The sequence below is a fragment of the Crocuta crocuta genome, unplaced genomic scaffold (assembly GCF_008692635.1).
Source record: "Crocuta crocuta isolate KB4526 unplaced genomic scaffold, BGI_CrCroc_1.0 scaffold190, whole genome shotgun sequence".
Taxonomy (NCBI): Eukaryota; Metazoa; Chordata; class Mammalia; order Carnivora; family Hyaenidae; genus Crocuta; species Crocuta crocuta.
Genome location: NW_027527955.1, coordinates 2,111,467 through 2,183,555, shown reverse-complemented (window position 1 = coordinate 2,183,555; position 72,089 = coordinate 2,111,467). Strand labels below are relative to the sequence as shown.

The window sequence follows — 72,089 nt, the reverse complement described above, 5'->3', positions numbered from 1 at the left end:
GGCCTATTACCTATGGAAGGTTAATTCGTCTGTATGGTATAACAGTACTAGTTGATATTCATATTTTTCAAAATGAGAATCCAGTTATTCCAGCAGCATTTGTTGAAGGGTTTATCCTTTCTCCCATTGAATTACTTTGGCATCTTTGTCTGATTTTCTGAATATCTACTCAGTTCCATTGATAAGTGTTTGTCTATCCTATGCCTACTTATTCAACATCTTTTTTTTTTCTCAAAATTGCTTTGATCATTCTGAGTCCTTTGTGTATTAATATAAATTTTAGAGTTGGCTTTTCTGTTTCTAAAAAAGCCTGCTGGGATTTTGATTGGGATTCTTTTGAATCTGTTGAATCTGTTGATCAGTTTGGGGAGAATTGACATCTTAACAATATTCAGTTTTCCAATCTCAGTCATGGCATATCTTTCCATTTATCTTGGTCTTTAATTTTTCTGTGTAATTTTCAGCATACAAGTCTTGCATTATTAAAANTCCAGCAGCATTTGTTGAAGGGTTTATCCTTTCTCCCATTGAATTACTTTGGCATCTTTGTCTGATTTTCTGAATATCTACTCAGTTCCATTGATAAGTGTTTGTCTATCCTATGCCTACTTATTCAACATCTTTTTTTTTTCTCAAAATTGCTTTGATCATTCTGAGTCCTTTGTGTATTAATATAAATTTTAGAGTTGGCTTTTCTGTTTCTAAAAAAGCCTGCTGGGATTTTGATTGGGATTCTTTTGAATCTGTTGAATCTGTTGATCAGTTTGGGGAGAATTGACATCTTAACAATATTCAGTTTTCCAATCTCAGTCATGGCATATCTTTCCATTTATCTTGGTCTTTAATTTTTCTGTGTAATTTTCAGCATACAAGTCTTGCATTATTAAAAATTTTCCTATTTCTTGTTTTGTATTTATTATAAATATATTGTTTAAATTTAGATTTTCAGTTTTAAGTATAGTTATAGAATTTTTGTTTGATTCTCTCTTTTTTTAATGTTTACTTATTTATTTTGAGCAAGAGAGAGGGGAGAGAGAGAATTCCAAGCCTGCTTTTTATTGTTATTTTGGAATTCTCTCTCTCCTCTCAAACCCAGGAACCATGAGATCATGACCTGAGCTGAAATCAAGAGTCAGATACTTAACCAACTGAGCCACTCAGGAGCCCCTAGAATTTTTATTTGATTCTTAAAGATTCTACTTTTTTGATGAAATCTTTAAGTCTCTGCCTCATTACTCCCAATATTTACATCATCTATGGATGTTGTTTCTGTTGTCTTTTTCTTATTTCCTGTTTCCTCATATGCCCAGAAATTCTTAATGAAATGCTGTCTTTGTTTATGAAAAAATTAGACTCTAAGGAATGTTTTTTACTTCCATAAAGGATTTTACTTTTGTTTCTGTTAAGAAGGTAGGGAGAGAGGCAAACCATGAGAGACTCTTGAATGCTGAGAAACAAACTGAGGACTGATGGATGTGGGGGGGGGAGAGGGGAGATGGGCATGGAGGAGGGCACTTGTGGGGATGAGCACTAGGTATTATATGGAAACCAATTTGACCATAAACTATTTGTAAAAAAATAAATAAATAAAGTAAAAGTATGATTAAAAAAAAAAGAAGGTAGGCAAAGGGTAGAGGACCTTAAATCTGTATGGTTTTCAGTCTGTTAGGTCTGGTCTATTTCAGATCCCTTCTTACGCTTAGGATGGCCCTTTTCTATGTCCCAAACAAAAGCCTGAGGGCTTTTTTTTTTTTAAATTTTTATTTATATTTGAGAGAGAGAGAGAAAGAGATCATGAATAGGGGAGAGGCAGAGAGAGATTGAGAGAAAGAGAGAGACAAGAATCCGAAGCAGGCTCCAGGCTCTGAGCTGTCAGCACAGAACCTGACGTGGAGCTCAAACTCATGAACTAAGCCAAAGTTGGACGCTTAACCAACTGAGGCACCCAGGCACCCCAAGCCTGAGATATTTTTAAAGGCCGATCCTCATTGAACTCCAATTTTTATTTTCTCAGAAGTATGGGACTCCTGAAAGCTATTCTCGGCTTCTCTACTTCTTAACTACCACTTGTAGAGTGACTTCCCAGCCTCAGGGAACAGCTTCTAAATTGGCTAATAGGTNCGACGCGGGGCGCGAACCCACGAACCGCGAGATCATGACCTAAGCGAAAGTCGGACGCTTAACCGACTAAGCCACCCAGGCGCCCCTGGGCTTCTCTACTTCTTAACTACCACTTATAGAGTGACTTCCCAGCCTCAGGAACAGCTTCTAAATTGGCTAATAGGTAAAAGGCAAAAACATTTGAATATGGGCAGACTTCTCCACACCTTCTCCCCAGGGTCTTGTCCTCTCTAAGAAGCCATCGAAAAGATCCCTTTTGTATTTTTACCCACCTTCTCTAGTTATTCACGGTTAAGAGGATGGGTCTGATTTAAAAAAGAAGAAGAGTAAAGAAAAGAAGCCCATTATTGGCAGAAGTGGAAGTCTCTCATATATGGGAGTCTCAGTGATGCTAATAAAGAGTATTATTTTTCTTTATTAGTCACCATTTCTTGTCCTCAAACACCAGAAACAATCCAGGAGTCACACCAGTGGCTTTCTGTCTTACTTTTGGAGGTGTCTCTAGGGCCTCCTGGAAATAATACCCCTATACCACAGATGGGTTCCTAGAAAATACCCTACTCTTCAGAGTTCACCTACTTATGTCTTCTGCCCTTTGCTCCTCCTGTGGGAGGCCCAGGTAGTTCTGTTTTCACACAAACCAAATACTACTGTGCTGTAGCTGTAAATTCAGTCTGTTGCCTTCAGTATGCCTACAATACAAGCATATATTGCAGTCAGGCAAGAAGAAATACATCTCTTTGATTTTATAGGTATCAATAAAGAAGTTTATGCTCCCCAGACAGAAAATGGATTTGATTTCTTACTATCACTTCAAGCAATAGTTATATCAAATCTTGTCCAATAGCTCACAGCTGTGCTACAGAATGAGCAGGACTTTGTCCCAGATTCTCCACTTCTTGCAGGGAGGAATTGGATAAGTTATTAAAGTTTTTTAAGCCTTAGTTTCTCTAATTTGAAAAACAAGATGTTTACTTTCCAGGGTGATTATTGAGTTTAAAAAAAAAGATACTGTTAAGTGTCTGATACTGGTAGGTTCTATTATTATGTATAAGATTATTTCTATAGATTTCAGGGAGGAACTGGTCAGCCATAATTTGTCCACATGGCAGTAGTATTTCAGAACCCCATAATATTTTAAGATTTCTTTACATCACATGATTGATCCTCTATTAAATACTGAGCACTACGCTAATATACTAATATGTAAAAGCTATGAAACAACTTGCCTCAGAGATATGTAAACATAGCTTGTCCATTTTATTAAAAGCCTTGGTCAGAACTATTCCAAAACAGTCTCATTACTGTTAGGGTTCAAGTAAAAGACTTTGTGATTTTGTTCTCTTGCTACTATTTAATGAATTCTGAAATAGTTTTGTCACCTAAAATAAAATTTGATAGAGTTTAACTTAGAATAAAATTTAATATAAAGCAGCTCTAACATGGATAATTTCCAAGGGAATTTTATTAGTAACAAGCCAATAGAACATTAGAGTGAGGCAGTTTCACTTAGAAAACTGTATGACACAATGGAAAGTGAGCCTGGCNAGAGATGTTTATATATCATGTATGCTATATTCTTTATTGAGGTGTGATTGACATACAAAAAGCCATACATATTTAATGTGTACAATTTGATGAGTTTGGAGAGAAGTATACATCCACAAATCTATCACCACAGTGTATATTGTAAATATATCGACCATCTGCCAAAGTTTCCTCCCACCCTTTTTATTTATTACTTGTGATAAAATCACTTCACATGAGATCTACCCTCTTAGCAAATCTTTTAAGTATATTATACATTATTGTTAACTATTGGCACTGTGCTGTATAGTAAATCTCTAGAACTTACTCGTATAACCAGCGTGGTAGCCTCTGAGTAATACCTTTCCACTTCCCCTTACACATGTTTGTTGCCAAAGTGTGTGTTGTGAATCTTTTTCTACCAGTTTGTGGCCCATTTTCTCATTTTCTTAATAATGTATTTTGAAGAGAAGTTTTTGTGAGTTGTATTTTTCTAGGAATTTTTCAATAATATCCAAATATTAAAGTTCATTAGCATAATGTTTTAAATAAAATCCTATTATCTTGTTAGTATTCACAGTTTATGCATTTAGGCCTATTACCTATGGAAGGTTAATTCGTCTGTATGGTATAACAGTACTAGTTGATATTCATATTTTTCAAAATGAGAATCCAGTTATTCCAGCAGCATTTGTTGAAGGGTTTATCCTNTCATGTCAACTCTCATACCCATTTCTAAGGTCTATCTACTGAACTTCTACTCTATCAAGGGAGCATAATAGTTATGTAGTAAATATGGACTGAGTAACTTTATAAGATTCTCAGATCCAGTAGATTCTCTTGTCATAAGAAAACATCATTCTAAATAAAATATTCTATTCTCTGATATTGATTTCTTTTATTATTTGGTGGTTTGTTTTTATTCTACCAATCTGTAAATAAATGTAGCTTGGAACAGATAAAAGAAATTCTTACAATATGGAGTATAGAATTACCCAAATTATGTTCCACTGATTAAATTTCCCAATTTTCTTGCTTTAAAAATACATGTGCAAAGAAGTAATGGCAATACAATTTAGTACTCTTATTCACCATTTCTGTCTTGCCTTACCGTTTTTTTCCATATTTGAGTTCCCAGTTCTTTAACTGTATTAATGGGGTTTCACATTTAATTGCGTCTATTCTATAATTGGGTAAACTTGAATTATTTGTAATTCTTTTGGAACAGTCACATATTAAATTCATTTACATGCACACACAGAAAATTAAATGTCAAGTCTAGAGTGGCTTTCCCATAACCCTGCTCTATGAATGTCTTAAAAATCACCAAATGCTCTTATTCCAGATCATGATGAGGTCAAGCTGGAGTGTTAAATCTGACCTCTATGTGTTCTATAAGGGATTGCTCATTCCTGTTACAATCTAGTAGTTTAAGTATAGATTTTCTGACAGTCATCTTGCTTTTTATAATGTGCTTGGATGGAACAGTAAAACAAATGTGCCTTTTACTACTCTGAATGGGATTATTGTAGAGATATAAGAAGAAGCCATAAACAAGGGTGCAGCATATCCTTTATCCCCAAAACACAAATAGTCACATTGAGTACTGGAACATATTTACTTCAGATTTTGTAATAAGAGAAAGAATATAGCTTTCTATGTTCTAAATAAAGTTGATGTTAGTACATAACAACTGATATATTCTAAGAAGTACCTCTCTGCCCTGCCTTCCTTTGGAGCAGTCCTTTGTCCTGTCCCTTTAATTTAAGTAACTGAATTATTTTTTAAATTAAAACAGTAAATTTACATTTTCTCCCAATTATCTGCTTCCTGAAGTTTTATTTTTAAATTACTAAAAATCAATTAAATCTTAATTGATTGCCTTTGGTTTTCTTTCATAAAACTTAAAATACAAAATGTATTTTACTTAAGTGTATTAATTTTAAGTTGTTATAATTCAAATATAATGCCATGTAACTCTTTCTCAACTGCCTTTAAATCATAATCATTATGATTAAATATTTAATTATGCTAAACTGCTTTTAAATCATTAATATGAATATTCATATGATGACTTGGTACTAAAATTTCCAGTTAGTGCATTTTTAGCTTTGGTTTTCATTTTTAGTTAGCCATATTCAGATTTATTTGATAATGGAAACCCATTTTGCTTCTTGTATTTTATCCAGAATTTGAAAAAGTTATTAGATTAGAAAAGAATGATGTCTTCTTTCATCAAGAAAACAAAGCATTTTAATTTCCCCTACTATCTGTTTTTGGGGTTAGTGTTCCATTTGGTAATGAATAGTTTGGATAGTAGGTTATTGCAATTTATAGATTAATAAAAGAAAATTAAGTTTTCATAAAGTAATATTAAAACAGACACAATCCCTACTGTCATGGTATTTACAGTAGGCACTTAGTGATTAGATTCAGAAGGTAAATATATCTGAAGACCATTGAAATGTTCTATAGCCATTTTTAAATTTTTTTTTAATGTTTCTTTATTTATTTCTGAGAGAAAGAGAGCATGAGAAGGGGAGGGTCAGAGAGGGAGATACAGAATCTGAAGCAGGCTCCAGGCTCTGAGCTAGCTGTCAGCACAGAGCCCGACACGGGACCCGAACCCACGAACTGTGAGATTATGACTTGAGCTGAAGTCGGACGCTTAACTGACTGAGCCACCCATGCGCCCCTCTATAGCCATTATTAATAGTGTTTTAACAGTGGATTGTATGTATGAAAGAAATATATTAGAAAAGAAAATGTTCTTTTCTGCCTACATAACAGCATACATGATCCCAAAATTGAGGCCTAAAACATGGATGAAAAAAAAATCAATCATATGATTTCAAACATCTGTAGTTTTTTATTTTTTAATTTGAGAGAGTGTGTGAGTGTGGGAGAGGGGCAGAAGGGCAGAGGGAAAGAGAGAATTTTAAGCAGGCTCCATGCTTAGTGCAGTGTCCAAAATGACTTGAGCCAAAATCAAGAGTCAGACATTTAACTGACTTAGCCACCCAGACACCCCAGATTTCAAACATCTTTAAAACAAATATTAAATGATTAAAAAGCAAGGAACCTTCTTTAAAATGTTGGATTCAAAAGTCTATCTTTGGAATTACATTTAAATCCAAATAAAACATACCCTTCTCTGTCTTCTTCAACTATTCTCCTTGTGTTGTTCAGAACACTGTTTTATAGCTTAGAAGCAACTTTACACACAACAGCACATCATCCAGTGAAGTCATTTGGTTATCACTGAGCTTGAGTACCATTCCAAAGAAGATATTCTGATACTCCCAAATAATATAATTTTAAAGACTTGTTCTGGGGTGAAGATTCCAAGATGTAAAATAGAGAGACATTGTATTGATGATGAGAAATCTGAGACTAGAAAAGTGAGAAGCTTTTTTAACAAAAGGTATGATTTCAGGCTTACTGATTGGCTTTTCTTTCCTGCCCCAAAGCATTCCTATTTTGGTGTTTTGACTCCACTTACCTTTATGTATTGATCAGTAGCTAATTATTGAAAAATTCTAAGTACAAAGCTCTTTCCAGTTTTCTGATGAATATGAGCAATGTATAAAATATAAAATATGTTCTTCCTTTTTAGGAACTTTGAGAATAATTGGAGGCACTCATCCAATGGAAAATGCCTTGTGATCAAATTGAAATGGTATCTCAGATTGTGATAGCAAAGAAAGACACTGATAATGACAGCCTTCATTTTGTTAAGGGCCTAAGTGTATAGAACTTTCGTCCAGGGCAGAACAGCATTGAAAAGATTGAGGAGAAAGATCCAGGTTTATGTGACCAGTAGTGTAACCATCTGGAATTGGCATGCTTGAGGCTTTACTCTTTAAAGCAGACTCCTTAAATTCCTCTGCCTGGAATCTCCAACAGCCTTTTTCCTGACTGGCCACATAAGACTTCAACCAACACTTAGCTGTGGGCATCTGATGAGTTCACTTCACCCAGATTTTTTCTTTTGGGTTCTTAAAAAAAGTGATTCTCTCCCTTAAGTATACCTCTTGGGCAGAGTAGTCCTTTTTAAGAGGCTTTTTGGCTGGTTTCTTCATCTGGAAGGTGCATGCATCTTTGGTCCACACAAAGCTGTACATAGAAGTACAGTGAGTTCATAACATAGCTCTTCCTCTCTGCCCTTTTGCTCTAAGTGAACATGGGCACTGCTATACCTACATTCTTCTTATCTGACTTAGACATCAGATATGAATCAGACTAATTTATAATTCCATGAGATACAAGGAAACAATTGCTCAAATGTACAACTTTTTTGATAACCCAAGTGTTGTCTCCTATGTTTTCATTACAAGAATTGTGTACACACATCACACTATACACAAAACTCAGTTCCAGGTGTATTATGAGCTTAAGAGCAAAAGTCAAAGCTTCAAAACTTTTGGAATGTTTTTATAACTTCAAAATAGAACTTCTTAAAAGACACTAAAAATAAACCACAAAAGAAGATGAAAACTAAATGAAGGGATCAGAAGAAATGCTAAAAACTGTCATTCAAAAAAACTTTTTGAAATAAAAAGGATTGAAGTTACATGTTGAAAGAATTCACCATACACCTAAGAATGTCAACCCAGAATGACTAACACAAAGATAGTCTAGCATAATCATTAGGTTTAGGAGAAAAAGAAAATATTATTTGACTATCTGGTTGCGGGGGGACACACAATTTATAGGATATTATAATTAGATAAGCAATAGACTTTTCAAGAGCAATATTTTATGTTCAAAGACAATAAGTTTCTCTCATTTCTTTCCTTTAGATGCTCAGTGAAGAAGACTCCAGCCAAACATTTTGTATCCAGTGAAACTGACTTTCAAGTGAAAGAATCCAGGGAATCTTCAGCTCTTTCTGAAAGATCTCTTAGAGATTGAGCTTCAGGTAGCCTAATGACCAGAGGGACGTCAACAGAAGGACTGGTGAGCATTGAATATATAGTTCTTAGTAGGACTAAGACTAAATGAAGGGTGAGAGAATCAGAGTATAGTATATAATGCTAAAAATGTAGGAAGGGAGGGAGAATTGGGGACAGCATATGTAAAAAAGAAAAATTTTAAGTGCTTTTAGTACTCATGTGGTGGTAGTATTAATATTGTTATTTTGAGACTATTCTGTGTGTCATATGAGCTAAAAACAAATGAGTGCTTATGGGATGTTTTAATTCTGTCATAGCCTGTGTCCTTGGGAACCAATATTCTCAGTGTAAAAGAAAGGATAAACAAATACAATAGCTTAGAGATTAAATAAAAATTTCATAAATCCTAAATTTGAATTGTAACTTTTAGTATGAACTCTGGAAGTACCTCTCTCTCTCCCTGTTGAAAACAACCAGGAATGAATGGTCAACACAATAGCAGTAATTATCCTATTGTGTAGAATGTGTTCTTGGAATACAGTTTCTCATTAAAAGAAATCAGAGCTTTCTTTCTTTCTTTCTTTCTTTCTTTCTTTCTTTCTTTCTTTCTTTCTTTCGATAGAGAAAGAGAGAGAGCACAAACAGGGGAGGAGTAGAGAGAGAGGAAGGGAGAGAATCCCCTGGAGGCTCCACACTGTCACTACAGAGCATGATGCGGGGCCTGATCTCAAGAACTGTGAGATCATGACCTACGCCAAAATTAAGAGTTGGACACCTAACTGACTGAGCCACCCAGGTGCCTTGAAATCAGAGCTTTTTGAAGAAATTTTCTAATTCTAGATTTAGAGGATGAAATATACAAGATGAGCCTAGACTAGCTTGTCATTTCATGGCTAGGAAGCTACCAAATACTACTAAGTTCTCAGGAACCAACTTGAAGAGGTTCCTGTTGGCCAAAGGTAGAACAGTGTGAACTTTAATCACGGGAATAATTGCTGGATTGAAAGTCATCAAATATATTTAAATTCATGTGTTCACAATGAAACTTTAAAAAAAAAAAAAAAGATCTGATCATTTTTGGAAGATGATAGGGAACCAGTTCACTATCTTGAAAACTAATATGCAACAAAGTGAAAGACTCAAACATTTAGCCTGCTTTCCTGTATGAACTGTAACACTGGATAACCAAATCGTAAATGAGGAAAACATCCCTCTATAAATACATTCCAACTCATAAATGAAAAAAGGAATTAAAATATAATTGTGTTGCTACCCTCAATGAATTTATAAATATAGCTAGTTAGCATTAATGGTTACTAATAGCATAAAATAGAAAGGTAATCAGATGTTATATACTTCTTGATAGAAGTACTCAGCACTACCAAGAGTCATACTAAAGGGACGGAACCCAAATCTGATTCACATTCTGGTTTTCAGAGAAACAGAAGATAGGAACAAGTTGAAATGTACTACTGAGCATGCAATTTGAAAATTCAGACTGTGGAAACCTACAGAGTGTACAAAAAACTTGGGTTTTTCAACAGATAAATTTGATAGAAATAATTATAGATGAAGAGAGTTCAGAGATATCAAAATAAATTATAAAGGGGACTAAACTTTAGCATCTAGGGATATACATTTGACTGACAAAGCTATGAAAAATGCAAGGAAATAATTACTGTAAAAGTCAGGATAACAATTCCTTTGGGGAATAAAAAGGAGTATGGAGTATATTGGGGGGATTCTGTTGGGGGAGGGGGAAGAGTTCTGGCAAAGTTTAACTTCTTGCCCTGATGCTGGTAAAAAGCTTCCTCACAGTTGAGTAATTCATTAAGCCATGCATCTGTTTGTGTGCTTTTCTGTAACTTTATTTTACAATAAAAACACTGTTTTGAAAAAGAGGGAAGGGAGAATTGAACCCATAAAGGAAATGTTGAGATACTGATATCTATTTAAACTCCTTGATATTTATATAATCTCTCTGTACTATTTAACTTTCTCAGTTGTACAATAATACAACAACAACAAAAGACCCACAGGGTTCCTATTACCTACAGAAAAAAGTCCAATTTCTTATCTGGAGACCCCCCATTTCACTTGCATACATCTGTTGCCATTATCTACCAGGCCCCATCAGAAGGAGTCAGATAAAACTCCTCAATATTCTTTAAACATGCTGTATTCTTTCTGTACTTTCATGTCTTTCTAATTCTCTTCCCCTGAAACAGCACTGTTCTTCCTTCAGAACTCAGTTTAAAGGTTATTTCCTCTATGAATTCTTCCTTTTTCCCAGAAAGAAATATTTCTGTTTTGTCTGTGTTCCCACATCGTTGTATACATAGTTTGGCTTAAATCCTTGTAATATTATCTGTCTACATGACTCCGTCTCCCTAGACTAGAGCTCTTTAGGAAAATACATTCATTTTTGTTTGGATATCCAGGGCTTGGGTAGTGACCTTTGATGCTTGCAGCAACTCCCCTGTGGGGAAAAGAATTGACTATGATGATGAGAATGATAGGGATATGGAGATGATAATGGCAGCTAATATATGTCTGACATGCAGTGTTATGTGTTTTATATATTTACCTTTTTAAAACAATCTCCTGTTGTGTTCTTTACAATGAAAATTTACTAACTCAAAAATGTGTCCTAGAAGGGTTTGAAGGATATAGAAGAGTGTGTACACACTTCTGCCCATGAGAAAAGGCCATGCGGAAGCTAATAGGGCCACATCTTACTTCAAGTCCACAAAGTTTTAGAGGTATGAATTATTAAATTAAAAAAATAAAAAGCAACAAATAAGACTACAACGAACAGGCAGCCAGGGGAGTTGACAATTCAACGAGTTGGCTATTGGGTAGTGCTTGGCATATGAGTGAATGAATAAAGGAATGGAGTGGCTCCAAAGATACTTTGCCTAAGGAAGCCACTGGGGGAAGGGGAAGGATGTAGATACTGCAATCAACTATGTACAAGTGACACATAAAGCCAAAAAACGTATGAAGCTTGCCCTATATGTCACTATGCTAAGTCAAACTGTATGTCATCATGGATCTTCTGTGTTCTCACATCTAATGTTTTGTTCTGTCACTCCTATATCCATTTCCATGGAGCCCATGGAGGAATTTGAAAGAGACATCCAGGTTCTTCAATCAGCATGGCACTAACCTTTTCTTAGTCTTTACATGTTGGGTCTCTAATGACTATTTTGTGGTACTTGATCCATCAGAAAGGGTGTAGTCATAGCTCTCATAGAGGTTATAGCACAATCAGAGTTCTGCCTTCCTGAAGCCTTAATAATATCTTGATAGACTATGGGCTAAAAAACAAAATGGGGAGTAATGAATAAAATCCTATTAGTAGGTCCTATTTTAATATCCCCATTTTAATCTAATGAGATGGCAGAGACATTGAGAACTTAAGTAACTTGCTCAGGTCACACAAGAGTAAGGAGAGGAAGCATGACCTGAATTTAGTCAGTAGCCTCCTTTTGCTATACTCAGTGTAAGCATTAAATAAGTAGTAGTTATCATTTTTGTGATAGAGAAGAGGAATTTTGTGTCTAGCAACAGGAATAGGAAAACCTGAAAGGTCTCTGTGAAATGGATCTGGAATCAAGTATGTCTTTCTTCATCTAATTTAGCAGGATAAGTAAATTAGTCCCAGTTATAGGAAGAAAGGATCAAAAATATTGTCAAAAATGAATTCAATATAAACTATTTTAGTTCAACTCAGGAAAATTTTCACATGTGCTTACATTTCTTCTTTGTGTTTTTAATGTTCCCTGAAGGTAATTCCACTAGCTTCTCTTTTTGAGATACAGAACACATCTATCACTTGAAAAATAAATGGCAAAGGTGACTTCGAATCTATGTGTAGCTTTAAACTTTGGCTCACTTCATTTATATTTGGGATCAAAAACTGATATTACATTATTTATGCCTATTGTTGCAACTGTAAGTCAGTATTTTAAGTGTTTGAAAACATAGATGTTTCTTTATAAATGTTGTGCTGTCCTCTAAAAACTTAAATGTAATAGTGTACAATTTACAAATTAGTTAATTGGTAAGATTCTTCTTTGCAAATGATGAAATTAAAGAATGGTTGCTGTACTTTTAAATAAAATATAAAAATTAGAATATTGTTTATTATATTTTAGAATGTCCTAGAATTTTTAAAAGAAAAAGGTTATTTATCTCTCTGTGTTTCCATTTTTTATTTCTTTTATTCTGAAAAGAGCAAAATTAGAAAAATAATTTGCTCTTTATCTCACCAGGCCTGGACATCAACAACTCACACCACTTCAATTATTGGTATTTTGCATAATTGCAAATATTTTTTTCTTAAGCTCTCTTTCTTTTTTTAAAATTTCTTTAATGTTTATTTATTTTTGAGAGAGAGACAGAGCGTGAGCAGGTGAGAGGCAGAGAGAGAGAAGGAAACACAGAACTTGAAGCAGGCTCTAGGCTGTGAGCTGTCAGCACAGAGCCCGACACCGGGCTTGAACTCACAAACTGTGAGATCATGACCTGAGCGAAGTCAGGCGCTTAACCGACTCAGCCACCCAGGTGCCCCTGTTAAGCTCTCTTTCTATGAAATTTTGGCACATATTAGAAAGATAATTTCTTTATTGGTTTCTTGCAATTCCATGTCATGACTCAGTTGTATATAGGAGAGAATATTCGATGATTATTGTATCAGTGAATTCTCATACTGTAGGGCTAGTATGTACACATTGCAACCTTTGAGGATGACTAAAAGGATAGCATTTTAAAATTTCTTTGTCCAGGAGAAAAACAAATGACGAGGCATTGTTTGAATAATGTATGAACTGCAAAAAGTAAATAATAAATAAAGATCTGGAGAAAAAACATATTTGGAAAATCAGAAATTATTTCCAAAAGAGTTGTCAAGTCTGAAAAAAATTTTTTTATTTAGGTATTTGGTAGTAATTATAAAAACATTAAATTAGGAACACCTGGGTAGCTCAGCCAATTGAGCATCTGACTCTTGATTTTAGCTCAGGTCATGATCCTAGGATTATGAGATTGAACTCTGTGTCAGGATCTGCACTGAGCATGAAGCATGCTTGGGATTCTCCTTCTCTCCTCCTCTGTCCCTCTCCCCACTCATACTCTCTCTAAAAATTAAAGAAATAAATAAATAAAAATAAAAACATTAAATTAAACTGTTGAAAGTATATACTTAAAATAATCTAGTGGTATTATTATAGAGACTAAAATATAAAAGAAAAATTCCAGTTTAAGGAAAATATTCCAGTTTTTTGCTCCAAATAGGAACAAATCCTTATTAAATATTTCTCTGGCCTTGTTGTTTTTTTCTAAAGAAGAAAATTCTCTTTGGTGTGGCCAGTAGGGGTTCCCATTTGTAATGCTTCTATTAAAACACTTCAAATGGATTTCATTATTTAAAATTCCCATCACTTGATCCTCAGAACACCCAGAGGCAGAGCAAATATTATCATTATTTTCTCTATTTTTTACAGGTTCATTATTCTTTTATCCATTTATTTATTTGTCATATACTAATATAATAATAACTATCATTAATTCATCACATACTGTGTACCAGTATTTAAAGTATTTTGCATATATAAACTCCCTATAGTCCATCCAGCATTATTATTTCTAGTTTTACAGAGGCAACTGAGGTACAGAGAAGTGAAGTGATTTGTTTATAGTCAAACAGCTAGTGCATGGCAGAGCCTAGCTTTGAAACCTGCATCCTAGCTCCAGTGTGGCATTTTAAATCACTCTTCTGTTAAAAAAAAAAAATCACTCTTCTGGTCTTTTGGTTTGGTAGCTATACAAGTCAATTAAGACATATGGTCTTATGGAATATACAGGCAGAGTATAACACAGGAACAATTACTTGTTCATTCAAAGATTTACTGTGTGTTTACTCTGTTTCAGACATTGCTAGGTGCTTGATGGTAAACTAGACATACCTTGTCTTTATGCTCATAGAGCTGACGGTTTAACTTTGAAGGTGCCCATTAAACAAACAATAATACTAAGAAACAAATGTTTGATAGAGGAAGTACAGAAACCCATAGAAACATCTAGTAGTGATACAAGGATTCCCAGAGGCAGTAGTGATTAAGATGAGACCTAACTAATGAATTGACTGATAAGCCTTAGTGTTGAGTCTATCTAACCTAAACCTAGGCTCTTTCCATTAAATAAAATGAATAAAATTAGGAACAAGAAGGCTATAATATCAAATATAAGATGATTTTAAAAATATAAGAGTACACATAGGTATGCTAATAAATTTGAAAGACTTCATAATGGACAATGTTATGTTAAAGTATGTATCACCAGAACTCAAGAGTAACATACCAGTATAGATCAAAAGCCAATGGGATAAATTAAACACATTCTCAAAAAAAAAAAAGACTACCTACCACTAAGGGCCAAATGGTTTTCCCTGTGAATTCTTTGAAATTTTCAAAGAATGGATATTCTCATGCAGTATAAAATTTCTGAATCTTATAAAGATGCATAGATTCCATATTTATTTTATGAAACTAACATCTTCTTGATACAAAAACTTGACAGAGAACAGAAAATGAATATGGTTACAAAAAATACTCAAGAAAATAGCAGCTAACCAAACTGAGTAAGATTAAAAATAATTGCTTATCACAACCAATCACAGTTGATGTCATGAATATAAGAATGGTTTAATAATTATAAATATTTTGGGGCGCCTGGGTGGCTCAAATGTCAAGTGTCCAACTCTTGATCTCAGCTCAGGTCATAATCTCACAGTTCATGCAGTTGAGCCCTGCTGTCAGCTCTGAGCCTGCTTGGGATTCTCTCTCTCCCTCTCTCTCTGTCCCTCCCCTACTCACATATGAATGCATGCTCTCTCTCAAAATGAATAAACTTTAAAAATAATAATTGTAAATATCTTAGTATAGTTCATTGATATGTCAAGTTACCTATGGGAATTTGACAAATTCTAAGATTCATTATGATAAATAATCTTTAAAGATTGGAAGGGTACTTTGATAATATAGGAATGCATGGTTGACTTGATTGAAGATGAATATGATTTATAAATTAGAAGACTAAAGAAGAAAAATTTTATTATCTTAATAGATGGAGGAAATGCATTCAGTAAAATCCAATATCCTTTACTATAAAAATTTTTGATGAAAAGAATGGAACTGCCTGATTAAAGCAAAAACAAGAACCATACAGTCAGTATCACACTCAAATGGAGAAGCATTGGAAGCATTCTTAGAATCAGAAATAAGATCAAGATATCCTCTCTTAGCACCTCTAATCAACATTGATTAGAGGTCCTAGATTAGTAGTAAGGAAAATGAAAGAAAGAAAACTACAATGGAATGGAAAGGAAACAAAGTGTCATTGGTCCCAAATGTGAGAGTACAAAGACAACACCCCCAAATATATACAATGAATAAAAGACCTTACATGTACTTGTGGATACAACATCAGTTAAGAAAAATCCATTGAATTTCTGTATACCAATTACAGAACATAGAAAATGTAATTTTACAAAAGGATGTTATTTATAACAGTGTCAAAAATATAAAGTGCCTTAGCACACATTCATTAAGTGCTATAAATGGCCTTACCTCTGCCCAGGAGCTCTAGAAAGCTGCTGGGTTGTTATGGTCAATTCCTTCCTGCAGATCCAGCCTCATTTCCTAATCTCTGTGGGTATTCATCATGTACAGGGCTTAGAGGAGCCCAAGCCTGTTAACATCTGAACAAGGGCTATGATGGGATTCAGACAGAGGAGGTCCTTGTGGAGACGGGGCTGGGCAAAGAGAAATATGGGGATGTAAAAGAAAGCACTGAGAAGAATCAATAGAGCTAAGTGCTCTCACTTGCCATGTGAGCCTGGTCAAGCAACTTATTCTCTTTAGCAATTGTTTTATAAAATCAGAACAGTAAGACCCAGCTCACAGAGTTGGTGAGAGGAAGAAAGTGAAGTAATATATGTGAAAGTATCATACATGAATCTTGTATTTAATAATGTGTCAGTAAATGTTATTTTCTTTTTCCTGAATAAGATATAACCCCTAACTTCCTGAGGGAAAAGAAGACTGTCCCCACCTGCTGAGTTAAAACAACAGCAACAACACTTCAGAGGCTTTTACTGCAGCCTATTGAAATAGATGCCAGCATCATCTCACTTTACAAATGAGCCCACAGTGTGTGTTGTTCTAGGCATCTGTCAAATTGTCTACACTAGGGGCAGAGATAGACGTTAGTAGTAATCAGAAGAGTGCAGCACTCATTGGTCAACCCAATAGCCAACTCGTTGAATTGTCAACTCCCCTGGCTGCCTGTTCATTGTAGTCTTATTTGTTGCTTTTTATTTTTTTAATTTAATAATTCATACCTCTAAAACTTTGTGGACTTGAAGTAAGATGTGGCCCTATTAGCTTCCGCATGGCCTTTTCTCATGGGCAGAAGTGTGTACACACTCTTCTATATCCTTCAAACCCTTCTAGGACACATTTTTGAGTTAGTAAATTTTCATTGTAAAGAACACAACAGGAGATTGTTTTAAAAAGGTAAATATATAAAACACATAACACTGCATGTCAGACATATATTAGCTGCCATTATCATCTCCATATCCCTATCATTCTCATCATCATAGTCAATTCTTTTCCCCACAGGGGAGTTGCTGCCAGCATCAAAGGTCAGAGAAATATAATTTCTGAGCAGCACATTTAATGATTCCACTCAGACTTGGCAGGTTCCTACATACTCACATACCATTGGTCAAATATGCCAGGCACAAAGAAGTGTTCAATAAATGTCAGTATTATTTTACAGGTGAATAAATTAAGATTTGAGGATATTAAATCCAAGTTTATATAGTTAGTATTTGGCAGTGCTACATTCATATATAATTCAACAAAGTTTGTTTATTCTAGATCTTTTATCCACCCCGCCCTTAAACAACCTGATGCTCGATGAGGAAAATATTTGTTAAATGAAAAATTCACATTTCTAACCTTCATACTTCTGCAGAATTTGATACTTTTTCCAGAAGGAACAGACCAGGATAGAACTTTGCACCAGAGGCTTCTAGATACATTTTAATAAGGAACTTGGCCCAAAAGAGATGTGGAAGACTTCCAAGCAGTTGGAAGACATAATGAAGATAAGCTTAATTACTCTAATTCAATGAGAGTTTACCCAGTATTTAGAGAAGGGCTTTTACTGTATCTGAAAAGTTTGGAATTCTCTTTATGCTAATATGTTTTTAGTAATTTTAGTTTTGTAGCGAACCTCAGAAATATAAATCTATAATTTGTTTCATACTTTATAAAATGCATAAACTGAGATCATAAAGCCTAAAGGAATAACGTGGCTCTGTATGAGCCACATCTTGTTTCCATTTTTAAAACACTTTTGGTAGGGCACTTGGGTGGCTCAGTCAGTTGAGCATCTCACTTAGGCTTAGGACATGATCTCATGGTTTATGAATTTGAGCCCCATATCGGGCTGCTGTCAGTCTGTCATGTCAGTGCAGAGTCAGCTTCAGATCCTCTGGCCCCGTCTCACTGCCCCTCACCCACTTAAAATAAATAAATAAATATTTTAAAAAATAAAAAATAAAACACCTTTGGTTTTTACATTTTAGAAAGTTTATAATATGCCAATATAGTACTATATTTTACCTTGGTAGATTAAAAGTAATTTTAGTTTATAAATTTACATTTGCATTTACCAGAAGTTCTTAGGCTTAACTAGGCTAATCTCACTGAGACTAAACATAAATGTCTTCAGAAAAAATATTAATATTCATAATATTTAGGAATATTCTCACAGTTTATGTTAATTTTCAAATATATTTTTTAAATGAATTTTTATTGACTAATTTAGATGAATTATTGCCTAAAAATAATTATTCGTATGTGAAAACTAACCTACCTAAATTTTTTTTCAGCAGAATTCTATAAACCTGAAGAGTAAGAGGAAAAAATTGTCAGAGGAAAGGAATTTGTAGAAATAAAACTGGTAACATCCAGAATCTTGATGGTGCACCAAACCAGATGTTAACTGGAGCACAACCAAAAACTAAAGTAAGTAGCTTTATTACAGAATATTCTGGGTGGAGTGTCATGTCCCATTCATCCAGTAAAGTCAGCACCACATTCGCACATTCTCTATTACTTTTTTGTTTTAAATTTAGCATTAAGGCTGACCTGTTTTTCATTATAACATGATTTGTAATAAATATATCTATATAGTTAATACTTATAAAATTGGAAAAAACTGCAGTCAGTGATTTTATTAAAGTAAAATGGTTAGTTCATTGCAATCTGTAGAGCCATAGTAAAGGGTTATATATACTGTAATTAATTTCTTCATTATTAGTGAAAATTCTTGCTGCAATTGAAAATTTCTTGAACTAATATTATAAAAGTCTTCCCCTATTGGGATGGTCCAAATCCCACCATGGCTCCAGAAATGAGGTATCAGATTGGGGAAAGCATCTGTGAAGCATCAGCCATAAACATTAACTACACTTTAAATAGTTGTCTTTATGCTACAAAGCTAAATAATGCCCAGGGATTTTGTTGTTGTTGTATTTTTTGGTATATTTTAATGAGGAAAAATTGACCAGCCTTTCTCATAGATATTTTACAACTTTTATAACTTTTCCCCAAATCTCTATAATTTTTTCCACTTTTAAAATTGGATCTAAAAGTACATTTTCATAAATTCTGACCAGTGTTGAATATAGAGGGACGTCAGCAATAACTTGCAAGATTTTGTAGAGTTGCGTACGGTTCTCGATTTTATGATGCCTTGGCTGCTTTACAATGTTAAAGAAAATAATGATTTTGCTAATAAATATGAAGGACAAATATTATGTGTCTTTCTGACAGGAAACAGCAGAAACTTTCTAAATTACCCTCAAGGGATAATTTAAGAGATTGCTTATACAGGGATGGTCAGCCTTAAGGGAAGCCAACTCTAAGATGGTTGTCCAGCACTCACAAGCAAAGTAAGGCCTGACAAAGGAGAGGTGCAGGGAGTAAAGACCTGTCTCCTCCCTCCCAACTTCTTTTTTTTTATTTTTTTATTTTTTTTAGTGTTTTATTTATTTCTAGGAGAGAGAGAGAGACAGCGTGAGCAGGGGAGGGTCAGAGAGAGAGGGAATCACAGACTCTGAAACAGGCTCCAGGCTCTGAGCTGGCAGTCAACACAGAGCCCCACGCGGGGCTCGAACCCACGAATCGTGAGATCATGACCTAAGTGAAAGTCGGATGCTTAACCGACTAGCCACTCAGGCGCCCCTCCTCCCTCCCAACTTCTAACCTCCTCTGGGACCTCCTGCTGGTTGACCTCATCAGGAAATCCCGAGGGAGGGGAACTCAATTTAGAAATTGCTCCCCACAGGCAAGATGGTAAAAAGCAGAGAAGAGTTTTAAAAAGGTCAAATGAAAAGTATATAGCATGCATTATAATAAAAATAGCATGGTTGGCTACCAGTATTAAATATGTAATATGTTCCAGGCATGGTGCTAAGCTCTTCACACACATTGCCTATTTGATTCATACAATAGCTCTACAACATAGATGTTAATACTGGCATTTATTTTAGAAGAGAACCCTGATCTTCACAACAATAAATCATAAAGTTAGTGGGATAAGTATTAATGTTATCCTGACTTTACAGATGAGAAAATCAAGACCTAGTGAAGGTAGGTGACTTACCCAAAGGGTCAAAATTAGTACTCCAGTGTGAGCCTTCATACTCTTTCTCTCTTTGCCATACCAACATATATGGCTTTGGGGAAGTTTTATAATGCCTGTACAAAAAAAGATGGCTATCACTTAGTGAAAGAAGCCGAGGCTACATACTGTATAATTCCAACTATATGACCTTCTGGAACAGACAAAACTATGGATACAGTAAAACAATCTGTGATTGCCAGGGGTTAGAGGGGAGTGAGGGATGAATAGGTAGAGCAGAGGATTTTAGGGCAGTGAAACTATTATGTATGATACCTGTCATTATACATTTGTCAGAATCCACAGAATTTATACTACGAGTGAACCATAGGTCAAGCTACAGATTTCAGGTGACAATGATGTGTCACTGTAGGTTCATCAGTTGTAACAAATCTAACACTCTGGTCAGGGCTGTTGCTAGTGGAGAAGGCTGTGCCTGTATGGGGACAGGGACATTTGCAAGTCTCTGTACCCTCTGCTCAGTTTTCCAATGAATGTAAGACAACTGCTCTAAAAAGTAAGGTTTATTTTCTAAGAAAGGTAAAGAAACATATACTACAACTTAATTATATTTACTATGACCCAGATTTTCTTTGTTTCTTTTTTTTTTTTTTTTTTTTTTTTTTTTTTGGTGAAGAATGGCTGAGAGATAGTGCAGACTTTTATATCAGGCTCAGGCTTTCTTTTCAGAAACTTCCCCAGCTCAAGAAGAAAATACTTATTACAAATCAATTGATTTTTTTAAGATTAACAATGAAAGTTAAAAAGGGGAAAGCCATTACTTTTAGTGTGATGCTATATTCCATTGCCTATTGCCTCTTAAAGGAATGTAATTTATTAAAGAGGCATTTGGGACCTGTTTTAGCTGATTTTCTAATTTTTTTTCATTCTTGTTACTTTGTTTTTACAGTAAGCTCTTAATTATCCTGGGACAGATAATTTACTTCCAAATTAGCTTATTCAGGATAGGGTAACTTTATAAATTATTAGGTAAGAAATTTGGGAGTATTTTATTTTTTGGCCCATTCAGAGCAAGATGGTAATCTGGGTCCTCAGTTAATCTTACTGACACAGAGTGGGGAGGGGAGGCGTATACAGTCTCAGATGTTAATACAAGAGTCTTTATATCCTCTGAAAATCTTTTTCTGTAATCCATTTTCACTACCAGTATATGCCATTGGGCATTCCTTCTAAGATACTCACTAACAATTGAAGCATGCAAGCAGGGGCCAGCTTGGTAGAATAAACTGCCTTTGCTGTTATATCTGTGAATCTTTAGGTAGATGGACAGTGTATTCTAGAAGTTTCCTTCCCTGTTCCCTATTCTAGGGAATGCTTTTTTTTTTTTAATTTCTTTTTTAAATGTTTTATTTATTTCTAGGAGAGAGACAGCATGAGTAGGGGAGGGTCAGAGAGAGAGGGAGTCACAGACTCTGAAACAGGCTCCAGGCTCTGAGCTGGCAGTCAGCACAGAGCCCGACGCGGGGCTCGAACCCACGAACCGTGAGATCATGACCTAAGCGAAAGTCGGACGCTTAACCAACTAAGCCACCCAGGCGCCCCTAGGGAATGCTTTCTAAAGAACTAGCTTACTTCTGTTTCCTCTGTATATGTCATGAAGTCAGAGACTTCATAAGAGAGAAAGTTTGCCAGTGCCCAATTTCTTCAAAGATAGGAGACAAATCCTTCCACATAGATTTGTGGCAGCCTAATGTACATTTATTCTTCTGGCATATTATCATTTTCTTATTTTCTCAGGCTAGCCTGCACAACCCAATTTCAACCATAAAGTACTGGATGTATAAAATTCACTACCCTGTGGAACATGCGTGAGGTCCACATGCTCATTTCTGGATGTGGTCCTGGCTGCCAAATGCTGAGGGCAAGATGTCTCCCAGTCAAGGCACGTTTCCCACAGGGCTATGCTATGCAGAGGGTAGAGGATAAAGGTTTAACCCTTCACTACTTGTCAAAATGTCTGTATACTTTTCGAGGCAGACCAAAGTTGAGAATATGGGCTTCTACCTTAGTAGGACTATTCACGTCTGTTCTTCACAGGTCTCATTTGCCTAGGGGTAAAGCTGCTGATGATAGCTGCAGTGTAAGTAAGACACAAAAGAGTTCAGGACTTATGGTGGGCATACATATTCTTACCAAAGAATCAGATAGCTCAATCCGAAGCCAGATCAGATCTGTACATATAGATGGTATGCCCTGCACAAGGCCCACCCTTTCTAATTAGCACAAGGGTATCTTCTGATACTACACTATGAGTCCTTGAGATAGTGAATGTCAATAAAGAGGATTTTTTCCCCTAATTTTTATAAAAATATCTTTGGGGCTAGCACAGGCTACTGCTTGGTTAAGGGGCTAGTCCAGGCTAGATTGACAGAAACAATAAAAAGTCCACAGGACCAAGCCATAACTTTGGACAGCTAGATTGCCAAGGCTAAGAAAAGTGTTTACAAGAAAGCCAAGCCCAAACAGCTATGATTTGGAAAGCTGGGGATATCCTGGGTCTCTGTTCTCAACTTAGGAGAGCAAGTTGGGCACATTTCTGAAGGCAGTGACTCATGAGCATCTTTTGATTTATGTTTACTTCTCAGACACGTGGGTGGGTAAAAGGGGTAGGACAGTGATGTGGAGGTTATATTCTGGGCAGGGAAGAAATCAGTGGGGTGTGGGTTGTCCAGCTCCATAGGATTTATTCTCTGTAATCTGTATCTGCATCCCCATCTTCCTCCTGAAGTCAGGCTCTTATGCCTGCCTGGCTTTCTTGGCATGTCTAATGCACCTCAAACTCAGTCTATCAGGTCTTGAACTTCACCGTTTTCTCCTGTGTTAGTGAAAGGCACTTTCAGTCAGCTGATCATTTGGGCCAGAAACCTACTAGTCACACTAGTTTCATTCTTCTCTCTTAAACTCACAATCCCTGTCACCAAGTTCTGTCTAGTCTACATTTCTAATGATGTGTTAATTCATCCCCTTTGGATCCTGAATGCCACTGCTCTGAGCCAGATACTTCTCACCTGAAATGCAGCCTATTAACTTGGGCTTGGTGTCAAATACCCCTCATTCATTATCCGAAATGCAAACAGAATGATCTTTTATAAAGTTAAATCTCATCATGTCTCTGTTCTCTGGAAAATCCTTCAATGTCTTCATATTTTCTTTGGTAGAAAATCAAATTTCTGAGCACATTATACAAAGCTGCTCACAGTTTAGCCATGCCAACTTCTGCAGTCTCTCTTCTCAATTCCTCCACCTTTCACTAGTGTTCCATCCATGTCAAACTGCTTTGAGATCCATCTCATACTCCTTGTGTTTGCATCAAATGTTCCTTTAATCTGTAATTCCCTTTCTGCTTTCTTCACACTAATTAACTATACCATGTTCTCAAGACTCAGTCTACAGGAAAGGCCCTGTTCTTCTAGCATTTATTACATTTGTATTGTCTATGTATGTTTTTGTTTTTCGCTCTTCATTGGACTTGAAGCAACTTAAAGTCCAGACTGCCACTTACCTTAATAACTTAAGTGGTTAGTATAGCAACAAATGGTTGGCACTCATACAGTGCTTCACACTATAGTGTGTTTGTTCCACTTATTCTTGCTTATAGGGTCTCCTTTCTTCTCAGGGGTAGTGGTGGGAGTTTCTACTCAGACACAATTGGACTAATGTTGTGGCAGGATTTTAACAATGAAAGGAAGATGGATACACTTTTTTCACACCACAAAAAGTTAGTGGGTTCTAGGATGTCAAGAACTGAAAAGTTCTAAGGGGCAAAGACTTTCTATCTATGAGAAATTCTGAGAATTTTTCCATCTAGGCCAGAGTCCTGGTTACATCTCTCTCTCTCTCTCTCTCTCTCTCTCTTTTTTTTTTTTCCTGAGAGCACAAGAATATAGGCAGCATGTTGCTGTTTCCATTGATGCCTTCTTTGCTTTCAACTATTATTTCTTTTATTCCTTGACTAATGAAAAATGAGTAGTTTCAGCAAGGATGTCTCTTCCCCCCACAGTTTTTCTAAGGGTTTTTATTGGAAATTATAAGAAGAAGATAATGAGGAAAGGGGCTCCGCATAATATCCTCCTATCAGTACTTTTTATTTTTTCCAAGAGTGTTGGAGGGAGATAAGACACAGTAGTAGGTCTCAAGTCGGGTTTATCTATACTTCGAAGGCCACCTAGGTTCAGTGAGTTTCCTGGAAGATAAAGAAGAGTTAGAAAATACCTTGGAGGCTAAGAGTTGAGATGGAACAGGGCTAGGGATTGAGCCCATGATCCTGCACCTTGGCTGGAAGAAAGGTAGCTAGGGAAATAGGGAAGAGGAGAAGCCGTGGGTGGTGATGCTGGGGGTATGTATCCTGCCTCTTGTTACTTCTTCCTTGCTGTTATTTCCAGCATAAGCTACTGCATGGAATCCCACTTGGGATCCACAGTGGGGAAGCTCAGAGGATATTTGCATGGTCAAAGGAGTGAGGAGACTTTGTGAAATATATCCTCATAGCAGCAACTGTCAGGGAAGCAGAATTACTTTGGCCACAAGCCTGAGGTCGTAATTCCCAGGAATTATCTGTATGTAAACTGTGGTCCAGCACATGTAAAATAGAGATTATACATTATTTTTTTAAAGTAATATCCTAGAGAATAAAGCACTGTTCTTTCTGTTGTGTTCCATGATTAAGTCATGCCTGAGTATTCTACAATGTGTAGGCCTTTCCTTTTGTCGCCTGCAGATTTAGAGAGTATTTACCAGAGCTAATGCATACAGAGCCATGTCTGTGTAAAATGACATCTGTTTCAGGAGCTCAGCCCAGTTGTGTGGTTGAAAATATGCTGTCACAAGCTGTATGTGGCCACTGAATTCTTGAAGCCCTGACTAGATAGATGTATTTGCCCATGAAATCACCCCAGCTACCAACCAAGAATGTTTTTTCTCTGAATTGATAAAAAGTATTTTAAACATGGGGTATCTGAAAAAGTCAAAGCTTTCATTTTGGTTTATTTTATAGCCTTTATTGATTATACACATTTCCTCTAAGGCTTGAGTGGATGACAGCATCAACTATTGTAATAAATTCTGTACTCCACAGACCTGTGTAGCACATGTGCATGTGCCAAATCTATGTACCAGATGGTAACTGAAAATGATTTGATATCTATGTACTTAAAGAAATACATTTTCATGTAAAACAGGGTGGACATTTCACAGTGAATTTTAAAGCAAATTGAAGCAGTCAGCCAGCAAATATTTACTGAGTGCCTACTTTGGGTCGAACCTTGTAAGGATTGCTGTTTTTGTGTTGGGTTGCCTGGATGTAAGGCTTAGAAATGTTGATAATACATCATCTCCTATGAGAAGTTTGGAGAAATAATGATTTCCTAAGTTTTCAAGGCCTCTCCACTAGGATGCAAAGATTTTCTGTGTTATGAGCTTTGGACAGGAATTAAGAACATTGTAGCCAACAAGAATTATGTTTTCTGTGGCTTTTTGAGTTGGGCATGTGTTGTCATATTAAATGACCTGTGAAGACAGGATACTGGGTTGGCCCAACTCACAGATGCAATCCAATTAGGTACTGTAAGTGGGTTTGGTCCATAAACGACATAGTCTTTAGGGTCCTAAAGACTTTGAATACCCAGTAAAGTCTTTATCAAGATATACAGTGAGAAGTGCTGAATTTCTGGTCATAATTGTCACTGTCCTGAAGTGCATGTTCTTTAGAAATTGCACAAGTGTTCCTGGAGAGAGAGTGGCAGGGGTGAGTTACTGGACTGTGCCTGTGCCCCCTGATTTACATAATTTGTCTTCCCTGTCCTACTCTAGGACCTATAACCAAAATTAAATGTTCTTCCCCACAGCTAAGACCATAGGACCATAAACTGATGTCCCACTCCACCTCTTAACTCCATGAAGTAGAAATGAAGTTTCCACAAAGCTTCCTACTTTCAAATCACTTTACTGCCAAGAGGCAGTTCCACTACAAGGAAGAGCACAGTGAATTTGCGACACCAAAATAAACTGTCTTGAAAGATTTGACATGACTTTTTTAGTTGCTAAAATGTTAATATCTTAGCATATTTAAGAAGTAGCCACATGTAGGCAGCTTTGTAATTCTTTGTTTTGGAATTAGATTTCTGTCCTTATTTCTGAGGAAGACAAGCAGTGAACGGGCTGCTAATCATGGAGAGCACAGAGGCAGTTTGATTGAATAAATTCACACTAATGTGTAAATTACTGAAAGCCCTTTAACACTCTCAGAAATATTTGCATTTTTAAAAGATTCTCATTTAAACCAAATCTGTGGTGAGGTTGGGTAATTCTGGTAGTATAACACAGTGAAATCAAGCAATGTATAGGAAACTATTTCAGAGGCGGGGGGATGGGACATAGGGTAGCAGAACTGGGAAGATCAGCTCCTAAATGGTTTCTGTTTTCCAAGTCGCTTTTTACTGATTCTCTAAAAGCTTCATGTGTTTTTTAACCTGTTCCTGGCAGACCTTGAGGCCAGAGGAAGAAAGCATGGCCAGGAGGGGGCAGTAGGTAGAGAGGGCATGGAGACAGGGTAGGAGGTTCTTTGTAAATTCTGGTCATTGTAGATCAAGTTTGACTACATCAGGGATTAATAATGGTTTGATGTAAACACGTCTGTGCATGGATTGATTTGTCCGTAAAAATATCAGAAGTGTAAAAATAATGGCAAACCACAACGGAGAGAATAACTTTTGCTGTTTATGTCAAGCACTTGGAAAATATTCAGCCCATTGCTCCCTCGGGCTGGATTGATACTGCCTATGAACTTCCTTCAAGAAAAATACAACCGGTTTCACCATCCATTTTTATTAACTCCACACTCTCAGAGGAACCTTTATGCACTCCTTGAATAGCAGGACTAAATTTGTTTCACCCCATGTAGCACTATCTTACTGGATGTAATTTTCTGGGAAGCTGGTTTTGCTTTCCAAGACCAGCAGGAATATCTGTGAATATTTTGCTCTTGTTCTGCTTACTTGTTTTGTCTCCAGACTTATTTCGAGAATAAGAAAAACAATTTTTTTCTTTCTAATGGAATAACTTAAGGGCCAGCATACTTGTTATGAGTGGCAATGTGAACTTGTACCTATTCCCCAACACATGCAGTCTGAGAAACTCTTCTTTGACTGAGATAGGTGTAATCAAAAAGCATCCTTAGCTCAATAGAGATGTTAGTGCCTATGAGAAGAGAAAATAGGTCAGGAGATTGGGCTTACATTGGGATGGGGGTGGGGCTCAGATAAAGACCTAGGATGCAAAGTTCAAAGCTCTGGGTCAGTGCTGCCTATAATAGTATAATGTAAGTAAGACCCATAGGTAATTTTAAATTTTCTAACAACCACTTAAAAAAAAGTGAAAGGAACAGGTAAAGTTAATTAATTTTAATAATATATTTTATTGAAAACAGTGTATCTGTTGTAAAATGTTGCACAAAAATTGTCAATAAAGTATGACTTTCTTTTTGGAGTTTTAAGGTCTCAAAATCTGTTGTTATCATATACTTAAGCATGTCTCCATTCAGACTAGCTGTGTTGCAGGTGCCCAGTAGCCACATGTGGCCTAGAGCAGCACTGGGTGATAAGCCAGGAGAATAGATAAGATGATACCTAAAACCATTTATTTATTTGTTTACAAGTAAATTATTATAAGTAAATAAATAATCTTATAGAAACTCAGAGAAAGCTGTAAGAAAATGAAGAGAGAAAGAAAGAAAATTAAGAGATTTGCCTAAATTTGGACAGTTATTCCCAAGAAATAGACTGATGAAGGGCAGTTTTATGTGATTATGGTACAGTTTACTGAATGAGACTTCAGGAAATTGTAAGGGGATCCGTTTCTATTTGGAATTAAAGAATGAAATTGGAGTTCATTCACAGATGGTCTTGGTTTTCTTAAGGTAAGTCAGAAAAACAACTCTGCCCCTAGAGCAAGACTGGAAGAAAAGGTGAATTCCAAAGACAGTGACTCTAAAAACTCCATGAATGTATAAATCTAAAGGGCAAAGAGACATCCTGAGTCTAATATTCATAATTACATCCCTGAGTTTGAGTGAGCCCCCAAATCTCCTTTCTGCAATTAAGTAATTTTTATCTATATGAAGTGCTTTGTTAATTATGAAACTCATATACAAATGTGGGTTATTGTTATTGGCTAAAGAAAAGGCTGTTCTGTGGAGATGAGCTGCCAGGGAAATTTTATCATCCCAGACATCATGAAATGTCAGATATGTGCCCCCACCCCCAAATGTATATCAGAGAGTTAGTGGAGGTGAGGGCTGTCTTTCTGTTGAGGGCAATCTTGGATTTGTTTTATCAAAACATTTATTACCCATCTTTAGAGCCTTCAGACCATTGCTCTCATTATATATTTAGTATGAGGGCATGTACTGCTCAATAATTAGTTTTTTTCTCCCTTAATGTGGGCTTTTGGTGGCTTCATAAACAAGATAAATGGCTCTTCTTGGACACACAAAATAGAGATTGGCAGGCAATTTAAAGCTAAGATTTCCCAATAGAACCATCACTACCAATAAGATCACACACCGACTCTCCTATAATCTGAGAAATGTTAAAGGAAGGCCAAGATTTTTATGGTCCCACTTTCTATGTCCAAAAGGCTTTTCTATCCTTTATTTCTCCTGTGCCAACCATAGCTGCGTTTTCCCAGTTATGTCCCCCTGGAGTAGACAGACATACATGGATGCTCCTAAAATCAGTCATGTGAAGGAGCTCTAGATTTTTCTGAGACAGTTGTATATTTGAGAAAAGTTACTTGGAAAATCGCTTTGGAAGACACAGAAACATTTTTACATCAGGTGACAATGGGATTGGTATAGTCACAACCTTTTATAAAGAGGCCGTTCTGCTACACTCCCTAAAATTAAAATAATGACCCTTTAGGGGCACCTGGGTGGCTCAGTTGGTTGAGCATCTGACTCAGTTTCAGCTCAGGTCATGATCTCACAGTTCAGTTCATGGGATTCTCTCTCTCTCTTCCCTCTCACTCTGCCCCTCCCCTGCTCATGCACTCTGTCTCTCTCTCTCCAAATAAACAAATAAACTTAAAAAAAATAATGACACTTTATTAAAATATAGGGTTTTCTCACACAAGATCCCATTTGAGCTTCACAATGACCTTGTCAGGACATTTAAAAGCTTCCAATTTTTTTGATATAGGATTTGAAGCCCAGAACACCTGAATGCCTTGGCCAAGGTCAGACAACAGATATTTAATAGGACTAGCACTCTAGTGTTTGCCTCTCTACCATATTCCCTTCTCTTTCACATCTTTGTAAGTTGTGTTTTCCAAGCCATGCAACCTGAAGTAGGTTTTAAGGCTCAACTTCCATTGATTATAACTCTGACTCTACAATTCCTGCCAACCAGCTCCAGGAGTCTCAGGGTCTTTTTTTCCCTTAGGAATCTTGGGGTGAGGAGGCAGTTCACGTATGGTTTGTGACTTAGATTTGCTGGCGACATGGTTGGAGGCACTATTTTTATTATTTTGTGATCCAGTTTGCAGTCCATGCTGTGATTTATTGCTGAAGCAGCTCTGAAACCCTCCTAAGGTACTGAGGCTGCCCAAGTGTTATGCTCTCTCATTTGTCTGGTTTAGCTCCAGGCTCTTCCAGGCTTCAGGGTCACCCCTGAGTGGGGAAGTGCCCTTTGCCCCACCCTGACCCCACCCCCAGCTTCCATTGTTACAAATGCTGTTAAATACTGCCCTCAACAGAGTCTTAATGGAAACTGCCCTTTTCCTCCCTTTTTATTGTATTTCTCCCTGAGAGGTCCACAGAGGCTGAGCCAGAAAAAAGTCCAGGTAAGAAGTCCCACGCTGTTCCCAGTTGTGTTCCTCCAGCAGTGCCCCACTGAATTTAAACACAGCTGGCCTGCCTTTGGGTGAGCTATTTCCCTGAAAATCCTTAGATCTCTCTAGCCAACAGACTCCACTGGCTTCCCTGCCTTCCTTTCCTCTAGCCTGACAGACAGGTCCACAGGTTATCAAGCTGAGATCTCTACATTCACAGCTGCTGGAACAATTTTGCCTAAAACCCCATTTTCTCAGTTACCTTTTGTGCACATCTGTTGACTCAAAGCCAGACTTTTCTGCCTGAGTGTCAAGGCCTTTTACCAACTGTTCATTTTATATTATTATTTTTCATGCCTCTCCCTCCATAGGATGTCAGAATTTGTTTGTAATTGGCATTTCCATATATATCAATGGGTTAATTGAGTAAATGACAAGCTATGGGGGACAAATTAGAGACTGAGCTTTCTTTCTCAGGTATATTTCTAGATATTTTTATTAGTGCTTAAAATATGTTTCAAACTACATAGCTATTACCATCATTGTTTTCCATCTTCTCTTCCTCATGAATCTACCTCAATAATATTGCTGGTGGTGGATTAGGGAGGTCTTCTTTATTAATGTGGGAAACCACATTAGTTAGCACAACATTGTGCTGGTCATTAAAAAACCAGACCTTAAGTTCCACAAAAAAAAACAAAAAAAAAACAAAAAAAAAAAACATGCTCAGGAGTTTATAAAGTGAGGGAGATTATAGTAATTCGATCTATTCTGTAAAAGGACATCCAGATACTTATAGGAATACATAATGTTTTTATGTATAAAAACCATCTAAACTGTGTGAGCATTAGTGTAAGCAGTTTTATGTGGTCTAGAATTTAAGAATGAGTCATGAGAATTGCATATCCAGAGAGGATATGGTCAGGTTAAAAAATAAATCAGCACTCACTTCCTCTTTGGAGAGACTTCAAGAAGGAAATGAGATTTCCAACACTCTTTTGCTATGAGGAGGAAAAAGTTAAGGTTCGTGGAGGCCAGTGCATCCCATAACTCTCCTCCAGATTCAGACCAATTGAGAAATACATACAGGTGTCAAAAAGAGATCAAAATAAAATATTTACTGATGATATAGCTAGATCGTAAACAGTGCCTTGGACCCCAAACTGCCTTCCTATTTACCCCTTACTTTTATCCTGAAAAGAACTTACTAGTGCCAGGCAGATTGGCCGGACATTTCCAGATCTCTCTGTAGAAGAGAGGTGCTGACGAAAGGTCAGCAGACAGTTCTCGAAGGAGAGATACAAGGAACATAGACTGGGTTTGACTAGTGACCCTTTCTTCTATCTTAACAATCACATAAATCAGGAATCAGCAAACTGTATCTATAAAGGACCAGAAAGTAAATATGTTAGTCTTTGAGGCCATATGATTTTTGTTCCAACCACTCAACTCTGCTGTTGTTGCTAGAGCAACACTATGTAAACATATATATGTTAGGATGGCTATTGTATTAGTTTTCTATGACTGCTGTAACGAAGTACCACAGAATGGGTGGCTTAAACAAGAGAAGTGTATTGCTTCACAGTTCTGGAGGCCAGCAGTCAGTGCCCAAAGTGAAAACAGGGTTGATTCCTTTCAAGGGCTGTGAGGGAGAATCTGCTCCATGCCTCGTTCCTAGTTTCTGGTGGTTTGCTGGCAGTCTTGGCATTCTGTAGTTTGTAGAAACGTCAGCCTGATCTCTGCCTTTATCTTCACCTGGTATTCTCCCTGTGAGCATAGCTCTGTCCAACTTTCCCCTTTTTGTAAGGACACCCGTAATATTGGATTAGGGGGCCCACTCTAGTATAACTGGAGTATATTGACCAGTTACATCTGCAATGACTCTTTTGCAGATTAAGGTTACATTTTGAAGTATGAGGAGTTAAACATATGAATTTGGGCAAGACACAATTCAACTCATAATGTAGACATGAAATGTTAAATTTCATATAAATGTATGTGTCATGAGACATTCTTCTCATTTTTTCCCAACCATGTGAAACATGTAAATGTATGTAGGTTGTACAAAAATGGGCCCTGGGCTATAGGTTACTAGCCTCCAGAGGGGAGGACTGAATGAGGGAGGGAAGGGGGGACGACAAGTGTTCCTCCCCTCCTAATCTCTCTAGGGGCATGAGTGAGAGTTCCTTGGCCTCTGTGGAAATATGAGGATAGCTACATAGCTCAAAGGACCCTGGCTAGTCAAGACACATGCTATATTCCAGGCAGAAAAGGTAGATATTAGTAAGGATGGTAGAATGGGGAAAACAAACAAATGAAGGGGGAAAAAAAACCTGAGGAAGATAGAAAAAAAAATTAGGAGGATTTGTAAGTATAACTTACAATCTGTGTTTTAGAGCATATACAGTAAGGTCTTGTGATGAATTGACCAACATGGTCAAAGTAAATCATGAGAAGAAAATAACTGAAGTAAATCCACAAGTAGGAAACCTGGAGAGAAAGGACATGCAGAAATATAGACTGAGGTTACATGAACTTTACTAAAGCTAGGGTTGCAGAATGATAAAAAGTATTCAACTAAAAAAACAAAACCAAACCAAAAACCTCTTTCTTTGCTCTAGGGACTCTGTCTCTTCTCTAAGACTCAATTCCTAAAGCTCTTTGTTATATGTTCTTATACTTCTTATTACTCCTCATCGTGGAAGAAATGCAAGTAAGACTTTGATTTTCATGATAAAACTTTGTTCACCTAATAGGGGCTTTGTGCACATAGATATCTTTTTAGTCAGCAGTTGGCTTTACTTATTTTCCTTCATTGATCTTAGTCTTTAGTTTCCAGTGGTTTTCTTCATAACTTTTATTATGAGCTTTTGTGAATCAACAGATAATTGTGGGGAGTGGTCTTAAAGGACATACTACTCTCATCTGCTTTTCACACAGAATACTCTATAAAGTCTGCTTATATATCAGGCACAACTAAGACAGATCATGTGTACTTCATTATTTTAATCTTCCCCCCAGAATTGCCTTCACAGATTTATAAATTAACAAGGGCCTCTGAGCTTTAATTAAGGGTCAGTTTTTCTATAATAGCCATAAAAAAGATATTTCTGCATCTCTTATGAAGCTTCTGTTAAAGACTCTCAATTATATTATTTAGTGCTACTGTATAAAGAGCTAGGTCATAAATTATTTCTTGACTTTAGTGTAAGAAATTAGATAATCTCTCTCTGATGAACTGAGTCCTTTAATTAAGATAACCATGCAACAAAACTTCTTAATGCCCATTTTGCTTTGCCTTTTCAGAAGCTCAGAGATAAATTTTATCCTTGATTCTAGCAGAGAGACTCAACCTAGGATTTTTAGTTCAACTTTCTCCTTCACTTTATAATTTGGATCTTTTTATTTTTAAGTTGCTTTAGTGGTTTTATTACATAGTGCCTTTAATGGCAAAGAGACACAAAATTTTTTAGAATGTAAGTAGGATATAAATAATAAATGGTTGGCTCTCATCACTCTGTCCTGGGGGATTATCCTCTAGAACAGATTTTTGTGGCCTTAATTACCTTCTAATGCTATCTCAGGTTACAGTGATTTGCCCCCTACAGATTCCTTAATGACTTCTCTCCTGATGTCCTATATTTGTTAAAGAAGCAAATACATATTGGCTCAGTCGGTTGAGTGCATGGCTTCGGCTCGGGTCAGGATCTCGTGGTCCGTGGGTTCGAGCCCCGCATCAGGCTCTGGGCTGACAGCTCAGAGCCTGGAGCCTGTTTCAGATTCTGTGTCTCCCTCTCTCTCTGCCCTTCCCCAGCTCGTGCTCTCTCTCTGTCTCAAAAAAATACATAAACGTTAAAAAAAATATTTTTTGGAAAAAAATAGACCCCAGAAATACATTTTTTTAAAGAAAGTATTGTTTTAGATGAACGTAAAATGACTTTTCTTTAAAAAACTAAAAATGAAATAAAAATCACTTTATTTGGTTATGTTCATTAGGATTCTTTCGTTTGAAAATGACAAAAACTTAATCAAACTCACTAAGGTGCAAAAAGGCATCTGTTGACTCAAATAATTTGGGAAGCCAGAACTTCTCTGTTTGTCTAGCTTTAGGTAGGGCTAGATCCGAGTTCAAAAAGACTCTTTTACTCATCTCTCTGCTTTACTAAACTAGCTATTGGCTCCATTATTGCGTAGGCTCTCCCCACAATGTAGCAAAAATGACTAGCAACATTTCTGTGTTTACACGGTACCCAGCTGGCATTCTTAATGAAAAAATACAAAAAGTCTAGTTTCAATAGCTACAACCAAAGTCCCAGGGGAAGCTTTATTGGCCTGTTTTTGATCATGTGACCATCCCTGGACCTAATCGCCTATGCCTGAAGCACTTAACTGGCCAGACTCCTAGGACCCTGCTCTCTCCTAGAACCAAGGAGATGAGATTGGCCCCACCCAAGCCATTGGACTCAGAATGGGGAAGAGATAAGTGTCCCAAAGAGATTTGGAGCTGAACAAAACACAGGTTAACTACATCTCACATCTCGTTTGTGTTCCTTGGCTGTCCAGCATCTACACATACCTTCTTTGGCACTGTAAAATTCCCCAAACGGGCCTGACTAATATAATGCAAATATACATCTGCAAAGAAAATTGCCCCTACCTCTACTCTAAAAGGAGGTAGCTGTTAGGCTCATCCAGTTACTCTTTTTAACTTTAGTTCTAGAATCTCTAAGTTATGATATTTTTTTGGTTGTATCTAAACTAGCTTCTCGTGTTCAGGTCAACCTCTGGCTAAATGTTATATTTAACACTACCAGTTAACAGTGGCAAGGAGAAAACACTTGCTGGAACACAACTTCCGTCTGGCAAACGGGAGAGAAGAAAGGCAACCACTAAATAGTGACCTCAGTCTCATAGCTATCATCTCAGGCCAGACAAGAAAGCAAGGACTCCTTGACCTAGCAGTGGAGGGAGTTCTTTGTTCAAGAATCTGGCTGGCCTGTCACTGCTTTCTGGGAGTGACTCCCTTTCCATTGTCCTGCATAGCTACAAGGCAGATGCACTTTGGGAGGCTTTCATTTTAACAGCTACAAACATTACAGTTCCTTGTAAGTTGGACATTCTCAGGTCTGTTTGGTGAGTCTTCACGTTTCTCTGGTGATACCATTGGATGTCTTGCTAGAACCATCATGCTGTTTATTTCCTGCATGTTTTCTGGATTGGCTCTCTACAGTCATGGCCCACCACTCTGGTTCCAGCCCTCATTGTTTCTTCCTCTGAGCGATCTGCCTTTAGGCTCTGCCCCTACCTCAAGCCATGTGGAGCCTCGACTAGGAGACCATGAGCTGACCTCCTGCAGATCTTCCCAGTGGTAGGAGTCTTGGAGATGGCTTTTCTAGAGGAGTTGTAACTATTCTCTGTTCGTCTGGGAATGTGGTGTTTGGAAATGATCCTCTCACTCCCTGGCTCACCAGGATCTCCGCCTCTTTTCCAATTGTGTTTTCAACTTTATCAAAGGGCAGAAATTTATATATCTGCCATCACAAAAGATACATGGTTATCTGCTATTGACCATTTTAGAGTGCCAGGCATAGGCAGAAAGGATGACTCTTAAGAAGGACTGAATCACTTTTCCTCTCTGCTTTCAGAACTACCAGATTAGGCTACAGGCTATCCTTTTCTCTGAACGCTAAAAGAAGTAGCCAACACTTCAAGATTGTGACACTTTTCAAATCAAAACTCTATCCTTGATATTTATGTAATTTGAGTTCTAAGGTACATTAGGAGCCTTTAACTGATGCTTTGCTATCATATAATAGCTTTTGCCTTTTTTCTAACCTGGAATGGGTCAGTCCTCCACCTCATCTCAGCTGAGCCAATATCACGTTTTAAAATCTGTTTTTTTTTTTAAGTTTTTATTTATTTATTTTGAGAGAGCATGAGAGAGAGAGTGAGAGAGAGACAGAGAGAATGTGTGCTTGTGAGTGAGGGAGGGGCAGAGAGAGAAAGAGAGAGAGAGAATCCCAAGCAGGCTCCATGCTTCAGTATGGAGCCTGATGCAGGACTCAAACTCATGAACCATGAGATCATGACCTGAGCCAAAATCAGGAGTCAGGCGCTTAACTGACTGAGCCACCCAAGTGCCCATTTCCAGGCAATAGATTCTATATTAGGATTCATTTTGGTGCAAGTGATAGGAATCCAGTTCATAAAAGCTGAAGTGGAAGGGGTTATCTTTCATAACCAGAAAGGCCAGAGATGAATCTGTCTTCAAGCATGTTAGTTATAGAAGTTGAATATCATCAGGACATATTTTTTCCTTCTGTCTTTACTTCCTGTGTTGGCTACATTCTGATAAGTTTCCCTACTTTTTAGCAAAGATAGCCACCCACAGTTCTGGACTTGCATCATTCTTAGAGCTGGCAACATAGCCAAAATTGTAAATGCAGAGATTTATTTTTTTGGTCTGAGTCACCTGCCCATTCCTCAGGCGGATGCAGTACTCTGACAGGTAAAGTTGTTGATGTCCTCTTGATCCAGGAACAGGACCAGCCACTTGTACTGAAAATAGCAGATGGTGATTTTCCTAAAGAGATGCTAAATCAGAAAGCTTATATCTCCTGCAATACTTAACTCATCTTTAAGAAAGTAAGGCAAATTCTGAACAAAATTCAGTTTTGGTTATATACCACAACATAAGTAATTATTGAACATATTATTTCTAAAGCACAGTGGTTTGTAAATATCTTGGCCTCAGGACACCGTAGCTCTTCTTAAAAATTATTGAGGACTCTAAAGAGTTTTTGTTTATGTAGGTTACAACTATTGATATTTACTATATTAGAAATGAAAAAAATTCTGTATTAGAAATTAGAACAGAAATTTAAAGTTAGTTTGCACAAATTGTTAAAAATAATAAGCCTATTAACATAATTAGAATATTTTAATGATACATTACTATATATTCTAAAACAAAAATGTTTAGTGAGAAGAATTTTAAATTCATTTTAAGTTGATTGACTTGCCACTTTTTAAATATACTTTTGCAAATCTCTGATGACTGACTTAATAGAAGACAACTGAATTTTTATTATCTGCTTTTACTTCAAGTTATTGCTGTGTTGTTTGGGTGGAAGTATATCAAAAAAATCTAGCCTCATACAATTATGTGGTTGGAAAGGGAGGAGTATTTTAATAGCCTTTTAAGATAATTGTGTATAGATTTCTTTTATACTACACCAAAACACAGCAAGTGGTGGTTTCTTAACACAGAGAATCAGAAACCATATCAGTGAGCTTTTCATATTCTGTTACATTGAAATTGGGCATATTTGGACTTTGAATGTATCTTTTATTCATGATTTTATAACATCACACTTTGGTTATTTGGAAAATGTTGGTTTATGTAGATCTTCCACATGTTGACACATTTCACTGTAGAGTTTCCAAAAATCACATTCATTTTTGCCACACTATTCTCAGTAGTCTTCGAAAGCTGTCAAGCTCATAGTGATAGATAAAAGTTTTCCAAACTTCTGATTCTCTCTTAAAAGCTTGAGTTTTATCATTGACAAAAAATATTGTCACTTTTCCTTGAAGCAGTAATCTCACTTTGTTAATTTTTGAGATGTCTGTCAGATACCCAAGTCTGAATAAGTATAGTCTGTCAGTTGTTCATTCAAGTAAAAATGGTCCTTCACGGGAAAAGCCTCTGTTTCAGTTTGCAACTCAATCGTACCTGCTTTTCTTCAAGCCAAGCATCATACTTTCCTATGCAGTGAAAGTGCTTTCTGGAGTGTCCGAGGGGCTCAGTTGGTTAAGTGTCCAACTTCGGCTCAGGTCAAGATCTCATGTTTCATGAGTTTGAGCCCCATGTTGGACCCTGTGCTGACAGCTCAGAGCCTGCAGCCTGCTTCAGATTCTGTGTCTCCCTCTCTCTCTGCCCCTCCCCTGTTTGTACTCTCTCTCTTTTTCTCTCTCTCTCTCAGAAATAAATAAAACATTTTTAAAAATAGAAAAAAAAATAAAAAAGCAGGTGGGTGGTTTTGAGTGATTTGATGTTCTAAGATACATTAGGAGCCTTTTAATTGATGCTTTACTATCAAATAATAGCTTTTGCCCTCTCCCTAACCTGGAACAAGTGAATCCTCCAAACTCATCTTAGCTGAGCCAATATCACAGAATGCTGTCTGCTTACTTCCCGTGTTGTCACACAGAATATTTAAACATGTATATTCAGGGTTGAGATTTAATAAAACAGTTTTTACTGCTTCATCAAGGACATTCTTAAGTGAAATGTATACTTGGTTTTTCCACTACTAGTGCATGGCATTGAAGAGTACCATGATTGCAGGTATACTCTGGGGCCACTTGTACTAAGGCACCATGAATAGGTTTACTTCTGTTGTTTTGCACCATACTGAAAGAGGCAAATAATATCTTAGCCTTATAAAGAAATTAATTTTGATGTCACAAATGTCCTGAAAGGTCTCAGACAGAGACTCCCAGGGACCTGCGGGCCATGCTTTGAGAGCTTCAGCTATTCTTGCAAGCACTGAAATAAAGACATTGTATTGAAATCCATCATAAAAGGGCCCATAACATAAGCTGATGTTTTGGCATGTCCATTGATTTTTATCTGTCATTTTTGTTATTGCAACAGTACGTGTCAAACTAGCTTTGAAATACTGTGTTCTGAATGTCTTTTGAGAGTTTAGGGGGGAAAGTCAGTTTAATAGAAGTGGTAAGTCAGGATATTGGCCCTTGACACACTTGTTTGCCAGACAAATTAAAAAATGGTCTTATTTTTATTTAAAAGGCTTTGTTGCTTAAAAATAAATTTAAGGGATAATATTAATGTTCTGATAATATTTTTAAATCTATCAAAACCGTAAACAACTTTTATGATTTATAATATTTAATTTTGTCCTACTGTATATGATATTTCATTCTTGTGAAATGACTGTCTTTCTTTAAAAACACTTGTGAGGGGTGTCTAGATGGCTCAGTCAGTTAAGTGTCCGACTTTGGCTCAGGTTATGGTAGTGTAGTTCATGAATTTGAGCCCCACATTGGGCTTTCCACTGTCCGTGGAGAGCCCAATTTGGATCCTCTGTCCTCCTCTCTCTACCCCTCTCCTGCTTGGACTCTCTCAAAAATAAATAGAGACATTTAAAAAACATTTATGAGTATCCTGTATAAATTTTTATTTATTTATTTAATTATATACTGAAATGTTTTTCAGGAATAGAGAAACTTTAGTTTGGATTCCAACTATACCATTTACCAACTAATTGATAATTAGTTGTCATTATTTTTTCAAGTTTTTTTTTTAACACTATAAATTTTTTTCTAACAAGCAAGCATCCTATAATTATAACATTCACATTGAAGCATTATTTGATAATCCTTTAAATAAGTTTGTCATCTTCATCATACAAATTTGATAAAAAGAAAATCCATGTCTCCATATCATGTAATTAGAAACTAGAATTATGGTTAGAACGCTTTACTGTACTGCTTAACTTCATGAGTGGTGCTCTACTCAGGATAGACTCCTGACTATACTGGGTTCTACTTTCATAATACTTGGCAGTTCTTGAGTCCTTTTACTACTAAATATATAAACAAAATGTTAGAAAAAGTTATCACAGTCTGAGACAGAGTTTCATCAAGCATTCAATTGATTGTGTCTAAAGAAATAATAAGCCAAAGAGTACCCAAAGTGGATTTATTTAACCACAAGCAAAATTTTTCATTGATTGTCTCTAAAATCATCTGTTCAGGTTCTGTTAAAGCTAATAACTAAAAAGCAACACGGGCGCCTGGATGGCTCAGTTGGTTAAGCATCCAACGTTAGCTCAGGTCATGATCTCACAGTTCATGGGTTCAGGCCCTGCATTGGGCTCTGTGCTGACAGCTCAGAGCCAGCAGCCTGCTTCAGATTCTGTCTGTCTGTCTCTCTGCCCCTTCCCCTCTCATGCTTACTCTCCCTCTCTCTCAAAGATAAATGCACATTAAAAATTTTTTTAAAAGAAGGAACATAGCTAAGTGACAGGATAAAAAAATATCTTCATACACGTGACTAATCAGAACTATGAGAAATTGTCCATCCTAGTTCCCTTCTCAGATAGCTTTTTAATCCTTAGCTTTGTTTTCTTTTAAAAATTGCATGATTAAATTTAAATGTTAAATAACTTAAATTAAAATGGCTTGATAATTTGGTTTGAAAAGATGGCTGGATGCTTGTCCTTTCACTCTAAAAATTTGTTTACTCATTGAAATCAGTTAACTTTTCTCAGCCTTACTTCTGTCATTCATAAGAATAAGTGTTTTATACTAAACAATTTCTGAGGTTGATTCATTTGCTAGGATTTGAACTGTAATGTACTCAAAATAGATGAGTTGCAGTAAGGAGAATTCAAGACTATTTCAATGTTCCTCTCTCAATTAGTATTTCTGAAGCTTTGTGTATGAAAATACGAAGGAGGCACAATGAATGTCTTCTTCACCATTTTATATTATAACTTTTGGGTCATGCTATAGAAAGTCTTTATTTTTGATTCCTCATGATCTTTCTCTGTAATTTTCACTCCCTTTTATTTAATACAAGAATGATTTGTCTTTCTTCTTGTAAGGAAGTTATTTGAGATTGTTATTTTATGTGTATTGTTTGGATTCCATTTCTATTAAAGGACTCATTTAATCTTAATTGGTTATTTATAATAAAGGCAATCTTATCTTTTTCTCATTATAATAGTAGAGATCCTATTACCTTATCTCTTGACTATTGCAAAAATACAAATATTTTAAAATGTTGGATTTTTTTATATACAACACTACTCTGAAATAAAGGGGCTCTAAGAATCCTACAGTAAAGTGATTAGCGAAATTTGAATTTTAATCTATTTTAACTACCTCCATATCATTTCTATCATAACCTTTATATCGACTTTGGGATAGCACTTTACTCTGGAGTACAAACTTAGCAGAGGATAATTCCAAATTCCTTAAGTTAAAGCATATCAGTTGCTATGCTGCTCTTTGTAAACATTTTATGTTGGCTTAAGGCTTGAGAGTAAATGTGTTATTATTCTCTGTTTGTGAAGAAATAGATGCTTTTATAACTTCAGTTCACATATATGGAAATATTGGTGGCATTCTAGTTGGTTTTACTGAAATCAGTCTGTTGATACCACAGCTGTTTTTTATTATACACTATTTTAATGACTTATATTATACTACTAAAAAATTCGTTGCTATTGATGGACCTGATTAAAAGACTTTCTATTTCATATTATAGAGCCTTGTATATCTGTATTTTTTAACTTCCATGATACTAAAGTAACATACTAGAACCATAATAACTACGTATCCTCCAAATCATTTATCATTTCAGAGTTTCAAGGATTATACATTCCAAGAAGCCATCACACATTTAACTCCATCTTCACCAAACCCAATCCTCTCCATGGTGAGTGGGGCTCATGGGAAATGGGCCCATGAAAAGACACAGCAGTGTCTAGCATACTTGTTAATTGTGGATGAGACAGAATGGTAGCTAGCTCTAAATAGAGAAGGAAAGACTGATCATGGTCTTGATAACAGATGATACATTAAATAAATCAGCTAATTTGTCCATCAAATGAACTTTGAAAGATTTTCATATAGAAGAGACAAAATAAATAAAGAGATCAATGTAAAAATAAGTGAGAAGAGGGACTCATTGGTTGAGCTGTGATTTAGTACTACATGCTTTTATGATTTTGGAAAACTTCTTTATCAAAATGGAGATTGCCCAAGGTAATAGATAGGAAAATCCAAGCTAGACTGTGGTTGAAGGTGAGATACTCATTGACACAATGCTAGCTGTAATTCTGTTGGCCGATAGTGGAAATGAAATGCAGGCTGAGTGTAACCTTCAAGACGACTGACATTATTCATAGAACAAATTGCACATTTAGTCTTCATGGAAAGGAAGTAGACTGTATGTTTTTGGTTATGTCTGGGTGGCCAGCACATAACATCAGCAACATACATCAGTTTTCCTAAGACAGAAATTAGATTAAAAATTTTGGAAATTTAAAGGTTCAGAATATGATGGGACTCATTTGAGGTTGTTCTAATTAAGCTAAGAATTTTTTTTTTATAGTTCTCAAAGCTTATAATAAGGAGAGCCAAGGTCTATTTTTCTTGACATAAAAGGATAACCACAAAGGAAGTCTGGTGTGAAAATAAGCCCAAACAGCTCTTAAAAAACATCTGTTTCTTATATATCTGCTTAATTGAGAAAAACGACACTCATAGGATAATAGTAACAAGGCAGAGTAGATTATCACATAACCAAAATTTATCCTGAAATGAAACTATAGAGTTTTAAAAAATCAGAGATATAAGAAAGTTTAAAATGTGCCTTTTGATATTGAGACAAAATGGTTCACATACCTTTTTCATTTAAAAACAACAGTCAATATGTAGAAAGAAACTGTATTATCTTCAGCAGCAGCATTATGAAATTTAAGAACAGTCTTCTATATGTACCACTGTCCTACATATGGTACAGAGTGAAGAAACATGGAGCCCTTTGGTTGCTTAACATTTAAAACCTTATTATATGTACCTGGACATACAGGTAATTCAGACAAAGTAATTAATATGACACAAGTGTCTGATGTGAATAAATACTTGAATAATAATATTCATAATGTGTATAAGAAGAAAGGAAATTGCATATAGAGTAAGATAATGTGTTAGGGAGAGATTTGCAGATTAAAAATGAGACCATAAGGAAGTTTCTACCATGAAGATATTTTAGGAACTGACCAATGATTCTAAATAATTTAATAATAATTATTATTATGACAATTATAATATTAGTAATTATAAGCACTATTTTGGATGGAATTATATTTACCAGGCTATTTTAATATTTTCCTTTTTAAAAAAAATTTTTAACATTAATTCATTTTTCGAGAGACAGAGCACAAGCTGGGTAGGGGCACAGAGAGAGGAAGACACAGACTCTGAAGCAAGCTCCAGGCTCAGAGCTGTCAGCAGAGAGCCAGACAAGAGGCTCAAACCCATGAACCACAAGATCATTACCTGAGCCCAAGTCAGAAGCTTAGCTGACTAAGCCACCCAGGTGCCCCTTAATTTCTCATGTTAAAACTTGCTTCAAAGACATTTATCCTTGTCTGAAATAAATGATAAAATATACTAAATGTAAAATATAATGAGCCCAAGATGAAAATTGATTTAAATCCTCCATTATAGAAGTGTAGAAGACTGAGAATAATATAAAATAGTTGAAGACCATAACCTCCTCCTCCTTCCTGCTAGCTTTATTCAAAAGTAATGTATACACAGCAAATATTTCTGTCCTATTTAGAAGATGGGAAATCTGAGGCATGGGATATTTTAAATTATTTTACTCAACACAATAAGCAAGTAAGTGATCCACATAAAGACAGTGCTGAAGATTTTCAATCTTTTATCATTAAGTCATGCTGCCTTTAAAAATGTTTATCATTTATTGTTGAGGGCTTCCTAAATAGTACTGTGTATAGAGGAGCTCGTATTATTTGTTAGCATTTCCATAACAATTCTCTAATGTAAAACAGAAGTACTTTGTTCCACAGTTTTAAGTGATATCAAAGAAAACTTGATGTAGTAGAATTCTGAATGTTCTTTAAATGGCTGGGACAATTACAAGTGTGGATTAAACAGGGAAACAAGGTGACCACTGTTTTTATTGTCACATGTTGTATATTCTCTGAACAGTTTTTATGGTCTATACAGCTCAACTAGAAATATCTGGCATAGCTACATACAAAATAGAAACTCACAGTGAGGTCCAGAGCTAAAGGAAGTGTAGGCAGGAAATAGAGAGTCGCTGAGTCATGTCATGGGAATGTATGGCTAGTGAGCTTTGATAACATTTAGCTAAACCACACTGTTGATTTTGGATGATTTGCCGTGGGAACCCTAAGTAGAGTTCTTACCCTTTTGGGGTGCATTTATTTTTAAGTTTCCTACTGTGTTTAAGTGGTTTAGGCTAGTAATTTCTATTTCTGGTGTGGCAGCAAAGAAAACCTTGAAATGATAACCTCTATAGAGTGTGTCACATAAGCTCTCTGTTGGGTTGTTGTCCTAAGGGGCCACCTAGTCACCCTTATTTTGCTAACTATAGGGAAGAAAAACCAAAGCTTCCATTTCAATCCAAGAGCCTCCATTCAGTTTCACTGGGATTACAATCCTATCAGCAAATCCCGTTGACCACTGTTCTATCTTCAGCTCTCTTCTCTCTGGTAGTAGACAGTGACCCAGTGCAATGTGTCAAAAACAAACTGCAAAAGCTAGTGCTGAGTAGCAGAGGAGGTATAGTAGGGGCCCTTAAGCTCTAATGATTCTGTGTGTAAGCCCTTTTCATGCCTTCTGACACTTGCCTCCATCAGGGCTGTCACTACTCAGGTTCCCATGGCCTGGGCTCCTGGCACACCTTTCTATTCCAGTGTCCATGCTGCCATTAGACTCTGTTTTTCTGAGTGTACATTCATTCATTCATTCATTCAATTCATCAGATAGGTATGGGAGGCATACTAACTGCTGCCAGGTTCCATTCTAAGGCTAGAGATACAACAGTAAAAACAAAATCTCTGCCCTCTTAGTGCTTATGCCGGTGAGGTAAGAAAACAATAAAGTCAAGCAAAATGTATAGTATGCTGAATGGCAATGAGTGCACTGAGGGAAATAAAGAAAGAAAAGGCAAGAAGTGGGGGTAAAGAGAGTGTAGAAATGGAGAGTTTGCAGTTTTGGACTAGGTAGTTGGTGAATACTGCACTGAAAAGGTGGCATTTGAGTCAATATGGGAAGGAAGTACTGCGGTGTTTCTATATTAAGGACTAGTATTCTAGAAAGAATTGTAGCTCTTTCTGCTGCAGTTGTAAAGGCACCTTTGAGGTGAGCAGTTAATCCTGGTAATCTAATATTCTGATGAATACAGCATCCCTAAAGTGGATTTTTGGATTTACCTGAAGAGGTCTGCTGAGGAACCTACACCAACTCATTCGGGTCTCAGAGGCAGGCCACCCATGTGGCACCAGCCTGCTAATTCTCTCACAGCCCTCTTCCATTAAACCCTACCCTTTGACTGAATGCAGCCAACCGTGGGCCACTTGCTGTGAATGTGATAGAAACCGTAGGTTTTGGGGGTTAAGGAGATAGGAGGCTGAATAAATCCTAGATTTGGGTTTTTAAAAATATTTTTTAATGTTTTATTTATTTCTGAGAGAGAGAGGCAGCATGAGCAATGGAGGGTCAAAGAGAGAGGGAGAAAAAAAATCTGAAGCAGGCTCCAGGCTCTGAGCTGTCAGCACAGAGCCCGACGTGGGGCTCGAACCCACGAACTGTGAGATCATGACCTGAGCTGAAGTCAGACGCTTAACCGACTAAGCCACCCAGGCGCCCCTAGATACAGATTCTTTTCACTTTAACTTTTCTTATTTCAAATGTATTAAGAAGTCCCAGTAGTTCATTTTTGCTCTTGATTCCCTTGCCTTTGGGGATGTGTCAAGTAAGAAATTGCTGTGGTGGAGGTCAAGGAGGTTGTTTCCTGCTTTCTCTTCTAGGGTTTTGATGTTTTCATGTCTCACATTCAGGTCCTTTATCCATTTTGAGTTTATTTTTGTCTATGGTGTGAGAAAATGATCTAGTTTCATTCTTCTGCATGTTGCTGTCCAGTTCTCCCAGCACCATCTGTTAAAGAGGCTGTCTTTTTTCCATTGGAGACTCTTTTCTGCTTTGTCAAAGATTAGTTGGCTTTATACCTTTGGGTCCAGCTCTGAGTTCTCAATTCTATTCCATTGGTCTATGTGTCTGTTTTTGTGCCAATACCATACTGTCTTGATGATGACAGCTTTGTAGTAGAGGCTAAAGTCTGGGATGGTGATGCCTCCCATTTTGGTTTTCTTCTTCAATGTTACTTTGGCTATTCGGGGTCTTTTGTGGTTCCATACAAATTTTAGGTAGTCAAATGCATTAGGAAATAACTAACTTAAAAAAACCAATAAAGTCTAATTTTTAGAGCAATTTTAGATTTATAGAGAAATTGAGCAGAAAGTACAGAGAGTTCCTAACTATTCCCCACATGCATCAACAACCCGGTTTCCCCTATTATTAACATCTTGTGTTAGTGTGATACATTTGCTACCGTAGATGAAGCAATATTGATACATTATTATTACCTAAGGCCATCATTTGTATTAGGGTTCACCCTTTGTGTTGTTCAGTTCTAGGGGTTTTGACAAATGTATAATCAACTTTACTAATCATGTGATATCCTATCTGTGTTCATCCTGGGATTTTGTGGGAGAGTGAGAGGAGTGTTAAGTGTGGTGGGCCAAGCCCCAGACAATAGCTCTGCTTTGTAATTAGTTGTGTGGGTGTCTATGAGCTGGTTCTGCAATGGAGTTTTGTTGAAGTAATGAGCTATGGTTCCTAAAGGTCAGGTGATCATGGTAAACTTTTTAGGTATCCCACCCCATCTACACACCAAATGCTGATAGTTTCTGGGAGATATGACATGCTAATAAGTACCTATGTCCCTCAGGGTCACAAAACTTCATTTAGCAAAAGAAGAATACCCCAGAAAATGCATGCAGGAACAGATGTCACTTCCTTTGGTGAGACATACACGAAGCGGTTTGGTACAGTCAGCAGTGCACAGGATGTTTTCAGCATTTGATTGACCTGAGCAAGCTAATCTCTCTGAGACTCAGCCTTCTCCTTATAAAGAGGTATTATGATACTTAAACTCAGCATCAATGAGATAAACTCCATGAAGCACTGAGATAGACAGTCAGTGAATGGTAACTATAGTATTATACTATTCAACCCTAATCATTTCCGCACCCGAAGGAGTTCTTGCTTTAGGTTTCTCTGAAAAGTCTCCTAATACAATGGTTTTTAAACTTTATTTCTCAGATTTCTAGGACTCCTCATTGCGTTGTGTGCAGTATCATGGAGAGAGAAAATGGGCTGGACTCCAAATTCCCATTTTTAACTTACATATTGGAGTTGTAATGTATAAATGAAACTCATAAACCATTTTTCTATGAGAAGTTGCTTTTAGACAATGATCCTTTATCGTGTCTTATAAAGTCCGCAACATAGTGGGCCTAGGTTCTTGGCATAGGTTAGACTTTGCTCTTAAATTTCTAAGGTAGAGCTTTAGCATTGAACTACAACTAACAGATCACTGATTCATATACCATATACATCATACTCTTTGGAACTTTTGCTAAATTTTTTCATGAGATTTAAAAAAGCAAAGCAAAACAAAATAAAACACTTAAAATTTTCCCCAGATTAGAATATGTCCTCTTTTAATAAATTATTAGGATTTCTCTCAACAAAGTTTTTAGGACTCCTCAGATCATAGAGAATCAAATCACTAATATTTCCAATTTCAAATTAATGTTTCATAAGCTGATTCAGCCTTCTTTCATTCATTTATTCAGAACCATGTGTTGAGTGCCTACTGTGGTGCCAGGCACCAGGAATACAATGGAGGAGTGTTTTTCCATTTTACATCTGGCATTTTTCCAAGGTCTGTTCCCTTTTCATCAGTTGGGTTTAGCTTAGAGCTTTCATTTCAACCTTTTACTCCCAATAGGCTGCCCATCTGCTATTGGCAAATTCTCTGGCATATTATAAGCATGTCACATGGCCAGGTGGCGTAGTTAATACCTACAAGCATCCTTCAATGTATGAATTAAAACGATTTTCCCAGAGCACTTGTGGAATTCCATAAAACAAAACCAAAAAACACAAACTTTTGAAATAAGGCAACTTGTTATCATTAAAGTCAATTGTAATTAAAATCAAGTTATATTTTATAATTTATACATCAGATAAAATTATTTTCATGATTATTTTAAAATTTTTTGAAAGTTTAGAACAGTATCTTTAATGGGCAATATTATTTATGTTACTTCTGTTCCTTGCTTAACACAAATTTCCTTCTTAAACTCAGTGTTATCGATCTATTTGATTTTTTTCTTTTCACCAATGTTCTGGCCTCAAAAGTTATTTTTATCCCCCAAAGAGAAGGAATATGATAGGTCACATTTTTAGTTTGATAGTTTGCTGAGATCTTCATATGAATAATGAAAACTAGCGAAGTAGGCAGAGATGAGGAAAAGAGAAGTTGAAGTGATTAGCCTTGTGACCCATGGCTGTTTCTTGAGTTTTAAAAATGCAAAGTCACCATTGTTCAGATTAATAAAATTAGCACATTCAATTCTGGTCCAAGAAGAAGCTTAATACGTATCTGGTACTTTCAACTACTAATTTAAATACTTTAAAAAGAAATGGAAAGGGAAGTTTTAATAGGAAAATTGTTTTCAGATATCTACATTCATCCTGTTTTTTCTTAATTGGTCACAGTTGACAGACATAAAAGTAACATTTAATTCTCTAAATCATTTATTAGAAATTGGACTAAGGAAGAAAATGAAAAATAATATGAGGTCTTCTCAGCTTTATTACAAATAAGTATACAAATGTCTGACCACTAAACCACTAAATTAATTTTTAGTTTGGCTTACCATGAGATAATTTTCAATAATACCCCGAAAGAATTTTAGTGAGTTGTCTTATGGAAGTTTAAAGAGAAAAAAAAAACCATAACAGTTAACTGACTACATATGGATTATATAACTTATGTTTATTTTTCTAAATTGAGACTTGATTTTTTTATTAGAAATTCTAATCAATTGATTAATAATTCATCAGAGGAAGAAAATGAACAATAAAATGTGATGGTTTGAGCCAGTGTATTAACAGTGGGGAAAGGAATGTGAATATATTTGAAAGATACTTAGAAGCTAGAATCAATTAGACTAAGTAAGAGATGAGAAGAAGGTGGAGTAATCAAGGATGACACCCAGTCTTCTCTCTAACTGGGAGCTCAGTAGGAAGACCAAATCTGGTAAGAAAGATATATTCAATTTGAGACATTAAATTTGATGGACTCAGGGGTTAACCCAGTGACATGATTGTTGGGCAATTAAATATGAATCTGAAATTGGGTGGAGAATATTTTAAGGAAGCATGACCTAAACTCCTTAAATAAGTCTTAACACAAAATGCCATGTGATAAAGTGATTTATTCTGTGAGCCAGTATCAGAGAAGACTACAGAGAGAAAATGGTATTTGAACTTAAAAGATTGATAGGATTTCCAGTAGATGGAAGGAAGGAAAGGATATTCCAGGTTGAGGCAATATCATGAGCAAAGATTCAAAAACTTGAAAGTGTTTGATGTTATCAGGAAATGTCTAGCAGTAGAAAAAGCAAAGCATTCATGAAGAAAGATAGTGGAGATTGAAGTCCAAAAGAAAGATTACTGCCAAGTACTGGTAGTCTTTTAATCTTATTCTAAAGAATTTTCATTCTATTCTCTAGGGGTAATTCGGATGCTTTGGAGGTTTTTGAGGAGAACAGAATCAGATATTGGAAATGAGACATTGCAGACACAGAAGTAATTGGGTTTGCTGGCTGAATTTATGTGGATTGCTACATAAGTCCAAACCAAAGATAATACTGAGATTTCTACACTAGAAAGCTAGGATTAATAGATGTGCCATTAATTTAAAAATAGGCACAAAGCAGGAGCATGTCTAGGTGGACCTGCATAGTTCAAACTCCTGTTGCTCAAGGGCCTACTATACTACTATAGCAGCAACAGCAGCAGCAGCAGTTGTTAAGATTTCCTTTACTTTGTGCTAGGACAGTGCGAAGAGCTTTCCATGGATTATTTCATTGAATCCCCACCATAACTTTATGAGGTAGGGACGTATATCATTTGCAGATGACAAAATCCTGTTTAGGGAGGTTAAATTGTCTAAGGTTACAGAGCTTGTTAGTGGTAAAAGAATATGGCAGAGATTGATTCTATACTTTAAAAAGGTCATTGTTTTAATAAATGGTTACTCCTGGCTAGTGGTGAGTTAAGAAAAATGCTTTTGTCTGAATAACTAGTTCCCTCACAGAAAAGTCAGATGGCCAGTGGTGCAACACAGCAAGCAGCACTACTTCTGTGGAAGAAATCCTTCCAGGGTGGAAGATGAACTACTTCAGTCATAAAAGGTCACTGTAGAGGTACTCTCCAAATGTTAGAACTTTTCTTTCTGGCAGACAAAAGATAGGCAGTATTAAAATGCCAGAGTATGTGTTTGGGAGGGATAGTTAGTGGGTGAGAGGAGAGGCCTTTGTGAGGTTAAGTGATGTGTCAGTAAATGGAATTGAAGAAGACATAAGCCATGGAAATCACATACAAGGAAACAATCATTGATAAGAAAAGATGGAAAGAGTATTATTTTGTAGGAAAGAAAGACTTTGAAGTTTCAAACTAAGCAGATGTGGATCTTCTGGGCTCCACCTTAATCCTTTTATATTTGTTGCCTGGCAACCATATTTATACTGCAAAGCTGATTCACCTTCTATTAGTGGCCCCTTTTGGGGTCCTGGGGTCCAAATCCCAAGAGATGATTCCAATCTTCTTTTTTCCTTAGAGCTGCTCTAGATCAGGATTGATCTTAAAACATGGATGAACTCATTGAGGAACTCTGATCATGATTTATAAGTAAGGACTACAATAAGTGTTTACCATCATTAGCACTGTGAACAGTACACTTTCTACATTCTACACTTTAATTTTTCCAATTCACCAAAGTATACTTGATAATTCATCCTATTTTAGCTACTCTAACCCTTCTTTCCTTCTTAAATCTCTGCATGGACCTCCTTTGCCCTTTCAATAATTTGAAATCGAAAGGTTTATGATATTTCAACTACTGGTAATAATGATAGTACCTTATATTTGTATAGGCATGAATACACTTAAAAGTAATTGCATACCCATTACCTCATTTGACCTCATTTGAAGTGAATAATGGACATTCTGTGCCCTTCGAAGACAGATTTCTGAACTCTTTTTCAGGAAATTCTTGAGACTCAGCCATTTCCCCAATACAGCATAAGAAATTTTCCAGGGTTGGAAATTGCCTTATAGTCTATATTGTTCTTCTTTCAAAATATCAATATTTATTTCTTTTCTAATGAATATCTGTCAACAAAGCATATATGTATATATGTATGTATGTATATATATATATGTTATACATATAGACATAATTTTCTATTTTCCTGGAACATTTTTTAGAAGTCAGACATATTATAAAAACAAACATGTTTTATTTTTTAAACTGGTCTCACTTGAAAGCATTTTATGCGATCATGGACCATTTCACTTTTGTAATTAAAAATGTCTTTGAATTTCAGAAGAACTAAATAGTAGTAAAATTATTAATCATTTGCTTACTTTTCACATTCATTTAATTTAAGGCAATCTAAATGCATTTCCACTAATTGCATTTGCACTTTACCAGTTAGGAGTTTGGGGGAAAATATTCTTAGGTTTAGGTTATAAATCTGTCAATAATAATTGATTTTGAATAATAGGGATCAGTTCTATGTCAATTTGCCCATTCCCTATATTGCAATAGTTTACTTAGTCTGCTTGTCTCAAATATCAGCTAGTAATCTTTAAGGTTGTGAATGGTAAAAAGAGAGAAAGCCAGAGTTGGAAGAAAGTGTCTCCTTAAACTGATTTTTTTTGAGGTTTAGGTAGACCTAAGACTTTGAAACTGAACACGAATCGAGTTGTTGAAGTATTATCTTATGAGACTGCATGAGCTTTATTTCTCATTTTTCCTTCCCCAGCTCCCACCCTACACTTGTAAATGACTTCTTCCCAATTAGTTGTGAAATATTGAACTTAACCATATTGGAATTTTTTTTTCAATAGTTTTATGCTTACATAATTCTCAAACACTGAGAAGAGCCTTGCTATAGGTTCATGTCTCATTTTGTTTTCCCAAGAAAAATAATATACTTTATATACAGCCATAAATTATAGTTATTTTTAAACATCTTGAGTTATGGCCAGAGTGATTATCAATTATTTTCAAGCCCTAATTTTCTCCCTGTTTTTTTTTTTTTTTCTGATTACTTATTTCATGGGCCCTGATATATAACATATCTGTCATATTTTAATTTTAAATGTCTTCCAAGACCACCTGGTTTGGACCAAACAGTCTTAAGAGATCTACATCTGTTCTAGATTTTCATCCACAGTTAAAATTCATTCCCAAATTGTATTGTTATTAACAGTTTTCTAGGTAGTTCTGGTTGATTCTATGTCATCAGAGAGCTCTCCAACTAACTCCAAAAGACTTCACCACCTTGACTCACTTTCTGAATCCTGTGACTGTCTTGCCAGGGAAGAGCGATGGGGCAATTCTATATGAAAATGCATTCTGAAGGTTTTAAATAATCCTAATCCAGACTCTAATCAGAATTATGGTCAATGGAGGGGCGCCTGGGTGGCTTAGTCGGTTAAGCATCCGACTTTCGCTTAGGTCATGATCTCACGGTTCGTGGGTTCGAGCCCCGCGTCGGGCTCGGTGCTGACTGCCAGCTCGGAGCCTGGAGCCTGTTTCAGAGTCTGTGTCTCCCTCTCTCTCTGACCCTCCCCTGTTCACGCTGTCTATCTCTCTCTCTCCTAGAAATAAATAAAAATTAAAAAAAAAAGAATTATGGTCAATGGTGTCCATGAATCAATATATATACCCTTTGGTCAGCTTTAAGGTGTCATTTTATTCCCTCCCATATGATTTGTACTTCCTTCCTGTCTGCTTAATTAAAAAAAAAAAATAAGAAGAAGAAAAGTTAAAAAATAGAAACTAGTCTGAGAATTTTGTCTGAAACCTTTCTTTGTTGGATTGTGGCTAGACTTCAAACTTCAAACTGGATCCTACTTGTATTTTATATATTTGTCTGGTACACCAAAGAAAGGAACAGTTAAAAAAAATGAAGCCTTCCTTAACCAAGTCTCCATAAATTTATCTTATCTCCAAAAACTTAACACTTTAAACAATGCCTTTAGATAAAACATTACTTCTTTTTTTTTAATTTTGTATTTTATTTTACTTTTTAAAAAAATGTTTTATTTATTTCTGAGAGAGAGAGAGAGAGCGTGAGCAAGGGAGGGTCAGAGAGAGAGGGAGACACAGAATCCAAAGACAGATTCCAGGCTCTGAGGTAGCTGTCAGCACAGAGCCCTATGTGGGGCTCGAACCCATGAACCATGAGATCATGACCTGAGCCGAAGTCAGATGCTTAACCGACTGAGCCACCCAGGCACCCCAGATCAAATATTACTTCTAACTTTGATAATTATCAACATTTATTGTGTTTATTTTAAAATTTCAACTGTATATTATCAAAAACTGTAAAAACCGAGAAGAAATTTTAACATTTAGACCCTTATCACTCCCAGAAAATTTTTAAATATCAAAAATCTACATGTGCATACTTATCTTTGTTGCAGAAATATGAACAGGTGATTAGTAAAATGCTTTTTATTAACATCTGTTTATTTTAGGATAAAATTAGAATGGGTAAGTAGAATGGATTTCAAGCAGAAAAAGAAACACTGGTATTTCCAACTGATGGATGTTTTTGTTTCATTATGAAAATTTCTAAATATATAAAGCATTAGAAAGAAGAGTAGCAACAAAAAAGAGTAACAATGAACGCTTATGTATCCATTACCTAGCTTCCATAGTTATCAATATCTATATCCCTACCCACATCCCCCCAACCTATATTATTTTGAAGTAAAACCTAGTCATTGTGTCAATTCATCAGTAAATATTTTTGCAACTATTAAGAACTTTTAAAAAAACATAACCACAAATCAGCCTTATACCTAAAATTATGAATAATTTGTAGTATCACAAAATTTTCAGTCAGTGCTTATATTTCTAACTTTTTTTTTTTTTTAAATAAGGATCCAAATAAAGTCCTCACATTAGAACTGGTTATATGACTCTTAAGTCCCTGAATTTATGGGTTCTATCTTTCCCTTTATCTCATTTTTTTTCCTTGCCAAATTTTTGTTGAAGAAATAGGTTTGTGTGTTTTATAGAGTTTTCATACAGACAAGACTTGGACGATTGCATTTAACATATTCTTTTGCTCTCTGTATTTCCTGTGAATTGATAGTTGAAGCTAAATGTGGAAATAGGTTATCGTTCAATATTTTTTTGGTAAGACTACCTCATAGGTGGCATTGTCTTCTTCTGTTAGGAAGCACCCAATATCTGTTTATCTCTCTTTTTTTGTGACGTTAGCATCAGGGGCTATTAAAGCATAGATCCATTATTTCACTAGGGGTTGCCTATGGTAAAATACAGAATTAGTATATTCTAATTGACCATTATTATATTCTAATCATTCTGTTTTTATTAACTTTCTTTCATCTACTGTTTGGTTATGTCTTGGTCCAATTCATATAGGAAAGGCAGGCTTACCGTTTGGTTCTTTCTATTTACCACTTTTCAAAATAATGAATTTGCCCATCAGCATCCTCCAGTGGTGAACTATTAGTTGTTAATGTTTTTATGTTACTAATAACTCATGGATTTAAACATATTTAATATACCTTCTAATAGCAATATCTATTGCTATTAATGTGATTTTTTTCCCCTCTCAATTCTTTCTGTCTTTGGTCAATGGAAGCCTCTTAAAGTTGGCTTCTGGTTCATTTGACATGATTCTAGTCATTACTTGCTTTCAGGTATGACAAGACCTTCCAGCCTCATCATAAACATTTTCTGCTCTTGACCCCAAATCAGCCATTTCCCCAAGAGGATCTCTTTGAATTCTCACTGTTACCAGCCAAAGGCATTGTTTCTCAGCCTTTTCAGTGGCTAGATAACAGAAATACAGATATATGTGTAAATGTATTTTAAATTCGACATGTGATTGAAATCATATGATATTTATCTTTGACTTATTGCACTTAGCATAATACACTAACTCTATCCACATTGTTGCAAATGCCAAGATTTCATTCTTTTTGATCACTGAGTAATATTCCATTATATATTTTATAATATTCCATTATATATATATACCTCATCTTCGTTATCCATCCGTCGATGGACATTTGGACTTTTTCCATACTTTGGCTATTGTCCAAAGTGCTGCTATAAACATTGGGGTGCATGTGCCCCTATAAAACAGCACTCCTGTATCCTTTGGAGAAATACTTAGTAGTGCAATTACTGGGTCATAGGGTAGTACTGTTTTTAATTTTTTGAGGAACCTCCATACTGTTCTTCAGAGTGCATTCTACTAACAGTGCAAAAGGGTTCCTCTTTTTCTGCATACTTGCCAACATCTGTTGTGGCCTGAGTTGTTAATTTTAGCCACTCTGACAGATGTAAGGTGGTGTCTCATTGTGGTTTTGATTGTATTTCCCTGGTGATGAGTGATGTTGAGCATTTTTTCATGTGTCTGTTAGCCATCTAGATGTCTTCTTTGGAAAAGAGTCTATTCATGTCATTTGCCCATTTCTTTACTGGATTATTTGTTTTTTGGGTGTTGAGTTTGAGAAGTTCTTTATAGATTTTGGATACTAACCCTTTATGTGATATGTTGTTTGCAAATATCTTCTCCCATTCCAATTCTGTCAGTTGCCTTTTAGTTTTGCTGATTGTTTCCTTCACAGTGCAGAAGATTTTATCTTGATGAGGTCCCAATAGTTTATTTTTGTTTTTGTTTCCCTTACCTCCAGAGACATGTCAAGTAAGAAGTTGCTGCAGCCAAGGTCAAAAATGTTGTTGCCTGTTTTCTCCTCTAGGATTTTGATGGCTTTCTGCTTATGAGTAGGTCTTTCATCCATTTTGAGTTTATTTTTTCTGTATGGTGTAACAAAGTGGTCCAGGTTTATTCTTCTGCATGTTACTGTCCAGTTTTCCCAACACTATTTGCTGAAGAGATCATCTTTATTCCTTTGGATACTCTTTCCCGCTTTGTCAAAGATTAGTTGGCCATATGTTTGTGGGTCCATTTCTGGGTTCTCTATTCTGTTCCATTGATCTATGTGTCTGTTTTTGTGCCAATACCATACTGTCTTGATGATTATAGCACTGAAATACAGCTTAAAGTCCAAAATTGTGATGCCTCCAGCTTTGGTTTTCATTTTCAGGATTGCTTTGGCTATTTGGGATCTTTTCTGGTTCCATACAAATTTTAGGATTGTTTCTTCTAGCTCTGTGAAAATGCTGGTGTTATTTTGATGGGGACTGCATTGACTGTGTAGATTGCTTTGGGTAATATTGACATTTTAACAATATTTGTTCTTTCAATCCATGAGCATGGAATGTTTTTCCATTTTTTGTGTCTTTCTTCAATTTCTTTCATAAGCTTTCTTTAATTTTAAGTGTACAGATTTTCCATCTCTTTGATTAGGTTTATTCCTACATATCTTATGGTTTTTGGTGCAATTGTAAATGGAACTGTGAAATCAATTCCTTGATTTTTCTTTCTGCTGCTTCGTTATTGGTGTATAGAAATGCAGCTGATTTCTGTGCATTGATTTCATATCCTGAAATTTTGCTGAATTCGTATTTCAGTTTTAGCAGGTTTTTTTGGTGGAGTGTTTGGGTTTTCCACATAGAATATCATGTCATCTGTGAAGAGTGAAAGTTTAACTTCCTCCTTGTTGATTTAGATATATTCTATTTTTTTGTCTTGTCTGATTGCTGAGGTTAGGACTTCCAACACTTTGTTGAATAACAGTGTTTACCTTTTTTTTTTTTTCCTTCAAATAATGCTGTAATTCAATGTGGATCTTTCATCCCCTCTACCCCCTTTTTTTTAATGCTCAAACCCAGGAAATGCATCTGTCCTTCTGCTTTTTGGCCTGAGTATCTTTGGGATAGTGGGATAAATGCATTTTTAGATCCAAGGATAAATATGTTGATATCTTTGCCAGATATTGCCAAACCCCTTGTCAAAAGGGTTATGCCATGTCTGCATTTCCACCAGCAGTGTACAGTGCCTCTTTCCTCTTGCCAACAGAGAATGCTGTTGAAGTTTTGGGGATGTGCTAATTTAATAAGTGAGAAATGGTATCTTAGTATACTTTTAATGTGCATTTATCTTACTATGAGCAAGGCTGGTCATCTTTTCAGATGGTTAAAATCATTATGAGCCAGTTTTCTAGAAATTGTGTTCATTTCTGTGGCTCAATATTTAAGTTTTTAGAAGCTCTTTATATATTCAAATATTAACCCTTTATGATGTACCACAAATATTTTTTTTTCCAATTTGTCACTTGACCTTATATTTTATTTCATTTTTTAAAGTGGGTGATGGTGGAAACCACATGGTTGCCTAATTTTAATTCCATTGGACACACTGAAAAGGGTTGTCACAGTTTTATTATAAAATATAATATTTAAAGTATACCAGGACTTACATCTTCCACTGCTACTTAAATGTACTTTGAAAAAATTTGGATATCAACTTTAAAAAGTGTAAGTTTTCCAAAATTAGTTTAGGAGGTCCCTGATAAGTTACCTGAGGAAAAATATTTGAAGATGTGAGGTCCTCATCAGTAATTTCAGTAGTGTGTTACCTCCAATACAGCCTGTGCAAGTATCAAGATTGTCAGACTTTGTAATCTGAAAGGTTGAAGTCCAAACTCTGCTAGTTTGTGCAGGCAAGTTATTAAATCTATTTGAGCCTCAAATTTCATCGTATATAATCTGTGGAGACAATAATATACCTTCCACAGAGGGTCACTGTGAAGATTAAGTAATAATGCTGATATGTCTAAAATATAGTAGACTATAAATACTTTCACACTGCTGAGGTTGTTAATTAAATGAAGGCATAGCTTGCCTTACCAGACTATCTCAGTTGTCTAGGATCAAATTACTTTGCTGATTTTTCTGCTTTTTTTCCCACAACCAACCACTCTCCCCCTTAAAAAAAAAAAAAGTTATTACATGCTGGTATGATGATGTTTGGAATGCCAGTCATTTATTTAATAATATGCCTCAATGCATATTATGTATATCAGGCACTATGTTAGGTATAGCGATTCGGAGATCAGACATGATCCCTACCCTCAAGTTTCTACCTGTGAAATGAGACACTAACAAGTAAACAGATGCAGTCAGTACTGTGCTTACTTTGCTGTGGGAGAGGTATATATGCATTGGTGCTGGAGCACAGAGCTCTTAATTCAACTTGAGATAGTCAAAGAAGGTTTCCTAATCAGAAAATGATAGGTAAAATACAAAGGACAAATAGAAGTTAGCTAGATGAAGAGGGCATATTCTGAAAGAGGAAAGAGAATGGACAAACATTCAAGAGTGAAAGAACCTGGAATCTGCTCTTCTGTCAGTGTGGCTAGAGCAGCGTGTTCATATAAGTGACAAGAGATAGGCCTGGGTGTGAAGAATGGAGCCAGACATGCAGGGATGAGCAAGCCTCGCTAAGGAACTGGAATTCACGGTGAAGTGCTGTGATCAGACTTGTGTTGTCCAGAGATCCCTTTGACTACATTGTCAAGAGTTCATTGGAAAAGAAACTACACACAAGGCTTTCATGGTCATACATTCATTCATTCATTGTTCAGTTGTTCAACAATTACTTACTGAGAAGTAACAATTAAAACCTGAACTAAAGCACTGACAATATGAATCAAGAATTTGTTGATCAGCAATAGGTACATAGGTAATGAGAGTAGGAGGAGGTACAACAAAAGGACAGAAGTCTGGTTTATGGGTCTAGATTGATTACTTTTGAGGAGGAATTTACCTGGTCCACTTTTTTTTTTAACTTTTTGATGAAGTGTCATATGTACTTTTATCAAAATATATACTGCATGTATCTACCTTGACACATATCTTTGCATATCTTGATATAATTCAATATACCCATAACATCAGCATCTAGATCAAGAAATAGAATATCACCAGCCCCCCAGAAAATTCCCCTTTATATTCCCGATATAAAGTCACCAGTATTTCCCAATTTCACATAAAATTAGTTTTTTTTATTAGATTAGTTTTTTATGTGTTTTTGTTCTTTAAATAAATACAGTATACACTCCTTTGAGTCAACTTCTTTCACTCAAAATTATTTTTATGAGACTCATCTAAATTGTTGTGTGAGACATAGCTCATTCATTCTCTTTGTTGTATAGTATCTCATTGTGTGCATATGCGACGACTTATTTATCTCTTCTACTATAGATTGGTATTTGTGGCTTCTAACTTGTGGCTATTACAATAAGAGCTTTGGAGCACATGAGGGTGAATTTCTCAGTCCACTGGGAGTGGAGTTGCTGTAGGAGTGGATGTATACATATTCAATTTTGGTAGATATTGCCAAATAGTTTCTGCTGGTCTTTGTATACCAGTTTGCACTTGAACCTCACCAAAATATATTTGCTGTTGTCAGTCTTTTTACTTTTAGTCATTATACATAATGGTATCACATTGCGTTTTTAATTTACATTTCCTTGCTGACCAACAATATTGAACATAATTTCATATGTGGATTGGTCATTTGGATATTCTCCTTTGTGTCTCTTCAAGGATTTTGTCCATTTTTTATTGGGTCTCTATTTTTCTTTTGTTGTGTAAGACATATGTAATTTTTTTCAAATATATATTTATAAATTGAGTGTGTATCTTCTCCCACTCAATGACTTTCTATTCTTGATGTCTTTGATAACAGATGTTTAAATTTTAATGTAGGCCAATTTATCAATTTTTATTCTTTTACACTGAATGCTTTTTGTGCTCTGTTTAAGAAAATTTGTATTTCTTCAAGATCATAAAATTACTCAATTTTCCTCTAAAATCTTTGTTATGTTTATTTATTTACATTAATTAAAGGAAAGGCTCATACCTGAGTGGGGGTAATGTGGTTAAAGAGAGAAGAGAAAATATTATTTGTCCTTATAAGGGAATGTCACAAGTTTAAGGCCCTTTCATACTTCATCACTCCAGTGAATATTGCTCTAATTGTCAGATCCAAAGTGTCTCTGTCTCTCTTGAAATTTGACAGCAGTTTTTGTCTATACCAGAGTTTTCCAAACTTTTTCACATTGTGGTACTCAGGGAAAATAGAATGTTTTTTAAAGCATTTTGGAGTGTATGAATGAGTATCGTCATAGGTAGATGTAATGAATTGGGGCTTTGGCTGCCCCCAAGCTACGAAGTGGTTGCAGGGGCTACAGAGATCAAGATTTGAGTGTACCTATAACCCATTCATGGCACACTTGTTAGAAAGCTCTGCTTTAAATCTTTCATTTCAAGTTTATTTGCCCTTTTTCTTTGAGAGAGAGAGAGGAGAGCCTGTGTGTGTGCACAAGCCAGAGGGGGAAGGAGAGACTCTGATGTTCCATGCCTAGCACAGAGCCAGATGCAGGGCTTGATCTCACCACCGTGAGGTCATAACCTGACGCTTAATCAATAATTGGATGGTCAACTGACTGAGCCACCTAGATGGCCCTCAAATCTATTTACCTTTTATTTAAGAAACTGTTATATAATGGATTGTTTAGTGCTTCTTAAACTTTAGCATTCATCATAATCACCTGTATTATTAAAATACAGATTCTTGAGCTCTATCCCCAGAGCTTTTGATTGAAGTTACAGGGCAGAGTTTTTGGCTGAGAATTTCCGTACCCAACAAGTTTCCAGTGATGTGATACTGCTAGTCCAGGGACCACAATCTGAGGAGCACCTCATAACTCTCAGCACAGTGCCTTTGGGGAATAATTGGCTTTCAATATCTTTTGATTCTTGGTCATGTGAACAAGTCAATGCCAGATGAAAAAATAACTCTTACTTATCCTTACACATTTCATGTAAATACACAGTCTTATATGGAACTTCCTCCTACCCTTCAAGGCAGATTTACCCTTTTCTCCATATTTTTGCTGAAACTTATACTTATTGGTGTTCTTAGCATGTTCTATTCTATGTATGTCTAAAAATATGTATTTTGGAGTCAGACAATATGACTTCACATGTGAACTCTGACACTTAATAGCTCTATAAAACTGAGCAAATTACTTAACAGCTCTATTAGTTCCTTGTTTTGAAAATGTGAATGAGGGGTGCCTGGGTGGCTCAATCAGTTAAGCGTCTTACTTCAGCTCAGGCATGATCTCATGGTTCGTGTGTTCAATCCCCGCATCGGGCTCTGTGCTGACACCTAGTTCAGAGCCTGGAGCCTGCTTCAGATTCTGTATCTCCCTCTCTTTCTGACCCTCACCTGCTCATGCTGTCTCTCTCTCTCTCTCAGAAATAAATAAAACATTTTTTAAAAATGTGGATGACACTACCTATTCTGGACTTTGTATCACATAAAGGTCCATTGTTGGACCTTAATAAATTATAGTGTTCTTTCCATTCTGGACACCAGACTCATATCCTTGATGTCTACCACTATACCTAACATGTGCTACACACCTGATAAATTATAAATCAACAAGCCAATCAGCAAGTCCAAAGACACCTCTGAATCTTATGTATTTTCTTTCTAATTTTTAAAAAAACCTATAGTTTTATTTTAGTGTATGTTTATGGAGACATCACCAATGAATAGAGTCCCTGAGGCCAAGCCAGATCCTTTCATGAGATAGCTGAGCTGCTTGAATTTGGAGTAGTATGGTCTCTCCAGATACCTTTGAACTATGAAAGAGCCAAAGATATTCTAAAATCTAAAAAAATTCACATTCCTCTTGGACTGGGCCAGGACTAAATGGGACCCCAAGGCCATGGAGAAACCACAGGATGAATAATAATTCATCTACAGATATTACTTTCAATGTTAAACATGTTCTTCACTTAAGGAGCTCCAGGTACCATCCTCAAATACACATGATTCGACACCATCCAAAATGGGTTGGGAAGCTGAATAGCTGAGGGTATTTCCTAGGTGCATCTCTGCTGCATGATGGGTCGTTGTGGGTTTTACTTTCTGGTATTGAGTAATAAAGCTGCATTAAGTTGCATAGCAGTATATGTCAGTACGTCTCAACTGGGTCATTTTGCTCCCTGCCCTCTACACTGCTAGTGGACAATTGACAAAGTCTGAAGACAGTTTGGGTTGTTAAAAGTTACACCTCGGAAGTGGGGTGCAGATACTACTGGTATCTAGTTGGTAGAGACCACAGATACTGCTAAACATGCTACAATAGACACAGCAGCTTCATATCCCACCACCACTATAGGACAAAGAATTTTCCACCCCCAAATGTCAATAGTGTCAAGATTGTGAAATTCTGGCATATGTTTTTCTTTTTTATAATTGAATTTTGGAAAAATAATTACGAGCTGATGACAGCTCTACATAAGAAAGACTTGTCATGAAAATAAATTAAAAAACTTTTAATTTATTTTAAGTATGTGACTAAATCCACGTTCTTAAGGAGATTACATATAGAAAAGAAAGGTACCATCTATTTTATAATTTGATGAAAAACAACTTAAGTATACCATGCAATTTCATTTGCAAGGATTTATTTTAGAAATAACTTAATGTACATAAATATTGTAACTTCCTCTGAATATATGCTTTATATGAAGAATTTATTTTTAAAAAGGAGGAGGCACCTGTTGGCTCAGTTGATTAAGCATTTGACTTTTGACCTCAGCTCAGGTCATGATCTCATGGTTCATGACACTGAGCCCCACATCAGGCTCTATGTTGATAGCACAGAGCCTGCTTGGGTTTCTTTCTCTCCCTCTCTCTCTGCCCCTCCCCAGCTGGCTCGCTCTCTCTCTCTCTCTCTCTCTTTCTCTCAAAAAAAAAAACTTAAAAAAAGAATTTATAATGAAAGAATATTATTTCTGTGTAGTTAACTTCATTTCCTCTTTAAGGTATCTAGAAAATTGTGTGTCACTAATGCTATATGGCTTATCTATGCTGCAAGGATTTGTATTCATTTTCAAAGGATCCTTGAACATTTCTCAGGAAGGTCACTTTGTTTTGCTTTAAGAAATGAAAATAGGTTTGTCTGCATTGCAGATAGGCATAAAATCAGTTGGTCACATGGCTTTCACCCCAAGGAGCCAAAAAACACAGGGAGCCTAATGTGACTGAATGGTGAATGTATCCACTCTGGTAATCAATTACTTCTGAAACACAGTCATACACATGGTATATTTTAGACTGGAAAGAGCCCTCTAAGGGAATATTAAGTATTCCTTTCCATTCTGAAGTAGAATTTGCTTTGTGAATCCAGCAAATAAAAAAGAATTGGGAATTAACTTAAATTGATCTGTGTGCTTGGAAGCTAAGGAAGAAATATTGTGATTCAGCCATCTCTGTGATGCAGTCACAGGAGTTGTGTGCTGCTGCTCTGCACGACTGGCTTATATTTTTGCTTCATGCAGAGAGATCTTTGTAGCACATCTCTAGAAGCAGATCTCTTCCTCTTTCTGTATGACTACATGGTGAGGGCAATTTCATATTCTTTGTCTTTTCCTGTAACAGAAGCTTTTGGTTAAAAATCTTATGAATATTTTAAGATTATCCTAGCAGTAACTCTTTAAAAACAATACACCTAGTGTCTTATGAACATAATCTACTCTCGTCTCCACCCTTCTTGGAATAGGTTCTTTGAGATTTTTGTGGTCCTACTTCTGTCCCTATCATTAGCTCATCATATAAGATTGGACTAATCTTAAGCCAAATGTCTCAATTTCCTCTTACATAAAGTGGAATAATAATGCATTCTTTTGCTATCTTACAGATTGTCATGTGCAACTAATACCTTTATTAAATTTTCCTATCCCCTCTGCTCTAATATTACCTCTTTGTCAGCATATCCATTCATGTACCCAATATCTATGGAAGTACCTGGTAAACATTGCTTATTAAATATTTGTTGAATGAAATATAAGCTATTTCAGTTTTAAAATTCCTACAAATACTCAGGAGGTATCCCATGTGAACTAGACTTTAAGTAATTCAATAAGGCAAAATGTTGAAATCTCTCTCAAAAGGGTCCAAAGACAGAGAAATAATGGCATCTCAACTTTGATTCTTAAAATTATTGTTCATTTATTAATTGTGAAAGGGGCGATATAGTATTGGTTAAAAAGTAAGGCTTAGAATTAGGCAACCCTAGTTTTAAACCTGGTTCTGAAACTTTCTTGTGACACTGCACAAGTTTCTTGAACTATATAAATTCCAGTTTTGTTTTCTGTAATAGAGAAATAGTAATAATATATTCTTCATAATATTTTTTAAATGTTTATTGTTTTTGAGGTGAGGTGAAGGGCACAGCAAGAGGAACAGAGGATCCAAAGCAGACTCCATGCTGACAGCAGAGAGTTTGATGTGGGGCTTGAACTCACTGAACCACAAGCTCATGACTTGAACTTAAGTTGGACAATTTACTAACTAAGCCATGTAGATGCCCTATTTTCTTCATAGTATTATTCTGAGGATTAAATGAGAATAATTTACATAAAGTGCTTAGCACAGTGCCTAATGTATAGTAAATATGTATATTAGGGCATGCCAAGGTATGGTAATAAATAGATGTCCCAAATAAATGATGACTTAGCATTTTAGTTTGAAGCATGTATTTTTGTTTAGCAGGTGGCTCAGCTGCAAAATTAGAAATGGAAGAGTAGAGAAGGCCTTGGCCGGGAAATTACCCTATCACTTCTGCTCTTATTCCAATGGTAAGAATTACTCATATGGAGAGGGAAGAACAGATGGTTGCTAAGTATTACAAGCTGATTTAATGGATTAGTTGAATGGAAGAAGCAATAAGAGATCAAAGCTAAAGATAAAAATGTTTCAAATGCCTGTAGATATATTAGTGTCTTTAGTATCAATTAAGCATGAAGGAAGATAAGTAGGATAGAAGGAGAAAATTATGAATTGTGATTAGAATATTGAGTTAGATGTCCAGAAGCATATCCACTTGGGAGAGTCTTTCAGGAATTTAGAGATGCAGGATTAGAGCTGGAACAAAGAATTCAGGGTGGTGCTGGATTTTTTGGGTGTCGTTCACACAGAACCAACTGAATACAGTTGCTAAAAAGATAATGCACCATTATAACTTCCCTTATTTCTGGCACCCTTGCCTCTAGCTTTGCATAAGTCTCATGACTCATTAGAATTTTCCAAAAAGTGACTAGAATGTAAAGACCTTAATGATCATCCCCTTGAACAGCAGTTCAAAAACACCCATAAATCAGTCCCAGAGATTAGGGAGACAAAAACATTCATAGTATCAAAAATAAATTTATCATCTATCAAATGGAGATATTGAAAGCATCCACCTCATTAGCTGTGAAGATTAAAATAGATAGTAGAGGTAAAATGTCTAAGTGCTTAGACATGATAAGTTCTCCCATCCTACTTACCTACTTCCAAATGGTTTTCTTTATTATTACTATGCCCTTAGCCTGAATACAGAACCCGAAAACATCCAACCTGTGACAGATTTAATAAGTCTGCCCTCATTTTGCCTTAAGAAGAGAGTCATTGTACTGTACTTCTGTGACTTCTAACTTCAACATCATCTCCTGATATGATCCTTCCAGTATTGTACAGAACAGCCAGCTTTCAGGAGGAGATTTCCCTTCTGTTTAGTGTACTCATGGAAAATAAAAATATCTGTTACCCAAACCATATGCTTTTTTACTCTTGGAAAAATTTTTATTTTTGTTTTTGCTATTATGTAGGTCAGGGGTCAGGAAGACATGACAAGTATGTGTTTCTCTTTTGGATTGTCTTAAATTTGTATTTAAGACTTTTGAGTTCACAGAAGCCTTTTTGTTCCTAAAGTACTTTACATTTATGCTGCATTTTCTTCTTTGAAAGCAATTTAGAAATACCAACTAATGATACAATATTTGGCTACTTATCTAAGCTTAGTTAGCTTGTTTGTTTGTGGGATTTTTGTTTATAGTTATTGTTTTCATGTAGAGATTTTCATTTAACTTCTATGCAGTCTATACATTTTTACAGTGTCAGTATGCAAGCACAGTAAAGCTTGGTGAGATATAAAGTATAGACAAATAGTAAGCACATTTATTTCATGGTGTAATATTGAGGCTGGATATCTGAAAATACTTTAAAATTGCTTGCTAGAAGTATAGAGGAATTTTATAGTTCTATTTTAGTCTCATTTTTTTCCTTAACATCAACTATATTAACCTAATGATTGATAGGAATCTGGTTATGGGAGTGTCAGGTTATATACTTCTATATTTCCTTTGGAAGGATAATATGTCATATAGAGAATAATTGGGAGACTTTTTTCCTAACCAGCCTGGAACACATCTATGATATATTGCATGTCATTTCTTCAGGTCGGACAGTTGGTCTGTTGTGGGTCAGATCCTATAAGTTCCATCCTGAATGTAATGGGAACCAATTGTGGGGAGGAGTATTATCTGATGTATATATATTTTAAGGTTATTTTGCAGGATGAATGATAGAATTGCAAAAATAGAAGCAAGGTGACCAGTTAGGAGACTGCTAGGAGACAGATCATGGTGAGTGGTAGACATAAAGAAAATAGAAGTCAAGGTTGTAGAAATACAGAATGGAAGAGGAAAACTGAGGACATGAGGGAAAGTAGAGTGAACAGCCATAGCTTTGGATGTATGGAGTGAGAAAGAGAGGAAGCAAGGACAAATCCCCAATTTTTGGCTTGAGGTTATGCTTTTACAGACATGGGGAAGATTGAAGGTTTTAGTGACTACCTGTAATCTGACTTCCCTGTTAGACTGAGAGCTTCTAACAGGCTGGTACCTTAGCATCTAATGTGGTATTTAGCCCATAGTAGGCCTTCAGCACATTTTTAAATGAATACAGAAATATATGGTATGATTATGCAAAAGTAGAATAAGACAAGCACAGATCTTCAATATTTCTGTTATGGCTTTAAGGGCATTGCTGTATGGAAACAGATTTCCTTGCAGCTGTGAACCTTGGTGTTATTGTTTATCCAAAATAAGTTTCGGAGGAACATATATGCAAAATATGTATATTTCCATACTCACTTGTATGAGTGAGAATATTTTGTGCTTCATTTGACATTGCTTTAACCATAAATCTTTTTAAAAAATTATTATTAAAATGTTCATATACAGACAAAACAATAGAGACTAGTATAATAAAACCCATGTATCCATCCCTCTGCTTCAGTAATTACCAGCAAATTAGTTTTGTTTCATCAACATTTTCTTTTAGCCTATTTTGAAGTAAATTCCAGACATCACACCATTAGATAGACATGTATTTAAATAACCATTGACATTGCTTTATCATCATGCATACATTTTAACATCTAAAAGAGATAACACACAATTTCCCACCTGGTTGCATGAGAATCCTACAATATAATACGTGGCTGCACACATTGCTGTTTGTTTTGCTTTGTACCTCTAGGCCTGGGTTAGAACACCCCAGATCTCTGTGTTACCATAGTGAGTTCTATACAGCTGGTCCTGCTTTCTCTGACTTTCCTTGGCACTTTTGGAGACTTGGAAATCATTTGCTTATTCATTTATTCACCAGATGTGCTGACCACATCCTAAGAGTAAAGCACTCAACTAGGTACAAGGAGAGTCACAGAAGTGTATGACAGGACTCCTGCCCCATCATAATTTAAAATATGAAAGAGTAAAGGTAGTATGCAGACTGATAAGGTGGTATGTGATCTCTAAGAGTTAAGTGAATGGTCTGGACAATGAATATTCTAAGAATTGGGAAGAGGGAGTTGATTGTTTCTGGTCAGGATAAATAGGAAAGACACCAGGACTGAGGCAGCATTCAAACAGATCTTTAAAAAATATTGAAGTTTTTAGGGTAGACTTCATTCCTGGAAGAGAGAGTAACATGTATACAGGTTCAGAGAAAAAAAAGACAGAATACATGGACAGGGTGATGGGTGACCGAGCAGATGAGGCAGCATTCAGGTTTGTGACAGAGAAGAGTGGGTGGTAGGCTGGAATAGAAAGAGAAATAATATTCAAGTTTATTTCTTCTTGAATTGCAGTTGTGTTTATAATACAAAGGAAAATTAGAGAAAATTGTATAGTTTCATTTTATGGCAAAGCAAATTACATGGAGATGGCTGCTAATTAAACTATCTGGACTTTAACAGAAGGTGGGCATGTAATGCTGCCTAAATGATATATTTATTTCTGGTTATACTGGCCATCCTACAAAGTGTATCTATTCTAGGTTTTATGTTTCATGCAAGTATGGATATCATGACAAGTGTAAACAAAGAAAAACCAGTATTACATATTTAAATACTTCATCTCAATTTTGAGTAGTCTGTAAAAGTCATCCTAGTCTAAAAAGCCTAAACCATAACCTAACTTTATAAAAAATCATGATAAGCAAGAGTATTGTTATAAACTAACAGGGATGAATGATACTTAAGATGCTAGTAAGCAAAAAAGCCCTAAGAGGCCTGTACTACTGTAGAAAAGGCAAAACTTGGAAATAAGACTTAGTTCAAATTTCAAGATCCATACTGAGAGATCTTTAATTTCACTGAGTCTGGGCCTCCTCATCTTTAAAATGTGGGAATATAATGATGCCTGCCTTACACAATTGATGAGGATTGGATGACAAAACCTAGTACTGGCACTGACCACTGTCTAGGACAGAGCAGGTACTTGATATATCCTCTATGAGTTTACGAGAGATATATGTAATGGGATTTTCTTTTCAGTTTTAAAATCATTGTTTTTAAATCAGCTTTATTGAGATATAGTTAACATACAATAAACTATACATATTTAAAGTGTATAATTTGATAAGTCTTAACCTATGTGTAAACCCAGGACACCAACACTGTAACCAAGGTGACGACCATATCCATCACACCAAAGGTTTGCTCACACCCCTTGGTAATTTCTTCATTACTGTCATCCTCATGGACCTGCTTACCTGCTTTTTGTCATAGGAGGTAGTTCGCATTTTCTAAAATTTTACAATATGGAATTATTCAATGTGTGTCCTTTTTTGTCTGGTTTCTGTCACTCATCCTGGTTGTCTTCAGATTCATCTTTGTGGATGCATGCATTGACAGTTCTTTCCTTTCTTTTGCTGAGAGCATGTCTATTATACATATTTACATTTTTTAAACAGGCTTAAAATTGCCAGGATTTCAGGTCATATAACATAGTGTTAAAGTATGTAACTGGTAATTTTACTTTAGTGCAAAAAAGGTATTACTCTTTTTGGTCACCATTTTTTCAGTTGATTCTGCATGATGCTTTAGAAATCTAGAAAAAAGTAAACATGTTCATGATTTTTATTTTTTAATTCGGGATAGTAAATGCTCTATTGGAGAAGTGAGCCATGAGTTATTTTTAAAAATAAAAGTGATATATTGTCAATATTAAAATTTTAAGAAATACAGAAAAGCACAAAGAAGGAAATAAAATATCAGCCAATCCCATGACCCAGAAACAATTTTTGTTAATATTGTTGATCTTCATCCCATAAATCTCTAGACAGGGAGATAGGAAACATAATTTTGCAAAAATACATTTGAGACTTCCCATTATCAGCTAAGATAGAATAATGGGAGCCGGATAAACGCTCCCATTTTAGATAACAACAACAATGACATCAAAAACATATGAAATATAATGAAGAGTGATTTTCAGACATTGGACATCTGGCAGTACAGGACAGTGAATCATAGAAAAGGGAAAATCAGTAAGTTGAGCCTGACAGTTGCTCCAGCTTACTTCCTGAGGAAACTTTCTGGGCTTCAGTGCACGAAGGGGAACCCAGGCAGAGCCTGATTATCTCTCTGACTTGAGGAGACAGTGTTGGGCCACAGAAAGGCTAGGGCACCTGGAATCCAACGGACAACACTAAAACTTCACAGAGAGACAGAGAACCCTTGGGGTGGGGGTGAGGTTGCCGTAGAAGGTTTGCTGAACCTTAATTCTGCAGCTGAGTACTGATCAGCACATACTGGTTAAAAAAATTACCCAAGCCCAAGGAAAGAACCACCAGAAAAGATCAGAGTTTAACAATCCCAGGGCTGAGAATAGTTTGTACTCTCCTCAGCCACAGATTAAAAAAAAAAATTCTTTTAATTTTCAGGACATGGGGTAGTATACTTAAAGGAAATTGCTTAAATAATTGGGAAAAATGAGCTCTAGAATAAACCCTGCTCTGATTTCACATAAGAAAGCTTAAAAGCAAGTTTTGGAAGGATTAAATCATTTCCAACTAACCTAACTGCATTTCAGAACAAAGTTAAAGAACATTTATAAGAATATAAAAATATTCAGTGCTCAATAGGGGAAAATTCACGAAGACTGACATTCAATTAAAAATTACTAGGAAGGCAAGGAAGCAGGCAAATAAGACCCATAATGAGGAGAAAAATTAATTAATAGAAACAGGCCCAGAAATGTCATAGATAATAGAATTCTTAGACAAGAGCATTAAAACATCTACTATAACCACACTGCATATGTTCAAGAAGCTAGAAGATTAAGCATATTAAGTAGAGACATAAGAGATACAAAAGGATATCCAAAATGAACTTCTGGAAATGAATGTTAAAAATGCACTGCATGAGACTGATAGCAGTTGAGACATAACAGAGGAAAAGATCAGTGAGTGAAACTGAAGACATAAAAACTATCCAAAATGAAACACACCCAGGGAAAAGAGTTGGGGGAAATGAAAGAGCATACCTCACCAAAGAAGTTATACAGATGGTAAATAAACATATGACAAGATGTTGTACAACAGATGTCATCAAGTGAAAACAACACTGAGATACCACTCCACACCTACTGGAATGGTCAATATCTAGAACAGTGACACAGAAAATGGAGATGAGAATGTGGAACAATAGAAACTCTCAGTCACTGCTGGGAATGCAAAATGGTACAGTCACTTTGGAAGGAAGTTTGGAAGTTTCTTAGATTATTGGCCATACTTTTACCTTATGATCCAGCAATTGTCCTTCATGATATTTGTCCAAAGGAGCTAAAATCTCATGGTGCTCAAAACCTACCCATGAATGTTTAAAGCAACTTTATTCATAATTATCAAAACTTGGAAACAACCAAGATGTTCTTCAGTAGATAGTAAAAATAGATTAATAAATAAATAAACTGTGATACATCTAGACAATGGAATATGAATCAGTGCTGAAAAGAAACGAGCTGTTGTGCCATGAAAAAACTGGGAGAAACTTGAATGCATATTTCTAGGTGAAAGAAGCCAATCTGAGAAAGCTACATGCTGTTTGGTTGCATACAGTATGACATTCTGTATAACTCTATAATTGTGGACACATGTCATAGATCCATCTAAATACATGGAATGTACAACACCAACAGTGAACTCCAATGTAAACTATGGACTTTTGGAGATAATAACTTGTCAATATAGGTTCATCAGTTATAATGATTATACCACTTCTGTGGGGGATGTTGATCGTGGGAAAAAATTGTGTGTGTGTGTGGACAGAGGAGTATGTGGGAACTCTCTGTACCTTATACTCAGTTTGGTGTAAACCTAAAAATTCTCTGAAAAATACAATCTATTTTTAAAAAATCATTATCTATGAGATAACTTCAAGCATCTACATATACAAGTAATTAGAATTTACAAAAGGAAGGAGAAAGAGGAAACAGAAAGAATATTTACAGAAATAATCACCTGATTTTTCCAAACTTGATGAAAACTTCAAACCAACAGAAACAGAATCTTCAGTGAACTCCAAGCACAGGAAATTTCAAAACTACACTAAGACACATCATAATGAAATTATTTAAAATAAATGATAAAGAGGTAATCTTAAAAGCTTCCAGAGGAAAAAGAAAGATACATTCCATACAGAAGAACAAAGATAAGAATGACCTCAGATTTCTGTCTGGAAACAATGCAAGCCAATGGAGCAGTGTTTAAGTACTGAAAGGAAAACTGTCAAATTAGAGTTCTATACCCAGAAAAAATATCTTTCAAATAAAAG

The 72,089-nt window shown here is 36.0% G+C and overlaps 1 long non-coding RNA gene across 1 annotated transcript; it reads left to right on the top strand.

Annotated features, from left to right (window-relative positions):
* The first annotated feature begins 18,524 nt into the window (after positions 1-18,524).
* Positions 18,525-64,778, top strand: LOC144222122 (uncharacterized). Its single transcript, XR_013332303.1, has 3 exons — positions 18,525-18,646; positions 41,545-41,619; positions 64,697-64,778. It is a non-coding gene; the product is annotated as an uncharacterized LOC144222122 (long non-coding RNA).
* The last annotated feature ends 7,311 nt before the right edge of the window (positions 64,779-72,089 follow it).